The following is a 72,089-nucleotide window of genomic DNA, read 5'->3' as shown; positions in this document are numbered from 1 at the left end:
ATGGTACCTCTCCAAAACACTGGCAGGGTAGGGCCGTTTGCAGGGAGGAGCAGCTGGCATGAAAAGGCAGGGGCTGGTACTCAGCTCAGGGCCAGAGCATTCTCTGGACTCCTCGCTTGCTCTCGTAGCGCCTACCTGTTTGCTCCCAGCACCCATGCCTTGAATTGCTTTGCAGTGTTTGTTAGTACATTGGCAGTTCAGCCAGAGGCAAGAGTTCTCCGTACTGCTGTGGTGATGTGTTGTTTAGCGCAGACACATGAACACACTGTTTACCTGTTTGCTCTTGCTAATGAAGGGCTTATGCCCGAAACATCGATTCTCCCACTCCTCGGATGCTGCATGACCTGCTGTGCTTTTCCAGTGCCACACTTTTTGACGCTGATCTCCTGTATCTGCACTCCTCACTTTCTCCAGGTGGCTTGTAAGGCTCGTTCCATTGAGGCTGGATATGTTGCTGTATGGCACACGGAGACATCAATACCAATGTGTGGAAACACATGGCATGTTCATCCAACCAGGGGGGCCATGTCAGAAATAGGTTGGGGAGAGGGGCAGTCCTTAGTCCAGTCAATGGGTTCCTGGCACCATCAGCCACGGGTACAGTCCACACACAACCCAGGACTTGGCCTTACTCAGGCTTCCACCTGCTGTCTTTTGCAAGTACAGTATCTCCTTAATTACCCAGTCAAAATGCCTCTTCTTGTAAATAATCAGCAATTATATCTCTTAATTAAAGATTTCAATCCTCTCCCTTATCCTATAAGTTCAATTAGCTTGTGATTGCCCATATTCGCTCTGTCTCACTTCTTGAAAATGAATACTGCACTGGCCACTCTCCAGGTTTATATGATATGCCTTGAGATGTGGTTATTGAGTTTTACGACTAATCGTTTCAGAGTTTTATTAGTGAGCTATTCTCCTCTCTTAAACAGTCACCTCAACCATCCCATTCCGCTGCGGCTAATACTCCCTTCATTGTGTCAGGCTCACTGCCCAGTCCCCTTAAGAGCAGTGTAACCACACACACAGAAACAGCTCCAAGAGAACATTGGTCCTAGTGTGTCTGATGCTGGAGCTGCCTATTCAATGTTCCTCTCTGATATTGTGCTGGGTTTGCACTCTAGGGTGTCAGTTCAAATCCAATCATGACAACTAGTGGTGGAGTTTAAACTAATGCATTTTATTAAACTAGTGAATCAGAAATTAAGCCAGTCTCAGTAACAGTGCAACGAAACTGCTACCAATTGTCGTAATAACCTCACTATCTCACTGGTGACCTCTTAGAGGGGTGAGGAAGGAAATGCTCCCTCCTTACCAATCTGGCACATGTGATTTGAATCCCATAGCAACGCGGTTGACTTTTAAATTACCCCCAGCAAGGCACTCAGTTCAAGGGCAATTAGGGATGAGCAACCAATGCTGACCTTGCCATCCATGTCCAGTGACCCAAAAACGAAAAAGCAAGGATTACCATTGACCCTGCCCTGAGACCCAGTGCAGATGCTGGGAAGGTGCGTTAAGTCTGGGGGCCTCTCCTCCCAGAACGTGAAATGAAGGATGGGGACCAGGAGTCAAGTTCATATCTGGAGAGGGTGCCAGTAAGGATTTGGCACCCATAGGCTGACAAGGCAAGAAAAGAATGAAGATGTTTTCCATTCCTCATTGCTATCCAATGATATCCCTCTCAACATGAAGTAGTAAAGCTATCTAGCATGGAAACAGACCCTTCAGTCCTACTCGTCCATGCCACCAAGATATTCCAAGTTGATTGAATCTCATTTTTCAGCATTTGGCCCATATCCCTCTAAACCCTTCGTATTCATATACCCAACCAAATGCCTTTTAAATTTTGTAACTGTACCAGCCTCCACCACTTCCTCTGGCAGCTCATTCCATACAGGCACCACCCTCTGTGTGAAAAAGTTACCCCTTAGGTCCCTTTTAAATCTTTCCCCTCTCACCTCAAATCTATGCCCTCTAGTTTTGGACTCCCCTACCCCAGGGAAAATACCTTGTCTACTCACCCTATCCATGCCCCTCATAATTTTATAAACTTCCATAATGACCCCCTCATCCTCCAATGCTCCAGGTAAAACAGCCCTAGCTGATTCAGCCTCTCCCTGTAGCTCAAAATATCTAACCCAAGCAACATCCTTGTAAATCTTTCCTGACACTTTCAAGTTTCCCTTCCTATAGCAAGGAGACCAGAATTGTATGCAATATATCAAAAGTGGCCTGACCAATGTCCAGTTCGGCCGCAACATGACCTCCCAACTCCTGTACTCAATGCAATGACCAATAAAGGCAAGCATACCAAATGCCTTCATCACTACCCGGTGACTCCACCTTCAAGGAACTGTGCACCCACACCCCTCGGACTCTTTGTTTGGTAGACCTTACTTTTAGACGTATAAGCCCTGACCTGATTTGCCGTATGCAAATACAGCACCTCACATTTTTCTAAATTAAATTCCAGCCATCCTTCCTCAGCCCATTGACCCATCTGATCAATATATAGTACGTGTGTTTCACGAAACACTTACTGTTCTGCAGACGGGTCACTTAATCTGAAACATTAACTCTGATGTCTCTCCACAAATACTGCCAGACCTTTTCCAGCCATTTCTGTTTTTGACTCTTACCATGCTATAGTTTCTGCTGTGGGTGTAAATTAAAAATTATGTTCATATGATGACTAAAGTTGCTCTGACTGAGCTTAAGTATGCCTGTGTATAGCTTCCCAACCATAAATAATCTGACTTCAAAATCACTTGAAAAAAAAACAACCAGATTAAATCATGTATTAGTTTAATTTGGAACCAGTTTCTTAGGTAACAAGGTTTCTTGGATAAAAAGGCTTAACTCTTCCTGGATTGACATAAGGATATTATTAAGTTGGAGAGGGTTCAAAAGAGATTTACCAGGATGTTGCCAGGTATGGAAGGCTTGTGTTATAAAGAAAGGCTGGGTAGGCTGGGAGTCTTTTCACTGGAGTTTAGGAGGTTGAGAAGTTACCTTATCAAAGTTTATAAATTATGACAGGTATAGGTAGAATTAATGGTAGTTGTCTTTTCTCTAGGATGGGGGGTTTTCAAGACTAGGAGGCACATTTTTAAGGTAAGAGGAGAGAGATTTAAAGAAGACATGTGGGTCAATTTCTTTTACACAGAGGCTGGTTCAGTGGAAGTGGTGGATGCGGGCACAGTTACAACATTTAAAAGACGTTTGGTTAGATACACAAATAGAAAGGGTTTGAAGGGATATGAGCCAGGGGCAGGCAGGTGGGACTAGTTTAGTTTGAGATTAGGGTCAGGTTGGACCAAAGGGTCTTATGACTTTAGATTAGATTCACTACAGTATGGAAACAGGCCCTTCAGCCCAACAAGTCTACACCGACCCTTCGAAGAGTAACCCATCCAGAGCCATTCCTCTTCCTTATATTTGCCCCTGACTTGGCAACTTAGCACAGCCCGTTCACCTAAGCTGCAGGTCTTTGGACTCTGGGAGGAAACCCACACAGACACGGGGAGAATGTACAAACTCACACGGACACTCACCCAAGGCTGGAATTGAACCGGGGTCCCTCATGCTGTAAGGCAGTAGTGCTAACCACTGACCCACTATGCTGCCCCATGGCTCTGGGAACACCTATGACTGGGGTGGTGTTGTAGGTGTGGCATGCTGCAAAACAAATGAAACATTATATGGCAAATTGAAAATTCCCAGCTTTGGTTCTGGTTCAGTCAATCCCACTTGGACTGTGGTTGTGACTAACATCCAGAAACTGGATTGTGTCTGTGTCACAGGCAGTGTAAGGTTCGTGGGCAGCTGGAATTTTCACCTTGTAAAAGGAACATTCCTCAAGACAGATTGATCTGGTGCTGGAATTCCTTGAGGAATTAAAATTCCCTTCATGCCCAGGACTCTGAAGTAATCTCAGACAGCAGAGCACCACAGGACACCTCAGTCCCCGGCTCAAGTCCTGTCTCTGTCAATGAAATGCCTGAGAAAATCGATTGTGACTTGCCTGTGGTTTGTATAGGTTTGAGGTTTTCATTTGGCCTTCATTCGATCCAAACACGACCAAGTCTGGGAATGCCGCTATAGACAACTATTGAGTGTTGTATACATGTTCTGTGGTTTCACAGTCCTCCCCGCTCTTGAGAATCCTAATTCCCATGGCAAGCTGCCCTCGTTCAGACCCACTGGAAATTCCTTCGGGTTCAAAAACAGGATAAGGAAAATTCTGCTGATTCATCCCTGGGTTTGACTCTTTTTTTGTTTCCGCTCATGAGTTTCAACATGAATAAACATTCAACCCACAAGAGTCACAAAAGGAAAGGAAAAGGTAGGGTGTGGACTTAAAGTGATGTGCAAGTGGAGCAAAGGATGAGATGAGAAAGAATCCTTTTCACACAGCAAGTTGTGAGGGTCATGGAATGCAATCAGAAATGTAGAGGAGGCAGGTTCAATTGAAGGGCTTATGCTCGAAACGTCGAATTCTCTATTCCTGAGATGCTGCCTGGCCTGCTGTGCTTTGACCAGCAACACATTTGCAGCAGGTTCAATTGAAGCCTCCAATAGGGTTTTGGATGGTTATTTGTAGAGGGTGCTGGGAAATGGGGAAAAGACTCTGAGGAATAGAATTTGTGTAGGCTCGATGGGCCTCCTACAAAATTCAGTGATTCCGTGAGACTTTAAATGCAGGATTGGGAAGACAATTGGAAATTTTGAAAAGCCCTTGAATCCCCCTGTTGGGTCAGCCCTTGCTGCAGATCTGTCATATACCTTTATGGGTCATGCTCCTGACATCATCGCTGTGTCATGGCATGTGGTCCAATGGCATAAAACTCTCATACTCCATCTCACTGAGCTTTGCCCCCTTGGAGCATGTCACACTGAGGGGATGATGATGTAGGACATCTGAATGACTTCTGTCTAGCTCAGACATATAAGAACCTTGTGATTGTAATGTATGTATGTAGATATCAGGTGCTGTAAGAAAATATGGTTGCATTTTTCAATATGACATGACCTACATCTCCTCTCTATGGACCTAACATTAGTATTACAGCGTGATAGTGGGCAAAATCAATATACCTCAATACCTCATTGCAACACAACGTTTGAGCTCAATTCAGTTCCTTGTTCAACACCAGCTATTACAATTAGAACGTAGAACATAAAAACTTTATAAGACTTTGGTTAGGTCACATTTAGAGTATTGTGTTTTATTCTGGTCACCACATTACAGGGAAGGATGTGGGGAGGCTTTGGAGAGGAGGCAGAAGAGGTTTACCAGGATGCTGCCTGGATTAGAGGGTATAAGCTATAAGGAGAGACTAGAAAAACCCGGCTTGTTTTCTCTGGAGCGATGGAGGCTGAGGGGAGACGTAATAGACATACGTAGACAGGTTTGACAGTCAGGATCTTTTTCCCAGAGTTGAAATGTCTAATACTGGGGAGGGCATGCATTCAAGGTGAGAGGGGGAAAGTTCAAAGGGGATGAAAGGGGGAAAGTTCAAAGGGGAATGCGAGGGGCAGGTTTTTTACACAGAGGGGGGTGGGACTGTGGAACGTGCTGCCAGAGTTGGTGGTGGAGGCAAATATGATAGGGACTTTTAAGGAACCTTTAGTTAAGCACATGAATATGCAAGGAATGGAGGGATATAGACCAAGGGTGGATGGAAGGGATTAGTTTAATTTGATGTCATGTTCGACACAACATATTGAGCCGAAGGGCCTATTCCTCTGCTGTGCTGTTCTATGATCTATATTCTATGTACGATTCATGCAAATTCAATGATTGAAATGGCTCCCAATATTTACTTTCTTATCGGATCGAACGTGTGGTAAAATAAATATTGGGGAATGGGCTGTGGATCAGGAATTGCTGATCAAGCTCCAACTACACAGATAATCAGCCTGGGATCCTCTTCAAACCATGACCTGGAATTGAACGTCTATTGTCTGGACGGAAAACATTCCTGATCTCAGACAATAAACAATTCAAGACAAAGGCTGTTGTTTTGTGGTTATCAAGGGAATGAATTGATTTGAGAATGGTTGGGTAGCTGGATTTTAAGTTAGAAGTTCACTCTAACTTAGTATAGTGAGTATAGAACATTGTAGAACAGGTTTGAAGGGCTGAATGGTCTACACTTGCTTTTAGTTCTTCATTCCTTCAATTTCTCTTCAATCCAAATGTCCGCCAGGTTAGGGAATGTTGGATGGGCAGTCAATGGATGAATAAATAAATACAAAAAAAAAACAAGTGAAGAAAGGTCATCTCCAAAAATCAGACAAACAGGAGCCACACCACCGATATGTTCCCTCCAAGTTCTACACCAGCTCAATTTGAAAGTGTATCGCTGGTCCTTCATTGTCACTGGGATCCCAGAATCCCCTCCTTAGCATCACTTTGGTTCTACCGTCACCACATGGTCTGCAGGAGCTTGAGAAGATAGCACAGCACTACCATCACCACAGAACTGGAGATGGATGACAAATGCTGCCCTAACTGAAGACACTTCCATCTTACAAATGACTGAAAAGGACAAGAGATGAAGAAAGGAAAGGCATCATTGATGGTGTTCCACCCGGGTCTCTGTATACACTACAGTTTGGATTTTAACACGTGGATCATTTGAAAGTGCAAAGTCTTTCAAAGCCCTTTGTTGGATGCTGTAACACAAGGCAAGATGGAATTAGAATTGAGCTTAAAACTGTTACACATATAAACCAAACAGTGCAGGAGAGATTTAATCTACATTTTTTGTCTGTAAATTGCTCAGATGATCCACTACATTACCGATTCTTTCCATTAGGTTCAGTGTGGTGTCATTAAGCCAACCACAGAATCAGTTCTATTTACATTCCAGCATGATGGTTTATCTATTCTTACCACTAAACTGTTGGTGCCTGGTGTTCTGCTGTGTAGTTAGCTATCCCTGAAAGCAATCAGAATGAAGAATTCTCATTTTCGATTGGTTTTTGGCTTGGTCTGGCTTACACGTGACCCTTGACCCACAGTAATATGGTTGGCTCTTAACAACCCTCTGGGCTGTGAGAGTTGAGCAATAAATGGCTACATCCCATGAACAATTTCTTGAAAAGAATAAAATTATGAAGCACAAGTCTGGTATTACTGATTTGTAAGGTAGTCTCAGGCACCCCTATCAAATATAAAGTGTTTTTGAAGCAAAAATAGACAAACTCAGCAGATTGGGCAACATCTGTCTGTGGGCGGCACGGTGGCACAGTGGGCGGCACGGTGGCACAGTGGGCGGCACGGTGGCACAGTGGGCGGCACGGTGGCACAGTGGTTAGCACTGCTGCCTCACAGCGCCTGAAGACCCGGGTTCAATTCCCGACTCAGGCGACTGACTGTGTGGAGTTTGCACGTTCTCCCCGTGTCTGCGTGGGTTTCCTCCGGGTGCTCCGGTTTCCTCCCACAGTCCAAAGATGTGCGGGTCAGGTGAATTGGCCATGCTAAATTGCCCGTAGTGTTAGGTAAGGGGTAATGTAGGGGTATGGGTGGGTTTCGCTTCGGCGGGTCGGTGTGGACTTGTTGGGCCGAAGGGCCTGTTTCCACACTGTAAGTCTAATCTAATCTAATCTAATCTAATCTAATCTGTATGGAATGAAAGCAGAGTTATCCTTTTCAGTAGATTAGAATCGATTCCCCGACCGTGTGGAAACAGGTTCTTCGGCCCAGCAAGTCACACTGACCCTCTGAAGAGTAACCCACCCAGACCCATTTCCCTTGTGACTAATGTACCTAACACTATGGGCAATTTAGTATGGCCAATCCACCGTAACCTGCACACCTTTGGACTGTGGGAAGAAACCAGAGCACCCAGAGGAAACCCACGCAGACACGGGGAGAATGTGCAAACTCCACACAGACAGTTGGCCGAGGCTGGAATTGAACCTGGGCCCCTGGTGCTGTGAGGCAGTAGTGCTAACCACTGAGCCACCGTCTTGTGTGACCCAGCCTCTCGGTCACTGGAATCGAAACGTTAACTCTGCTTCTCTATCCACAGATACAGCCAGACCTGCTGAGTTTCTTCAGCAACATCTGTTTTTGTTTCAGCTCTCCACTGTCAATGGTTCTTTGTTTTATTCTAGAAACTTCCACCCTGCTCAGCAGCCAAAGATGGACGACTAAGTGTTCCTGCTGCATTTCCATACGATAGCCCAGTCAATGATCACCCTGTAAATGGGTCTACAAAATTACGAGGGGCATGGATAGGATAAATAGACAAAGTCTTTTCCCTGGGGTCAGGGAGTCCAGAACTAGAGGGCATAGGTTTAGGGTGAGAGGGGAAAGATATAAAAAGGACCTAAGGGGCAACCTTTTCACGCAGAGGGTGGTACGTGTATGGAATGAGCTGCCAGAGGAAGTGGTGGAGGCTGGTACAATTGCAACATTTAAAGGGCATTTGGATGGGTATATGAATAGGAAGGGTTTGGAGGGATATGGGCCGGGTGCTGGCAGGTGGGACTAGATTGGGTTGGGATATTTGGTCGGCATGGACGGGTTGGACCGAAGGGTCTGTTTCCATGCTGTACATCTCTATGACTCTACATTTCAAAGAAAAGTAATAAAATTCTCAGCTAAGATTTATCCCTCAATCAAGCATCACCAAGAGTAAATTATATGATTATTCATATTTGTGAGATTGTAATGAGCACAAATTAGATGCTGTGTTTTCCTCCATTACAAGTAGAAGGACCCAAAATTTTGTAAGGTGCTATTTAATTTCAAGCTTATTCCCTTTTTTTTCCAAAATTAGACTTGGAAAGTAAGGTGAATCTGGTCGGCATGGACGGGTTGGACCGAAGGGTCTGTTTCCGTGCTGTACTACTCTATGACTCCATGACTCTAAATGCGCTGTATAAATTGGCATCCCTTTTACCAGGTTTCTTTGTTGTGTTCTCATCCTGATGAGACAAAAAAGCTTTGATTTTTCTTTCCTCTCTGTACTTTTAGCAATGTTTATGGTTTAAGATGGGAAAGGGTATCAGTAACACCAAAACAAGCTGAGTCCCATCACTAAGGTGGGTTTTGCAGATATTTATAAACGACAATCATCGGTTTTTCTCTCGCTAAAGGGTTATCTTTGCTTAGCTTTGGCAACACAACAACATTCAAGTGGTCATTGCTTTCATATCCTGCCAAGTTTTCCTCCTGGTGGTGAGTCTTAGGATACAAAACGTCGGAAAGTTTCTGGTGCCAGGTTCATAGAATCGCAGAGTACAGGAGCAGCCCTTCGGCCCATTGTGTACTGCCTCAAGGGTTGTACACTCCAAGCAATCCCCAAATTCCCTCTCGAAACACAAAGTGGAAATGTCACACCATCCCTTCATCATCGCTGATTCAAAGCTATGGAACTTTTAAGAAGGCAGCTCACCACATGGGAGTTTAAGAAGGCTACTCCCCACTGCAGTACAATGAGAACAGTCATGAGAGTAACATCATGAAGTATCAAAGCAATGAGGAGATGACTAAGAAGGGGAAGCATTAGTCTCCTCACTGAGGAACGTAGAATCATATAATCCCCACAATGCAGAAAGAGGCCATTCAGCCCATCAGGTCTGCACCAACCCACCAGCCCCCTACCCTATCCCCATATTTTCCCGTGGCTAACCCACCTACACATCCCTGGATGCTACGAGCAGTTCACCACGGCCAATCCACCTAACCAGCACATCTTTGGACTGTGGGAGGAAACTGGAGCACCCTAAGGAAACTCACGCAGACCCGGGCAAAATGTGCAAACTTCATACCAAGTTGAACCTGGGTCCTTGGTGCTGTAAGGCAGCAGTGCCAACCACTGAGCCACCGTGCTACCCATGGTATTTACATGAACATACCTGCATGTACTTACAGAAAAAAGGGAAGTTCATCACCACCTTGGAGTGATAGACAGACCCTTTGGTCCAGCTCATCCATGCTGACCAGGCATCCCAATCTGACCTAGTCCCATTTGCCAGCATTTGGCCCATATCTCTCGAACTTCTTCCCATTCATGTACACATCCAGATGCCATTTAAATTGTAATTGCACCTGGGATCCCAGAGTCCCCTCCTTAGCGTCACTTTGGTTCTACCTATACCACATGATCTGCAGGAGCTTGACAAGACAGCACAGCACTACCATCACTTTGGCAATTAGAGATGGATGACAAATACTGCCCTGACTGAAGAAACGTCCATCTTACGAATGATTGAAAAGGACAAAAGATGAAGAAAGAAGCTGCATCATTGATTGTGTTCCACCCTGGGCTCTGTGCAGATGATAATGTCGTGCCAAACATGAATCCAAATTAAACTAATCCCATCGGCCTGCCCTTGGTCCCTATCCCTCCATTCCTTGCATATTCATGAGGTGATCTAAAAGTCCCTTCAAAGCCTATATCGTATTTGCCTCCACCACAACCCCCCCAACCCCCAAAGCAGTGCGTTCCACACTCCTACCACTCTCTGTGTAAAAAAACTTGCCTCTCACATCTCCTTTGAACTTTCCCCCTCTCACCTGAATTCGACATTTTAACCCTGGGAAAAAGATACTGACTCTCCACCCTACCTATGCATCCCATAATTTTATAGATTTCTACCAAGTCTCCATCACTTCCTCTGGCAGCTCGTTCCATACACGCACCAACCTCTCTGTGAAAAGGTTACCTCTCTGGTCATTTTTAAATCTTTCCCCTCACACCTAAAAGCACCAGCCCATTCAGCCTCTTGCTATAGATCAAACCCTCTAGTCTCTCCTCAAGGGCAACTAGCAAAAGGTAATAAATGCTGGTGCAGCCAGCGATGCCCACATTCTATGGATGAATTTAAATAAAGACAACTCTTACATAAAGTGATACAGATAAAAGACTTAGCAGAGATCTTCCAGTGATTGACATTAGTTATTCATTGGAAACAGCACAGAAATTACAAGCCACAAGTTACCATAGGAAACATAGATAGAGTCATAGAGTCATACATCACTGAAATAGACCCTTCAATCCAACCAACCCATGCTGACCATAATCACAAACTAAACTAGACACAGTATCCCAGAAGAGACCTCATCAATGTCCTGAACAACTTCAACATATCTCAAAGGTCTGAGCAATGAAGGTTAAGTGTTGTTGTGGTTCTGCTCGCCGAGCTGGAAGTTTTTGCTGCAAACGTTTCGTTCCCTGGCTAGGGAACATCATCAGTGCTGTTGGAGCCTCGTGTGAAGCGCTGCTTTGATGTTTCTTCCGGTATTTATATTGGTTTGTTCTTGCCGCTTCCGGGTGTCAGTTTCAGCTGCAGTGATTTGTATGTGGGGTCCAGGTCGATGTGTCTGTTGATGGGTGTTCTTGCCGTTTCCGGGTGTCAGTTTCAGCTGTAGTGGTTTGTATATGGTGTCCAGGTCAATGTGTCTGTTGATGGAGTTTGGGGATGAATGCCATGCTTCTAGGAATTCTCTGGCTGTTCTCTGTCTGGCTTGTCCTATGATAGTGGTGTTTTCCCAGTCAAATTCATGTTGCTGGTTGTCTGAGTGTATGGCTACTAGAGATAGCTGGTCGTGTCGTTTTGTGGCTAGCTGATGTTCATGGATGCGGATTGTTAGCTGTCTTCCTGTTTGTCCTATATAGAGTTTTGTGCAGTCCTTGCATGGTATTTTGTAAACTACGTTAGTTTGGCTCATGCTGGGTATTGGGTCCTTTGTTCTAGTGAGTTGTTGTCTGAGCGTGGATGTTGGCTTGTGTGCTGTTATGAGTCCTAAGGGTCGCAGTAGTCTGGCTGTCAGTTCTGAGACGCTCCTGACGTATGGTAGAGTGGCTAGTCCTTTTGGTTGTGGCATGTCCTCGTTCCTCGGTCTATCTCTTAGGCATCTGGTGATAAAGTTGCGTGGGTATCCGTTTTTGGCGAATACCTTGTATAGATGTTCCTCTTCCTCTATACAAGGTATTCGCCAAAAACGGATACCCACGCAACTTTATCACCAGATGCCTAAGAGATAGACCGAGGAACGAGGACATGCCACAACCAAAAGGACTAGCCACTCTACCATACGTCAGGAGCGTCTCAGAACTGACAGCCAGACTACTGCGACCCTTAGGACTCATAACAGCACACAAGCCAACATCCACGCTCAGACAACAACTCACTAGAACAAAGGACCCAATACCCAGCATGAGCCAAACTAACGTAGTTTACAAAATACCATGCAAGGACTGCACAAAACTCTATATAGGACAAACAGGAAGACAGCTAACAATCCGCATCCATGAACATCAGCTAGCCACAAAACGACACGACCAGCTATCTCTAGTAGCCATACACTCAGACAACCAGCAACATGAATTTGACTGGGAAAACACCACTATCATAGGACAAGCCAGACAGAGAACAGCCAGAGAATTCCTAGAAGCATGGCATTCATCCCCAAACTCCATCAACAGACACATTGACCTGGACACCATATACAAACCACTACAGCTGAAACTGACACCCGGAAACGGCAAGAACACCCATCAACAGACACATCGACCTGGACCCCACATACAAATCACTGCAGCTGAAACTGACACCCGGAAGCGGCAAGAACAAACCAATATAAATACCGGAAGAAACATCAAAGCAGCGCTTCACACGAGGCTCCAACAGCACTGATGATGTTCCCTAGCCAGGGAATGAAACGTTTGCAGCAAAAACTTCCAGCTCGGCGAGCAGAACCACAACAACGGATACCCGAGCTACAAATCTTCAATCAGATTTTAAAGGTTAAGTGTGTTAAACTCCTTCTTAACTGCCCTGTCTATATGTGATGTAAACTTCAAAAAATTTCTACCTAAACCCAAGGCCTCTCTGTTCTACAGCACTGCCCAAGGCCCTACTTTTAATTGTACAAGTCCTGACCTAATTTGTTTTACTAGGATGCAACACCTCATGTTTATCCAAATTAAAATCCATCTGCCACTTTTCAGCCCATTGACCTTATTGCTAGCTGCAGAATGGAACCCCAAGTCTCAGGTGTGTTGACAATGCAACTCTGGCCTCTCCAGGCCAGTTAGGAACGGGCTGGTCTGATTGGCTGTGCCCACATTCCATGAGCAAATAAAATTAACAAGAACCCAGCCTTAATTTTGAAGGATGCATGTGCCTTTTTGCTTCCAAAGTGCCACAAACATTCATTCAAGGTTCGGGAGATGAGGGCTGTTGGGGTCTGTTAGGAGGTGGTTGAGCAGGATTCCCATTTTTCGTGAATCATAGCAAGTTATTTGTTTTGAAGATGTGAAGGGGACCCTGCAGCTAACCAGGTTAGAGGCTGCAGCAAGGGAGCTGGATGGTTTGATAATTGGATGTAGGTTTGCTCGCTGAGCTGAAAGGTTCAGTTTGAGACGTTTCATTACCTTAGTAGGTAACATCTTCAGTAGACCTCATGCGAAGCAATGCTGAAAATTCCTGCTTTCTATTTATATGTTTGGGTTTCTTTTGGTTGGTGATGTCATTTCCTGTGTTGATGTTATTTCCTGTGATGAAATAACTTCCGGTTCCTTTTCTCAGGGGATGGTAGCTGGGATCTAACTCGATCCGTTTGTTGATAGAGTTCTGGTTGGAATGCCATGCTTCTAGGAATTCTCGTACATGTCTCTGTTCGGCTTGTCCTAGGATGGATGGATTGTCCCAGTCGAAGTGGTGTCCTTCCTCACCCATATGTGAGGATGCTAGTGAGAGAGGGTCATGTCTTTTTGTGACTAGTTGGTGTTGATGTATCCTGGTGGCTAGTTTTCTGCCTAGTTGTCCAATGTAGTATTTGTTGTAGTCCTTGCATGCTATTTTGTCAATGATGTTGGTTTTGCTCACTGTCTGTATAGGGTCTTTCAAGTTCATTAGCTGCTGGTTTGATAATTACCCAATCTTATGAGCGCAGAGGGTGAAGTGAAGTGTGAGGCTTACAAGGCAACATGCGGTCAACGTGACAGCAGTAAACTTCCGATGGCTGAAATAAAGAGAGAGAAGGTACACCAAGAATGATCGGAACACCGGATATGATGAAGAAGTGCTGCCACAGAGTCCATAAATTTCTTTAAAAGGGAGTTGGGTTGCTTCATAAAGAAGATTAAAGGATTTGGGGAGAATGGGATTAAACCAATTGACACAGGCTGAAAAATATTAGCTTCAACTTAATGGCCCAGATGGTCTGTTTCAGTGTTTGAACAGTCTCTGATGCTACATGCCCATACTTGTTCAAGTTATGAAATAGGAAATTGCTGGTTCTCTTTCTTTCAGCACAAGTTACTGTTGAGCCTTTAAAAGCATGCAGGGCAGACACGAGAAGGGACTGACTGCGTGTTAATGATGCTTCCAGCTCAGTCACGAGTTTCAGCACTCTCACAGCCTCCAGCACAATATTCACACATGCACAGGCAGGGCAAGTGAGTCTCTCATTTCTGCTTCGCACACAGCCCACTGAATCAAAATACTCCTCACGGGGATGTTTCTCAATCCCTTTTCCAGGGACTAGGAGCTAGCTCTGCCTGGGTCACAGCTTCTAACGCCACGAGATGCTTGCGGTTTATTGAAAGGGCCCAATGGTGTGTGGGGAGTCCAAGTCATAATCATCCCTGAGCAGGAAGAAGGCCCTCCCATCGGGGTTGTCACATTGGACAAGTCAGTTCAGTTTGTATAAAAAACGTTCCCACAAAACACCAATCTGACAAAGGCTGGATAATCTTAGTTTGCGACTTTGATGAAAAGCTCTACTAGCCAGGTTATCTGGTACACCTCCTGTGCTTCACATTGAAATGGCACTTTGGGTTATTTCATGGCATCCTCAGAGACAAGTTGGGATTGAGTAACATTTCGTCTTTAAGGTTACATCCCAGGCAGTCTAACATTCAGTGCCTGAGCCTAGGATTTGTCCTCAAGTCCATGACTTGAGGATGGCACAGTGGCTCATCCTTTAGCGCTGCTGCCTCACAGCGGGAGAAAGTGAGGACTGCAGATGCTGGAGACCAGAGTTGAAAAATGTGGTGCTGGAAAAACACAGCAGGCCAGGCAGCATCCGAGGAGCAGGAGAATCGATGTTTCGGGCATAAGCCCTTCTTCAGGAATTGATCACAGCATCAGGGATCTATCGGAAGGATGCTGTGAAACTTGGAAGGGTTGAAAAGATTCCCAAGGATGTTGCCAGGGTTGGAGGATTTGAGCTGAATAGGCTGGGGCTGTTTTCCCTGGTGCATCGGAGGCTGAGGGGTGACCTTATAGAGGTTTATAAAATCATGAGGGGCATGTGTAGGGTAAATAGACAAAGCTTTTTCCCTGGGGTAGGGGAAGCAAAACTAGGGAGCATAGGTTAACGGTGAGAAGGGAAAGACTTAAAAGGGACCTACGGGGCAACTTTTTCATGCAGAGTGTGGTGCATGTGTGGAATGAGCTGCCAGAGGAAGTGGTGGAGGCTGGTACAATTACAACATTTAAAAGGCATCTGGATGGGTACATGAATAGGAAGGGTTTGGAGGGATATGAACCAAGTGCTAGCAAATGGGACTAGATTAGGTTAGGATATCTGGTCAGATTTGACAACCTGGACCAAAGTGTCTCTTTCCGTGCTGAACATCTCTATGACTGTGTGGAGTTTGCACATTCTCCCTGTGTCTGCAGGGTTTCCTCCGGGTGCTCTGGTTTCCTCCCACAGTCCAAAAATGTGCAGGTTACGGTGGATTGGCTCAGCTAAGTTGTTCCATAGTGTCCAGGGATGTGCAGGCTAGGAGGGGGGATGGGGGGGGAGGTGGGATTAGCCATGGTGAAATCATTCCCCTCTCACCGTAAATCTATGTCCCTAATTTTGGACTCCAGTACCTGGGGAAAATAACTTGGCTATTCACTTTATCTATGCCCCTCATGATTTTATTTACCTCTGTAAGGTCACCCCTCAGCCTCTGACGCTCCTGGGAAAACAGCCCCAGCCTGTTCAGCCTCTCCCCATAATTCTAACCCTCCAACCCTGGCAACATCTTTGTAAATCTTTTCTGAGCCCTTTCAAGATTTACAACATCTTCTCTATCGGTGGTTTTTGCTACTTAAGTTGACTATGTTCGCTCTTATCTACTGCTTTAACTAATACAGAGGAACCTTGATTTTCCAGCATTCAATGATCCGAATATCAGATTATCCGGGCAAGATCACAAGGTCCCAATGCTTGGCTAAAGCATGCTATCCAGCGTTCGATTACCCGGAATTCGATTAACTGAATGAAATACTCCCCAGCCATGTCCTTCGGAGATTCCAGATGAGCGTTTATCTACTCCCTTACAATATTTCAGGGGAAACGTGGAGAGAATTTATGGCCCGGAGGCAGACCATTTCTGGACCTCCTCCCATCCAATATCATCTGACCTTATCCTTCTGTCCCTCACTTGGAGTCACGTGCAATTCCGCGATTAACAAAGTAGGTTCTTATTTGTTGGGAACCAACAAGAATTAACAATCAGGACAGACAGAAAAATGGGACAGAGAGTATGGAAAGGGTCAAGAATCAACCTTCATACACAACAGATGAGGAGACAACTCTGAAAAGAGGGCAGTCAGCACAGGACTGAGGGTGTTGTACTTAAAACTGTATACAAAACAAGGTCAATGAGCTTATAGCATAAATTGAAACTGGCGTGTATGATATTGTGGGTATCATAGAGACGTGGCTGAAAGGGATGTAATTGTATAACCATTCCACTCCTGACATCCCTGAGCTGATGATAAAGTTCTCTCAATTGCAATTTCACCAGAGATACATAGAAGGAAGGTTTTGTGTTAGCAGTTTGAGGGAGTGTTAATGCAAGCCTTCTCATTATACATTTGAGTCATTTCTACATTAGTAACTTGGACAAATGCCTCTGAAGTGAGCTGTGGATGCCAAGTGTGAGGACAGGAGACTGAAGGCACAGTCAGATGCTACTTTTGCAGCTGAGGTGGGGTTTAGTTGGTGAGGCTCCTCAGACTTTAGGGTTGTAAAAAAACACAGTCTCAGTGAGAGCAAAACAGTGGACCAGAACTCTGAAAGGAGAGTTGGGTGGGTTCAGATTCTCCTGCAGTTTGCGAACTCTCTTTCTTGGCATGTTCCACTATCATTTCAGATGAATTCACAATGGGGATATTCAGCCAGTGTCTGCCTCCAGAAATGTGCTCGATCATTGCTTTCCCTTTTACGGAGATGATCCACTCATCAGCTAATGGTCCAGTACTTACCTCAAGATGTGGGAGAAACTGGGCACCTCCTAAAAGTCACAGGGAACGTCAAGAACACAAAACAAAATCTAAGTTTTTCCAGATTCACCTCCTACTTCTTTCCCACTGTGATTCTGACAGAAATTTCCTCCGAATTTTTGCAAAGGGCAGACTGTGGGTGTATGCAGGAACAATCCAGTCGCTCTCTTCCTCCCCCTCCCTTTGCTTTAGACTGACGTGGTTCTGATTTTTAATTTAAATCCAGTATGCACTGTTTGTTGTAGATGTTATATGTGGAGAGAGAGAGAGAGAATGCTCCCAGGATACAAAGTTTTTTTTTGGTTTTGCTGTGAAATCATGGAAAATACTGCCAGAAAATGTGGGCCAAAATCATTCTTTCCTGGCTTCGGCACCCCCTCCTTGGTCACCCAGCCCAGGTTTAATTTGCTTGTGTGAACTCAGATATAATCCCGGTTTCTACCATTCATGGCTTCATAATGCAGTCACACAGTTGGGTAATACCTTGCGGTTTAGAGCTTTGAAGGGATGCTTTCAACACTTCTGCAACATGTTTGGAAGTTAACAGAAGTTTGTTTCGGATTGCACATTGAGCTGCAAATCTCTTGCAGCAATTCTGTGCGTAGAAGACTGAAAAGGTTGCAGTCACAGTTATATTAATGTCAATTATGAGATGGGATTTCAGGGAGAAGTGAGTTGCTAAAAGAAACCCTTTATATATCATTGAGAGAAGGAATTTTTGATTTCATCCCCTCCTTTATTATATCTGCTGGGGCTCAGTTGGTTTCCTTTTTATTTGTTCAGTGCTGTTGGGGCCAGCATTTATTACCCGTCCCTATTTGCCCGTGAGAAGGTGGTGGTGAGCTGCCTTCTTGAATCACTGCAGTCCATTTAATGTAGGGATCCTCACAGTGTTGTTAGGGAGGGAGTTCCAGGTTTTTGACTGAAGGAACAACGATGTATTTCCAAGTTGGGATGGTGTGTAGTTTGGAGGCAAAGTGGTTTTGCCATGAATCTGTGGCCCTTGTCCTTCTAAACGGGAAATGTTCTGGAATTCTAAGGTTCTCTCAGAGAGGTGTACTGAGTCACTGTGTTGCTTCTTGTAGATGGTACACACTGCTGTGCGTCAGTGATCAAGACAATAACTTCTGAATGTGTGGTGGGGCTGACAAGGAAGTGAGCTGTTTTATCCTGGATGGTGTCAAGCTTCTTGAGTGTTGTTGGTGCTGCACCCATCCAGGCAACCGGGCAGCATTCCATCACACTCCTGACTTGTGCCTTGTTGATGGTGGACAGGGTTTGGTGAGGCAGAAGGTGGGTTACTCACTGCAGTATTCCAAGCCTCTGACTCTCTCTGCTAACCACTAGTCCAGTTCAGATTCTGGTCAATGGTGCACCAGAATTTTGATAAAGGGATTCAATGATGGCAATTCTACTGAATATTGAGGAACAGCAGTTGGATTCTCTCTTGTTGGAGATGACCACTGGATGATAATATTTACATATATCTACACCCTCCACCACTGACGCTCAGTAGCAGCAGTGCAGGCTACATATAAGATGCACTGCAGAAATTCATGAGGGCTCCTTAGCCCTTCCAAATCCATGACAATTTCTATTCAGAAGGACAAAGACAGCAGATACATGGGATCACCACCCCCTGCAAGTTCCCCTCCGAGCCACTCATCATCCTGACTTAGAAATATGTCGCTATTCGTACAGTGTCTCTGGGTCCAAATCCTGGAATTCCCTCCCTAAGGGCATTGTGGGTCTACCTACAGCACATGGACTGCAGCGGTTCAAGAAGGCAGCTCACCCCCCACCTTCTCAAGGGGCAAATAGGGATGGGTAATAAATACTGGGTCCAGCCAGTGATGCCCCCCATCCTACAAAAAAATCTCCCATAAAAACCCCTCTGTTCTCTAGCCAAGACTGCATGGCGTTTTCAGATTGGTCGAGGCTAACACAATTAACCCTTCTCAGAACCATTATCTTATGCAATATTTAAGAGCCACATGGGCAACGTTCCACATTGTTGGGTAGATGCTGGTGTTCCAGCTGCATTATAACAGCTTGTTTATTCTGGAGAACAAGTACTCATTACAATTGCTGGAACAGTCAAAGCCTATAATCTTGGCAATCTTCATGCTTTCGGCCAATTCTTGATATCATGTTGAGTGAATCGAAGTGGCTAAAGACTGACATCTGTGATGCTGGGAGGAGGTGGAGACGGATTATTGACTTGCCATTTCTGGCTGAAAATTGTTGCCAATGCCACAGGCTTCTCCTTATTACTCGTTTCCACCATCAGTAAATACGGGAATGTTTGGAGAGCCTTCATCTCTCGTTTGTTGTTCAATTGTTCGTTACCATTTGTAACTGGATGTGGCAAGACCCGCAAAGCTCTGAGCTGGTCTGTTGATTGAGGGATCATTTAACCCCTACATATGCTGCTCCTACTGTCTGATGTGTAACAGGCCATTCAGCCCTTCAATCCTGTTCCACTCTTTCAATCAGATCAAGGGCTGATCTGTTGCCTAACTCCATTTTACCTCCCTTTGGGCCAAATCCATTAATACTTTTGCTTAACAAAAAATGATCAGATTGAAAATCTCAGATTTAGATTTAATAACTGATCCTGCAATTATTCCAATCTTCCCTGTCTTTTTTGTGTAGAAATGCTTCCTAACATAGGATAGTGAAGAAGGCATTTGGAATGGTTCCCTTTATTGGTCAGAACATTGACTATAGAGTTGAGAGGTAATGTTGCGGCTGTACAAGACATTGGTTAGGCCACTTTTGGAAAATTGCATGCAATTCTGGTCTCCTTCCTATCGGAAGGACATTGTGAAACTTGAAAGGATTCAGAAAAGATTTACAAGGATGTTGCCAGGTTGGAGGATTTGAGCTACAGGGAGAGGTTGAATAGGTTGGGGCAGCTTTCCCTGGAATGTTGGAGACCGAGGGGTGATCTTATAGAGGTTTATAAAAGCAAGAAGGGCACAGAAAGGATGAATATATAAGGTCTTTTCTCTGGGGTCAGGGAGTCCAGAACTAGAGGGCATAGGTTTAGGGTGAGAGGGGGAAGATATAAAAGAGACCTAAGGGGCAACTTTTACATGCAAAAGGTGATGAGTGTGGTGCTGGAAAAGCACAGCCTGTCAGGCAGCATCCAAGGCGCAGGAGAGTCAATGCTTTGAGCATAAGCCCTTCATCAGGAAGGTGCTGCCTGACCGGCTGTGCTTTTCCAGCGCCACACTCCAGCATCTGCAGTCCTTGCTTTCGCTCTGACTGAAGCGCCAACACACTAATGGGCATGGCATTGGGTGGTATGGTAAAGGAATATGGTGAGCAGGTGGGTAGGCACCGAGGGAGTCAGTGTGAAGACTCATAGAATTTTACAGCCTAGGAGGAGGTCTTTTGACCCTTGTGTCCGTACCCCTCCTGAATGAGCAAAAAGGTGTTCAAGTGTCCACCACCATTCATGGCTCAGTGTGCCAGACGTGCAAACGTTAGACCTGATTTGTTGGTCATGGGATCATTTATCTCTGTTTATCACTTGCTGCTTATGCTGTTTGCCATTGCAAGTAATTCGGTTTGAGCCTGGTCCAATCCCTGAGCTGCCTGTCCCTCTGTGCAATGCACCCTTGCAGTTTTTCAATGTGAGTTGCTATAGCGCCCCGCAATAAAACTCTCTGCTTCCATGGTGCCTTCCAACCGGATGGGAGATGTACCTCTGAGGGATTGGCAGATGCTGCATCCCAAGGAGTAGTGTGAGAGGGGAGCTGTGGGAGCTGCACGGGGGTGGGGGAGGGGGGTGGGGGAGGGGGGGGAATGGTGGTGTGAGCAGCTGGTGCCAGGGACCGCGCCCTGAGACGCTGTTTGGTGCTGAGCCACTTGGAGGTTCCTCATAGTCATCGGCGAGCTGAAGTCTTCAGGAATGCGCTCGGAATCCCACATCAGGAATTCCCAGCACTGCGTTATTTGCCGTGGGAGGTAGGAGAAGACGCTGTACGTTAATGGGGTGAGATGTGGGGGTAATGAGGTCATTCACAAACCATTATTCCCCTTATTGGGCAGCTGACGACTCACTGGGGAGACCCTTACCTCGACTGGTCAGCAACTCACTTAAGTTGAGAAAAGTTTGGTTTAAGGTGAGAGGGGGAAAGTTTAAGGGAATGTTCTTTTAGACAAAGGGTGAAAGGTACCTGGAACGTGCTGCCATGGTAGAAGCAGATACATTAGCAAAGTGTTAGAGGCATTTAGACAGACACATGAACAGGCAGAGAATAGAGGGATATGCACCATGTGCAGGCAACTGGATTGGTTCACATTGGCCTTATGGTCAGCACAGACCTGGAGGACCGAAGGGCCTGTTCCTGTGGTTAAAGCTGCAACAGGTTATTCCAGATGTTGAGATTGGCCTCACTGAACATCTCCTGTAATTCTTCCATAATTCTCAGCATAGCCCACATTGTTCAGGTCCCTATAATACTCTGTGCCTTGTGATTGACAAATACACAACAGAAATATCGAATAAAACAGACGAAGTTAGAGGGAGACGCCGCACTACTGATTGCAAGACACATTCATAAGATAATCCCTTGGCTTTCACTCCTGTTTCCTGAAGAAGGGCTCATGCCCGAAATGTCGATTCTCCTGCTCCTTGGATGCTGCCTGGCCTGATGCGCTTTTCCAGCGACATGTTTTCAGCTTTCACTCTGGTCTTTCAATGTTTGGAGAAAACACGAGAACTTAACCAAAACCTGCCATGAGAAAGACTCTCAACAGCTCAGTGAATGACTATTGAGGTGACTCTGCAACACGGGAGGTACTCGTCCAGAACTCTTCATCAATCCTAGCGGATGTGATAGTTTGCAATAACTAATAGATGATGCAAGCCTGAGGCATCTCAGATTTGTTTTTTTCTGGGATTCGAGCAAGAAGCGGATGATTGGATCAATACAGTATTGATTCGTGAGAGTTCTTTGCAGCGCCTCATCTTACATTCCATCTCTTAATTCTCTGACTACCCAGTTTTAGTCTTCATACAGGCCATTAGGACAACAGGTCTAGGAGGTACTGAAAGGGACAGTATTGGCAGACATGTCTGCACATGTGGAGGGGAGAGACGTCTGGAACTCACTGTGGGGTCTAACATTCCCAGTTATTTTTTGGAGATTAAGGGAATGCTATCCAAATCACTTAATGAAATGAAAAAAAATGTCTTTTTCCCTTGTCAACAGCGAGTGTCACCATCTCATCCCAAGCCTGCTTCAGTGTTGCCAACTGCAATGAAATGTACTCCTGGGGACTTCACTACATGGTCAAATATCAGCCAAGTGGCAATGTCACAGGATGAATGGTCCAGTTCGGGCAGCTTGGTTCGAATCCCATAGCAGATAGAGAAATGTAATTCAATTTAATGGATTTCAAAAAACGATTATCGTAGTCATCATGGGTGTGAAAACCCATTTTGTTCATCTTCGAAGAGAGAAATCAGCCACCCTTCCCTGGTCTGGCTGACATGTGACTCCAAACCCAGAGCCATCGAGTCATACAGCACGGAAACAGACCCTTTGGTCCAACCAGCCCATGCCGACCACGCTCCCAAACTAAACTAGTCCCACCTGCCTGCTCCTGACCCATATCCCTCTCATCCTTTTCTATTCATGTCCTTATCCAAATGTCTTTTAAATGTTGTAACTATATCCACGTCCATCACTTCCTCAGGAAGTACATTCCACACGTGAACCACCCTCTGTGTAAAAAATGTGCTTCATGTCTTTTTTAAATCTGTCTCCTCCCACCTTAATAATGGACAATGTAGTTCGAAATTCTCCATCCTGGTCGTGTCTACACCAGAGATCTCATCACATCGAAGGTGAGCGTCTTTGTTGGTAAAACTTTGATATTTTCTCACCTTCTGAAGTGGGTTTGATTGCTTGAGGGAATCAGGGAGGGGATTTGCCTGTTTCTTTAAATACGTTACCCTGTCCCTTCTGGGTGATGACGTGCTTGTAGCGGGTAGGTGCGTATTTTTAAACGTCATGAGAGTGGAGCAGGTTTCATTAGCGAGTGGGTCTTTCCTGCCTGTCAGTTTGGTGGTCCGTATCCCGCTGGCAACAGCACAGTTAGGGTGATCAAACACCTCACTAACCGGGCTATTGTTCCAATATACAACTTGCCCAGGATTTCCATGCCCTGTTTCTGCCCACCTAACCACATTGCTCACAATCACCAAGATGGAACTCACCACACTAACTGAAGTTTGCACCAATTCTAACTGACGAAAGAAAAATGCTAGCTCTGAGTCCAAAGAAGTGGATCCTCTCAATCTAATTCCTGGAATTATGTTTGCTTTGCCTGGAGGCAAGTTCTGGCTTCTTTGTCTGTTGACATTGAACCTGACCCAGTATTTTCCTTTGTCATTGATATAGTATTGTACTACATTCCCAGGTGCAGGCCAGGGAGCAGATCCCAAGTCTACTCGAGCAGGAATGGGAATTGAACTCATGATGTTGGTGTTATCTGAGTCACCAAGCAATCCATCTGCTTGAAAACTCATAGAAAACAGTGCAGTACAGTAACAGGCCCTTCGGCCCATGATGTTGTACCGAACATGACGCTAAATTAAATTAATTCCTTCTGCCTGTCCTTGGTCCATTTCCCTTCATTCCTTGCATATTCATGCGCTCATCTACCTTTAGATATCTGCCTCTACCACCAGTCATGACAGCACGTTCCAGACCCCTACCACTCTCCGTGTAAAAAACATGCCCCTTGCAACTCCTTTGAACTTTTCCCCTCTAACCTTGAATCTGTACCCCCCTAGTATTGGGCACTTCAACCCTGTGAAAGAAAATTCTGAGTGTCCAACCCATCTATGCATCTCCTAATTTTATAGTCTTCTGTCAAGTCTCCCGTCAGCCCCCGCCTCTCCAGAGAAAACAGCCTGAGTTTTCTACCCTCACCTTATAGCTCATACCCTCTAATCCAGGCAACACCCTGGTAAACCTCTTCTGCACCCTCACCAGAGCCTTCACATCCTCCCTGTGGCCATATGGTGACTAGAACATCTCGAGGGATTTGAATATACCAGCCCAATGGTGTGGACATTACCATTGGACCCCAAAAGCCCCTTCAACAGAGAGTTAGTCAACCTTGGTGTGATACACCTCTGGGTAGGCGGCACCTGAACTCCTAATCTTGGGGTGGGAGCACTACCAATACACCAGAAAATGCCTTCGAACAAACCAGACCTGAATCTTCTTAGCTTCTGTGATTAAACAAGATCATACATTTTCAGACCAGAATAGCTACAGGCAAGATCAGCCATAGCAACTCACAATCCCTGGTCTTTGAATTCGAAGTAAAAAACAATTGCTCAAATCGATTAGCCTTCTGCAGATGATTTAGATCTTTGCACAGTGGGCAGGATTCTTCAACCTGTAAAACGAGGCAACCTAATTAATTATTTTTGATGAAGTCATCACTCACTAACGTTGTTAAACATTCCCAGTTAACCCCTTCGCCTGACCTTATGTACAGAAGTGGGATCTACGCTTCTCAGCAAAATAAATATTCCACAGTCCTGTGGAGACAAATGGTTTTCCGTCAGTAAAACGCCACCACCATTGAATGATTTGTTGTTAAGTCACTTGAAAGATTGCAAACATTTTTTTTTAAACCAAGTGGCTGTTCATCTCATTGCTGCTACCTGGGGCTTGCTAGGCGCAAAATTAGTTGCCATGTTTCCTGCATTATAACAGTGCTGGCCATAAGGTGCACTGGGCCATCCTAAGGTCGGGCAAGGCACTACAGAAATGCAAGTTCTTCGTTTGACTGGGGTACAGTGTCAGGGAAAAGAAACAGCAAGAGTCGAAATACCTGGCCGCTATCGAAATGCTGTTACTGAGTTCCACTATTTGAGTAAACAGCCACCATGTCATCGTCATAGAGTTGTACAGCACGGAAACAGGCCCATCGGTCCAACCAGTCTGTGCCGTGCATAACCCCAACTAAACAAGTCCCACCTGCCTGCTCCTGGCCCATACCCCTCCAAACCTTTCCTATTCATGCACTTATCCAAATGCCTTTTAAGCTTTGTATCTGTCTCCACATCCACCACTACCTCAGGAAGTTCATTCCACATGTGAGTCACCCTCTGTGTAAAAATATTGACCCCGATGTTTTTTTTTAAATCTCTCCCCTCTCACCTTAAAAAATGTGCCCTTTAGTCTTAGAATCCTGCATCCTAGGGAAAAGACAACTACCATTAACTCTATCTGTACCCTTCATTGTTTTATAAACATCTCTTAGGTCTCCTCTCAACCTTTTACATTCCAGTGAGAAAAGTCCCAGGCTATCTAGCCTTTCCTTATAACTCAAACTTCCCTTAACCAGCAATCTTTTCTGAACCCTCTCCAGTTTAATAATATCTTTCCTGTAACTTGACAGATTTATTCACCTTTCACTTTAACAATCGTACATGAACATTGGAGTCACACATAAGTATAGGAATTAACTTCCCATTAAACTCACCTGGGGTTTACTTAACAATAGCCTGAATTTAATGTGACACCTTTAATATTGCACATCCCAAAGTGCTGTCACGTCAATTACATTTGGTTGTTCTATATTGCTACCAATCAGCAACAACTTTCTCCCAGCAGCTTTCCCACCCATACCTCAGAACATTGCCTGACATGTTCTGTGAGTACTATTCGACTGAGTGTGGCATCAAAGAGGCCCAGCTAAGCTGGAATCAATGGAAACTGGGGAAAAATCTGCACTGGTTGGAATCATACCTGCCACAAAGGAAAACGGATATGTTTGTTCGAGGTCAGTCATCTCAGCTCCAGGCCATCTCTGCAGAAGTTATCCGGGTAGTGTCCTCAGATCAACCATCTTCAGCTGCTTCATCAATGATCTTCCTCCCATCATAAGGTCAGATGTGGGGATATTCACTGAAGATTGCACAATGTCAGTCACCATTTGCGACTCCTCAGGTACTGAAGCAGCCCAAGTCCAAATGTCCTAAAACCTGGACAATATCCACACAGGTGCCAGTGTTGGACTGGGGTGGACAAAGTCAAAAATCACACAGCACAAGGTTAAATTCCAACAGATTTATTTAAAATTTTCAGAGCACTGCTCCTTCATCACCCTCTCCTGACGAAGGACCTGAAAGCTTGTGATTTTAAATAAATCTGTTGGGCTATAAACTGGTGTTGTGTGACCACTCACTTTGGATAATATCCAGGCTTGGGCTGACATGTGGTAAGAAACATTCACATTTTACAAATGCAAGGCAATGACCATCTCCAACAAGAGACTATTCAACCCACTGCCCCTTGGCATTCAATGGCGTTACCATCACTGAATCCACCACTATGCTTGGAGTTCAAGTGATCAGTAAATCAACTGGATTCACCATATAAACACAGTGGCAAAAGCAGATCAGAGGCGGGGAGTCCTGTGGGGAATAATTCACCTTCTGACCTCCAAAACCCCTGTCCGCCGTCTACAAGGCACAAGTCAGGAGGGTGATGGAATACTCCCCCCTTGCCTGGATGGGTGCAGCCCCATCAACACTCAAGAAGCTTAACACCATCTGGGAAAAAAGCAGCCTACTTGATTGGTACCACACCCACAAGCATCCACTCCCTCCACCAGCGACGCTCAGTAGCAGCGGTGTGTATCATCTACAAGGTGCACTGCAGAAAATCACCAAAGACCCTCAGGCTGCACCTTCCAAACACATGATCACTTCCATTTAGAAGGGCAAGGGCAGCAGATACATGGGACCACCGCCCCCTGCAAATTCCTCTCCAAATCACTCACCATCCTGACTTGGCCATTCCTTCAATGTCGTTGGGTCAAAATCCTGGAACTTCCTCCCTAGTAGCATTGTGGCATTCCCAAACTGCTGCAGCTCAGCACTACCTTTGCAGGAGCAACTCAGAACAGTTGCCCACCTCCCCAGAATTAGTAAAAATCACTCAGCTCCTGGACGTACTAACAGACACGATAATGTTCTCTCAGTACCACATCACAGGTTACAGAGCATCTTATAAGTAGCTAACCTGTTGAGGGCCATCACGTTTTCAGGGTGGAAAGTGCACATGGAAAGAGAGAATGTTCTCCTCCTTACATCTGATTTGGAGTCAGAAATCTAAGAGCAAAAAATGTGTTCGAATGGCCCTCTTCAGAGATACACCTTTGCAACAAGTGGGACTTGAACTCAGCCCTTAAAAATGTGTTGCTGGAAAAGCGCAGCAGGTCAGGCAGCATCAAAGGAACAGGAGAATCGACATTTTGGGCAGAAGCCCTTCTTCAGGAACTCAGCCCTCCTGGCTCAGGGGAAAGGACACCACCAGAAATCATTTTTAAAAAACCACATTAGGGAGATTTAAACAATCCTTGGATAAGCACATGGGTGGTGATGGCTTGGAGATGCCGGTGTTGGACTGGGGTGTACAAAGTTAAAAATCACACAACAGGTTATAGTCCAACAGGTTTAATTGGAAGCACTAGCTTTCGGAGCGACGCTCCTTCATCAGGTAGTGTAGGGGGATGAGCTGAGAATAGTCCACAGGTCAGCGCAACATTGAGGGACGAAGGGCCTGTTCTGCGCTCTATTGTGCTATGTTCTAGAACCTGTTGCAGCATACCTCTACGACAAGTGGATCTTGACTTGGCCCTCCTAGCTCAGAGGCAGTGGTGTTACCACTGTACCACAAGACTCCAGCAGCATCAGTACAATGTTATCCAATCAACCCGTTCAGAGATGTTATTACACCCTTCTGGAGCAGGTGGGACTTGAACCTGGGACTCCTGCCTCGGAGGTAGGAACACTAACACACTGTCAATCTGCCAAACTAGCTTCAGCAGCAAACATTAATCCCTAACTGATCTCTTTTCACTGCAATCAAACTATTTAGCCTTGAAGTCAGGATAAAGACAGCTGCGGGATAGTGCCCAAGGAACAAATCTATCTGTGATTAACAAACATTGCATCTCCTTCTTTTATTATTAATAATGGTGATACACATTATGATAAATGATGAGCACTTTCAAATTGTTAAATAGTTCATCTTGAAAGCATGTTTTTAATTTTCAGCTGAAATTAAAATGTTATCTGTCTGTCACTTAATAATCAAACGGAAATGATCTTTTGGCCTTTGCAAATGTTTCCAATTAAAGACGTTTAAAAAGAAAGATTTATGACTGAATACCAGACATAAAAAATCCATTTAAGCAATGTTGGCTGCACCTTGCTGGGATTAAGCCATCAAATTCGGTTTAAAGGGAATTACGTCTCATTGTCAAACTGTTTTCAATGTAGCCACCTTTCTCTCCCTTTTTGGGTTGTGGTAGTTTTATTTTAATGGGGTTTGTCAGTCATCCAGTCAAAGCATTATGATGCACCCGTTGAGGGGAAACTCCTGTTGCCATGGCGATTTCCCTTCGCAGATTGGTGACAGCACTGAAAGCAGGCCGCTCGGCCCATCTCTGTCCAGGCCAGCTCTCTTAAGGAGCAGGTCACTTTGTGCGATTTACTCGCCCTCTCTCAGTACCCTGACATATTGCTCCTTTTCAGACAATAATGCAATCCTCTCGTGACAGCCTCGATTGAAGCTGCCTCGACCACAATTTTGAGGCCATGCATTCCACAACCTAACCACTCGCTGAAGGGGAAGGATGTGCTTCAGGCTGCTCTTTGCTTCTTTTGACGTTTCTCTTCAATCTGCACCCCCTCATTCTTGACCTTCCACCAATGGGAATGGTTTCTCCCTAGTTGCTCTGCAAAGACACCTTGTGAATTTGAAAACCTCCATCAAATCTACGCAACTGAGGTCAATATTTGCCAGGCAGCATCAGGAGGCAGAGAAGTCAACGTTTTGGGTATTAACCCTTCTTCAGCATTAGATATAGGGGGTAGGGGGAATCCTAAAGACAAGTTATACCCAAAGCGTTGACTTCTCTACTTCCTGATGCTGCCTGGCTTGCTGTGTTCTTCCAGCCTCCTGTTTCTCTCCTTTGGATTCCAGTATCTGCAGGTTTCTGTCTCTGACTGAGGTCAATATTTGTTCCCTAGCCATAGTGCTCACTGGCCAGACCAATATCTATTGGCTGTCTCTGTTTGTGTTGTTTTTATATCAGACAGGTGTTTGGTTGTTATTCCCCAGGGAATGAGCATCACTGGCCGGGTCAGCATTAATTGCCCATCCCTAACTGCCCCTCAAGAAGCTGATGGTGAGCTCAGAGTCCGAGAATATTACAGCCCATTGTGTCTGCACTGTTTATCAAACATCTATCTCCTGTAGAGTTCTAGGATTCTGAAGAAAGGCCACTTGACCAGAAACGTTAACTCTGATTTCTCTCCACAGATGCTGCCAGACCTGTTGGGCTTTTCCAGCAATTCCTGTCTTTGTTTCTATCTTCTCCAGTCCTGCTTTCTAATACTTCACACAAAGTACATTAAATATTTCAACTGATCATCTAAAAATTTAGAGTTATCGAGTCATACAACACCGAAACAGATCCTTCGGCCCGACCAGTCCCTGCTGACCATGTTCCCAAACTAAACTAGTCCCGTCTGCCTGCTCCTGGCCCAGATCCCTCCAATCCTTTCCTATTTATGTCCTTATCCAAATGTCTTTTAAACGTTGTAACTGTACTCACACCCACCACTTCCTCTGGAAGTTCATTCCACACATGAACCACTTCCTGTGCAAAAATAACTGCCCCTCATGTCTTTTTTTAAATCTCTCTCCTCTCACCTTAAAAATGTGCCCCCTAAGTCTCGAAATCCCCCACCCTAGGGAAAAGACACCTACCATTAATTCTATCTATAGCCCTCAGGTTTTTATAAGCTTTTGTCAGGTCACCTCTCAACCATATATGGTCCAGTGAAAAAAGTCCCAGCCTATCCAACCTTTCTTTATAACTCAAACCTATACCCGGTAACATTCTGGTAAATCTCTTCTGAAAATGCCCTTCCTATAACTGGGCGACCAGAACTGGACACAGTATTCCAGAAGCTCATATAATCACAACCCTTCTCTGATTTTTATTTAATTTTTTTATGGGATGTGGACCTTGCTAGCAAGGTCAACAACTGTTGTCCATCGCTAGTTGTCTATAAAATGAATGGTTACCATTTTGAAGGGCAGTTAAAAGTCAATAGGGATGCATCTCATCTGGGCCTGGAGGTTTATCCCATTTTAATTCCACTCGAACAGCAAACACCTCCTCCCTCCCAATGGTAATTCAGGTATAAGGCAGTCCTCCTGTTAGGTTTCTACAGCTGTGCTGACCACCTTTCCCATGAATAGATGCAAAGTACTCACCCATCTCCTCCAGCTCCAAATACCGTTGCCCCTGTGGGCAGCTGGACTCTGGAGACATCCGTAAGTCTTTGTTGGTGAAAATGTTGCATTGTGTTGCTTTGGATAGCAAGGGAAAGTGTTGACAGAGGGAAGAAAGGGCGGTTTGTCATGCTCCTTGGCTAAACAATGGGCACAACCTCTCAGAAAGCTTTTAGCTTTACTGCGACACTCGCCATTGGAATCAGGAGTTAATGGCCACCCAGTACTGGCTAATCTCTCCTTATATGGAGCTGAACTTCCTGTTGCATGAAACAGGCCAGCAGGCAACTGCACTGAGACAGCCAGGGACATCCGAGTCTTGACATCATGTTTAATAAGATGTCACAGGGTTAAGGACAATACAGTAAGGAGTATTGCAAGCTGTCAGTGATCGTGCACGTCAGCCAAAGAGCTGTCTGTTTTTATCTGTGGGTTATACAAAGCCTGCTCTGCTTGTCTACAGCTTCTCATTCATTGGGTATTTAGGAGTTACTACATCATGTTGAGGTTGTACAGGACATAGGTAAGGCCACTTCTGGAGGACTGGGTACAGTTCTGGTCACCCTGCTATAGGAAAGATAATATTACATTGGAGAGGAATCAGAAAAGATTTACCAGGGTGGAGTGGAAGGTTTGAGCTATAAAGGAGAGGTTGGATAGACTGGGATGTTCTTCACTGAAGGGTAGAAGGTTGAGGAGTGATCTTAAAGAGGTTTATAAAATCATAAGGGGTATAGATAAGATGAATAGCGTAAGTATTTTCCTTAAGGGGCAGGAGTTCAAAACTCGAGGGCATAGGTTTAAGGTGAGAGAAGAAAGATTTAAAGGGACTTGAGGCAAGCTTTTCACCCAGAGGGTGGTTTGTGCGTGGAATGAACTGCCAGAGGAAGTGGTAGATGTGGGTTACAGTTACAGCATTTAAAGCAGTTACAGCATAAGGCCTCAATCCTGATGAAGGCCTTTTGCCTGAAACGTCAATTTTCCTGCTCCCTAGACGCTGCCTGACCTGCCGTGCTTTTCCAGCACCACTCTAATCTTGACTCTGATCTCCAGCATCTGCAGTACCCACTCCTGCCTACCGCATTTAAAAGATATTTGGACAGGTACATGGATAGGGAAGGTTTAGAGGGATGTGGGCCAAGCACAGGGAAATGGGATTAGTTTAATTTGGGAAATCTGGAGGAGTTGAACTGAAGGGTGTTTCGATGTTCTGTGACTGGTGACTCATTCATAGGGACATCTTCAACCAGACGCATGTCTCAAACTTCCAAATGGAAGGCTTCCGCTCAAAAGGCTGACAAGGATACAGTAACAACGACTTGCATTTAAATAGCGCCTTTAATGTAAGGACAATTTCAACCACAGCCTTTCGACTGTCAACCTAAATTTTGATACCAGCTTACGCAAGGAGACATTACAGGCAAGTGACCAAGAACATCTATTGGATAGAGCTCTCAAAGATAGTGGAATCAAGGGTTATGGAGATAAGGCAGGAAGAGGATACTAATTAGGAATGATCAGCCATGATCATATTGAATGACGGCTCAGGCTCGAAGGGCTGAATGGCCTACTCCTGCACCTATTGTCTATTGTCTAACATCCTCGGGGTGGGTTTGAAGCATCATGCTAAAGATGGAGAGGGCATGGAGAATGGGACCGGTTCCAAGAGGGAATTGCGGAGCCGAGGAACAGATCGGAGCAGACCCCAAACTCTCAGGCTGGGCTCCTTCAGTCATCAAGGTCAAACATGGTTCTGATCAAAGTCTCAGTTGAGTTGGGTTTGCCATCACTCCAGGATTAGCCTCAGCAACTGAGGTTGGATTTCCTGGGCACTGTCACAAGCCACAACCACATTGAAAATCCCGGAATGACGTTTGAAAAAAAAAGACTTTTACTTTAAGTTTGAACACTTTTTAAGAACCCCACCACGCAGAAACAGGCCATTTAGCCCAACAAGTCCACACTAACTCTCCAAAGGGAGCCGTTCCCCCCTACCCTATAAGCCTGCATTTCCCCATGGCTGTTACAGCTAGCCTGCAGGGCCCTGAACAATTTCCCATTACCAATCCACCCTAACCTGCACATCTTTGGGCTGTGGGAGGAAACCGGAGCACCCGGAGGCAACCCACGCAGACACGGGGAGAATGTGCAAACTCCACACAGACAGTCTGGAATCGAAACCGGGTCCCTGGCGCTGTGAGGCAGCAATGCTAACCACTGCACTGCTCCAGGATAATTTCTGATTCTTAGCGACCGATCTATAGGAGATAGATTGACTGTCAGGAATGTACCTCGGAAAGAACAATCACTCCTTTTCTTATTAATTGGCCGTGAGAAGGAAGGGCATCACAAGAATGGGGCAGTGGCGATAATGTCGGGATGAGTCATGTGATGAAACCTCCAGGAAAACGGTCAGGCAGAGTTGGCAATCTGAGGTGGCAAAGGCCTGAATCTCCATTTATCTTCCTGGGCCCCTGGGTTCGATGCTCCCAGCTGGAAAAGTGGCCAAAAATCCAACATCTTTCAAAACGTCAAGAGCCAAGGAGGTGCCTGAGGAGTTAAATGTGACATTACACGGGTCAGTACAGTCAAAACATTTTTCTATTTCTCGACGACGGCTGACATTTGTCGGAACTCCTGATACAAAATGCCACCTCAAAGACAATACCCCTCAAGGAGGAAGTGAAGGTGGGCAGGAAAGGTGTGAGGGTGAAAGAGCAGTCTTTGGGAAATGAGTCACTGGAACACAGAGGGTGGACTGTGACAGCTGAGCCATCAGTTGGGAAGGGGATAGGCAGGGGGCAAGAAGATCATCAATGAAGACAACCAGGCAGAATGTACTGCTGCAGGAAACTGGGTGGGGTGTATTTGAGCTGCACAGTATACCCCACACATGGATTCTATCCAGAGCTCCAACCACTGCATTTTACTGAGTTTACACAACCTCATTTAGGAATGTCCGATAGTTCCCATGGTGACACATCTGGAAAACCAGCAAGCATTTCTTAGTCGCTCTCAATTCAGGGAAGCGAATCCCTGAGCTAGCAACGTAATTAGTGAAATCTGATAGACAATGGACGCTTAATTAAAACCTGATGTTCAAGGGGTTGACACACTGAATCTGAGACTCCAGCGTAATTGTGAAGTATCTATTGTTCTTTCATGGCACATATACCCAATATAACAACCATATCATGTACAGGTTTATGTCTGTTCACAGCCTGAGGAATGGGTGAGATTTTAACCCTTGCAATACCCAATATGTGTGAACGAAGTTAAAATCATTGCCTTCTAGTTTGCATCTCGGGGTCAGGAACTGCTGAAGATGGGTTTCCGGACTCAAAACTTAACTCTATTTCTCTCTCCACACGTGCTGCCAGACCTGCTGAGTTTCTCCAGCATTCTCTTTATCTGTTTCAGATTTCCAATCTTTTTTTAGATTAGATTCCCTCCAATATGGAAACAGGCCCTTCGGCCCAACAAGTCCACACTGACCCTCCGAAGAGTAACCCGCCCAGACCCATTCCCCTGCCCTATATTCCACTAATGCACCTAACACTATGGGCAATTTAGCACAGCCAATTCACCTGGCCTGCACACCTTTGGATTGTGGGAGGAAACCCACACAGACACGGGGCAAATGTGCAAACTCCACACAGCCGCCTGAGGCAGGATTTGAACCCAGGATCCTGGCGCTGTGAGGCTGCAGTTCTAACCACTGAGCCACTGTGCCACCCTTTGGTGTAAGTATAAGAACCAGAAGCAGGAGTAGGCTGCCTGACCCCTTGAACCCGCTCCGCCATTCAATAAGATCATGGCCGATCTTATCGTGAACACAGCTCCACTTACCCGCCCTCTCACCATAACCCTTAATTCCTTTACTGTATCTATTTTTGACTTAAAAACATTCAATGAGGTAGCGCCAACTGTATCACTGGGAAGATTCCACAGATTCACAAACCTTTGGGTGAAGACGTTCCTCCTCAGCTCAGTCCTAAATCTGCTCCCCCCGCTATTTTGAGGCTATGTCCCCTAGTTCTGGTCTCACCCCTCAGTGAAAACAACCTCCCTGCTTCCATCTTATCGATTGCCTTCATAATTGTATATGTTTCTATAGGATCTCCCCATCTACCAGCCTGAAGATCCCCGTCCCCTCTCCTATTCACTATGACGTTACATTCTCTGATCTACAGTTGTCCTCTGTCTCTGTCAGTGACCCAATACATCGAAGCCCTCTGAGGAAGGGTCTCCGGACCCAAAGCATTAACTCTGATTTCTCGTCACCGATGCTGCCAGACCTGCTGAGCTTTTCCAGCACCTTCTGTTTTTCTAGCCCTTACACAGACTTGAGTTATCTGCTAGCCCTAAGTCTTTGTGGATTTCTCCCTGACCCCTTTGTTGAACATCACCACCAGCATATCCTCAGCTCCAATCACCCCAAGAATGAACCTTGGCCTATCCCATAGACTGATGTCTCGATAGCCCCCCGATGGTCCTACCTGTAAACACCACCTGACCAGGGCTGATAGACCTCTCTGATCAGACCCAGTACTGATTATGGCCAACCTCCTGGTCTGCAATAGGTCACAGACTGGAGCAGGACCCCCCTGACTGACTATCGTCCCCTCCCTTCACCCCATTAAGGACTGCTCCCCTTTGACGTTTACACGTGGCTGTGTTTTTGAAGTATGTGTGGTGTATTTGCTGTGTAATGTGTCAGTGTGTTGTGTGGCTCTGACAGTGCCCTACAGCAACATGTCCATCCCTTATAGGGTGGTTTAGAGAGTGACTAACTGTTTGGTTCTCTATGCTGTTTCCAGCTCCCTCTGAACTGAAAAGCAGTATTGGCCACTAAGGCTGGCACTGGGCACACAAAAGACCATGTGAGTTCAGGAAGCAAAGAGACCGCCCCCGGGATGGGCAGCTGGTACATTAGTGCTGAAGTCTGAAGCATGCATTACAGCAACACCGTGGAGCAGATGGAGTAGATCAGGCTCCAAGTGCTCACTAGGTGAGCGAGTGCTCACAAAATGAGCTGAGAGTCATAAGGGGCATCCTGTGTCAAGTGTCCCTGAGGATGGAGTGACCTCGCAGAGACCTGGCAGTGAAGATGGTGCTGTGCTTCGAAGTAGGTTTTGTGTGGAAAACCGTCAGAAAGCTGCTTGTGTGGTGTTGGCAAGCTCTCCCTCTGTCTGCATGGGCTTCCTCGAGACGCTCTGGTTTCCAAAGGTGTGCGGGTGGATTAGCCGTGCTAAATTGCCCCATAGTGTCTGAAGATATGCAAGCAAGGTGGGTTAGCTATAGGAAATGCAGGGTTACAGGAATAGGTAGTCAAAAAGGTGTGGTGCTGGAAAAGCACAGCCGGTCAGGCAGCATCCGAGGAACAGGAGGATCGATGTTTCGAGCATAAGCTCTTCATCCTGATGTAGACCTTCTGCTCAAAACATTGACTCTCCTGCTCCTCAGCCGCTGCCTGACCGGCTGTGCTTTTCTAGCGCCCCACGTTTTGACTCTGATCTCCAGCATCTGCAGTCCTCACTTTCTCCTACAGGGATAGGTAGGGATCTGGTTTGGGCACTCTTTGGAGGGTCAGTGCAGACTTGATGGGCTGAATGGTCTCTTCCTGCACTGGAAGGATTCCACAATTCTAAAGTCTAGAGTGGTGCGAGGGTTTCACCTGAGGGTGGCCATGGTGAGGTCAGGGACAAAAACATCTGCAGATGCTGGAATCCAAAGACAAGCAGGAGGCTGTAAGAACACAGGAAACCAGGCAGCGTCAGGAGGTGGAGAGGGCAACATTTCAGGTCCTGAAGAAGGGTCAGACCCAACACGTTGACTTCTCCACCTCTTAATGCTGCCTGGCTTGCTGAGTCCTTCCATAGTGAGGCCAGGGGCATTACGCAGTGCCAATGCCTACCTGTGGGGAAGGAAGGTTAGAGGGAGATGGTGCCCTTGGAGCAGTCAACGGATGTTGCAGTGATGCAGCAGTTGGGATGATGAGCTGACAGTCATTGAGATGCAACCACCAGGTACACCATTCTGACTTGTGTCAGTGGTTCATGCCACTTTGTCCCTCAGTGGCCCAATTGGACAGCTGGGAGGTGAGCTGGGATTTGCATAAGATGCAAACGTGTGCAAACGAGATTCTGAGCTCACACCGAGGGGGAAATCCAGGGTGGTGTTTCCCATTCTTATCATATTTTCCCACCTCCCTTACCCGTTCCGATACCACACCAGTCAGGAGGATGTTCTGCCTATGATCACTCCCCTAGTCAGCTCCATCCTGAGGGATGTGCCCTAGATTTGTCACAATAAAGCACTCAACTGGTGAAAAACATGTGGGTCCTCCATTTCTGAGTGAAATGTCTTCCTGAGATACCGCATGTTATTTTATATCAAAGGGCCGGGATGCACACTGGGACGAACATCAGCTGTGCCTAGAGGATCATCAACTCGGTGAAGGACGCTCTCTGGGCGGTCCGAAACCTGTTGATCTTCCAGCTGAAGGAGTTGACCCTGATTGAGTGTTGCAGACTGGCACATTCCAAGGTCCAGGACTACGTGTTGAGGGACGCGCTGAAGCTTGGGGCAGCTGCCGCCAAGGCGCGGTGGGGAAAGACCACCGTGTAACATCTGCCTGCCGAAATAAGAACAGGGGGCCCACGCAGTCGTTTGGGCTCTGCTCAATATATGGGCATATGAGTGAGAAATGCACAGACCTGTATATAACAATGATAATTTCTGATCTGTGTATGTAAATATTGACATATGTATGGCATGACCAAATGTACAGACCATCAAATTATTTTATGATTATTTTACGAATAAAGTATATTTTTGAAATTAAATAAAAAGAGATATTACATGTTATTTTACATCAAAGGGGTTAATAGAATCATTGAATTTATCCTGGAACCCTTACAGGCCATTTGACCTAACAAGTCCACACTGACCCTCCGAAGAGTAACCCACCCAGGTCATTCCCCTCCCCTATTACTCTATATTTGCCCCTGAGTAATGCACCTAGCCTACACATCCCTGAACACTGCAAGCAATTTAGCATGGCCAATTTACATAACCTGAACATCCTTGGATTGTGGGAGGAAACCGGAGAACCTGGAGAAAATCCAGGCAGGCGTGGGGATAATCGCACAGACAACCGCCCGAGGCTGGAACCAAACCTGGGTCCCTGGCGCTGTGAGGCAGCAGTGCTAACCACTGAGCCACCACACTGTCCTACACAGAATAACGACATGTCTGATAATCCATCGAGGGCTGAGGCTGGATGAGTCACAAAACCAAGGACGCAGAGGCTGAGTCAGATTAATGTGCCATCTTTTTGACAATGGACTGGAGCTGGCAGGGGGTTCCAGTCAAAGCTTGCTGTGAAAAAGTGGGTCATCCGTAACCGACTTCCCAGTCAACCCAGGAAATGTCCGACTGGCTGGATAATTCTGGACATCTCCATGGGCACCGTGACACTCGTTAAAGCTGCATTGTCTTTCTGCCTGACTGTCAGGCAACGTTACCGAACAGAAACACAAGGAAAGATTCTGGTGTTCCTGTCATATCTTATCCCATCCTTTGCCAACAACTTGGGGTTGCGTGGTGGGGTCCGGTGGGAAACGTCACAGGAATTTCACTCACACAGCAAGATCCCACACAAAGCGCAGTGCGGCGGGAAACTCTGCAAACTCGCCATGAGCTACTTATCGTTCACTGGAGGAGGTCAAGGTGGTCTCACTGCAATCTCACTCACTGCACCCCCTCATTATTTCCAATGGACTGTCCGATGTAATCTGCTGCTGGCCTGGGACTTTAAATCTATTGAGCAAAAGGGGGAGGGCCAGAGTGTGATCTCTGCAGCTGGGTGCTCAGAGAAATGATCAGCCCCAGGGTGGTCTTTTACAATAAGGGTTGATGTTTTGGGTCCAGCATCCTTTCCTCAGAGCAGGCCTGGACCTGAAATATTACCTCTGATTTCTCTACACAGCTGCTGCCAGACCTGCTGAGCTTTTCCAGCACCTTCTGTTTTTGAACAGGATTTGCAGCATCTGTTTGTAAATTTCCTCCCTGGGTTGGTGGGTTTGTACTCAGACGTTTCGTCACCAGGCTGGGTAACATCATCAGTGAGCCTCCGGTGAAGCGCTGCTGTTGTGTCCCACTTGCTATTTGTCTGCCTCGGTTTGTTGGGGTGGGTGATATCATTTCCTGTTCTGTTTCTGGGAGGTTGGTAAATCGATGTGTTTGTTGATGACATTCAGGTTTGAATGCCAGGCCATTAGGAATTCCCCTGCATGTCTTTGTTTATACTATCCCAAGATGGATGTATTGTCCCAGATGAACTGGTGTCCTTCGTCTGTGTGTGTGTGGATACTAGTGATAGCTGGTCACGTCTTTTGGTGGCTAATTGGTGCTCATATATCCTGGTGGCTAGTTTCCTGCTGTTTGTCCAATGTAATGTTTATTGCAGTCCTTGCAGGGCATTTTGTACATGATGTTCGTTCCGCTGATTGTTGGTACAGAGTCCTTTAAATTCATCAGGAGCTGTTTGAGGGTGGTGGTAGGTTTGTGGGCTACAATGATGCCAGGGGGCTGGATCTACAGTTCTTTCAGCTTGTGCAACGAGGGCTGTGTTTCGACACGGGGGATGGGGAGAAAGTGCTTCCGGTAGTGAAGGGGACTGAAATGGGGATTCATAATCCACTCTCCCTTCAACTGTTCCTGTCGCTTTGTGGGCATCCAAGAATCGTGTGCGGCAGTACCTTCCGGAACTGGTCATGATGTGGAGGAGCCAGTGTTGGACTGGGGTGGACAAAGTTAAAACCCACACAACGCCAGGTTATAGTCCAACAGGTGTATTTGGAAGCACTAGCTTTCGGATCGCTGCTCCTTCACCAGCTCCACAACCACCTGATGAAGGAGCAGCGCTCCGAAAGCTAGTGCTTCCAAAGAAACATGTTGGACTACGACCTGGTGTTGTGTGATTTTTAACTTCTGGAACTTGGAATGCTTTGAAGGGGGTGCTGCTCCCAATAATTACTAATAAATCCAGGGAAGAAATGTTTTTACTCAGAGAGAAGTTAAAGAGCAGAACTCACTGCTGGAGGAAATGATTGAGGTGATTTGGGGCAGACTTGGAGAGAAAAGGAGATAGGAAGATATTCCCAGATAGATACAATGCTGGAAGATCTTTGTGAAATATGCATGACCGCATCTGAATGGCATATTTGCACCCTTCATATTCCACATAGAGTCATAGAGTTGTACAGCATGGGAAAAACCTCCTTTGGGGTTAAAGAGAAAGGCAAAGAGAGACCTCAGTGCTATATCCCAATGCCACCTTTGGGATTGGGAGAGGACATTCATTTCCAATTTGTCCACTCCCTGTGGATTCTAGCCCTCGGTTTTGCCTCATGACCCACTCAGGAACTGAGAAGCAGTGAAGTGGGGAACGACAGGGACAATCCTCAAGTACTCTGTGAGGGTTGTGGCTCACTGCATGACATGTATGCTTCCAGAAGGATGCGTGTAGATGTTGCACTGCAGTCCAGCCCACACTCCCAGACTGTACTCCGAGTTCGTACTGAGGGAGTGCTACACTGTCACCAGGGTCGTGATTGTAACGAAGTCAGCCAGCTGGATCTCATCGAATAGGGGATCCCTGATTGGGGCTGTCAACCTGGTCCAATCAGGGAGCCCTGGCTGACAGATATAAACAGGAGGGTGGGGTCGTTAGGGCCGACTGCCTGCCCCTCTTCCGCGGTTACGTTAGGGCCCGGGTGTCCTTGGAGAAGGAGCACGTGGTGTCCACCAACACCCTGGAGTTGTTCAGGGAGAGGTGGGCGCCGCAGGGAGTGGAGTGCATCATTTCCCCCTCCAACTCTATTTTGATTTAGTCCCTGCCCTCCCCTTCACTGCTTTGATCACACAGCATTGCCCTTTGATGTGAAGGGCACTGCTCGTCACAGGCCACTCGGGTGTTTTCCTACTTTTCTTGGTGGTGGAAATTGAATAAAGATTTGTGCACTTTGCGTCTCTCACTGTGTCTCACAACTAAAAAAAAAATACAGGAGTGTCTGTTTGATGTCGCAGCATCACCCTTTGATGTGAAGGGCACTGCTTGTCACTGGCCACTCGGATGTTTCCTATCTTCCTGGTGGTGGGAATTAAATAAAGATTCATGCACCTTGTGTCTCTCACTGTGTCTCACACCTGCAAAGAAAAAAAAGAAAAAAAAATAAAAAAAATAAAAAAAAAATAAACAGGAGGGTCCTGCACACACACACTATGGGTGCTGGGCAAAAAATAAGCACTACCGCAGTTAGGCGGTAGTGTGGGGTTATAATAAAAAAAAGAAAGAAAAGGAAAAAAAAAAAAAAGAAAAAAATAAACAGGAGTGTCCCCCTTCACTGTTTGATCACACAGCATTGCCCTCTTTGATGTGAAGGGCACTGCTTGTCATTGGCCACTCGGGTGTTTTCCTATTTTTTTCTGGTGGTGGAAATTAAATAAAGATAAAAAAAAATAAACAGGAGGGCCAGAGTTACTGACTCTCTGATAGCTGACTCTGAATGAAGCAGTACTAAAGTCAAAGATTCCTCCCACAGGCAGCACATTCCATGCCCCCACCACTCTCTGGTAAAGATCCTACCCCTGACATCCCCCCCTATACATTCCACTCTTCACCTTAAATTATGTCCGCTTGTAACACTCTGTTGTACCCAAGGAAAAAGTCTCTGACTGTCTACTCTATCTATTCCCCTGATCATCTTATAAACCTCTATCAAGTCACCCCTCATCCTTTGCCGTTCCAATGAGAAAAGGCCTAGCATTCTCAACCTATCCTCGTATGACCTATTCTCCATTCCAGGCAACATCCTGGTAAATCTCCTCTGCACCCTCTCCAAAGCTTCCACATCTTTCCTAAAATGAGGCGACCAGAACTGCACACAGTACTCCAAATGTGGCCTTACCAAGGTTCTGTAGAGCTGCAACATCACTCACGACTCTTGAATTCAAACCCTCTGCTAATGAACGCTAATACACCATAGGCCTTCTTACAAGCTCTATCCACCTGAGTGGCAACTTTCAAAGATCTATGAACATAGACCCCAAGATCCCTCTGCTCCTCCACCTTACTAAGAACCCTATCGTTAACCCTGTATTCCGCATTCTTACTTGTCCTTCCAAAATGGACAACCTCACACTTGACAGGGTTGAATTCCATCTGCCACTCCTCAGCCCAGCTCTGCATCATATCTAAGTCCCTTTGCAGCTGACAACAGCCCTCCTCACTATCCACAACTCCATCTATCTTTGTATTGTCTGCAAATTTACTGACCCACCCTTCAACTCCCTCTTCCAAGTCATTAATAAACATTACAAACAACAGAGGCCCCAGAACTGATCCTTGCGGAACTCCACTTGTAACTGGGCTCCAGGCTGAATAATTACCATCTACACCACTCTCTGACTTCGACCGGTTAGCCAGTTCTCTATCCAACTGGCCAAATTTCCCACTATCCCATGCCTCCTGACTTTCTGCATAAGCCTACCATAGGGAACCTTATCAAATGCCTTACTAAAATCCATGTACACTACATCCACTGCTCTACCCTCTTCCACATGCTTGGTCACCTCCTCAAAGAATTCAATAAGACTTGTAAGGCAAGACCTACCCCTCACAAATCCGTGCTGGCTGTCCCTAATCAAGCAGTGTCTTTCCAGAAACTCATAAATCCTATCCCTCAGTACCCTTTCCATTACTTTGCCTACCACCGAAGTAAGACTAACTGGCCTGTAATTCCCGGGGTTATCCCTATTCCCTTTTTTGAACAGGGGCACAACATTCGCTACTCTCCAGTCCCCTGGTACCACCCCCATTGACAGTGAAGATGAAAAGATCATTGCCAACGGCTCTGCAATTTCCTCTCTTGCTTCCCACATAATCCTAGGATATATCCCGTCAGGCCCGGGGGACTTGTCTATCCTCAAGTTTTTCAAAATGCCCAACACATCTTCCTTCCTAACAAGTATCTCCTCTAGCTTACCAGTCTGTTTCATACTCTCCTCTTCAACAATACAGTCCCTCTCATTTGTAAATACTGAAGAAAGGTACTCATTCAAGACCTCTCCTATCTCTTCCGACTCAATACACAATCTCCCACTACTGTCCTTGATCGGACCTACCCTCGTTCCCGTCATTCTCATGTTTCTCACATACGCATAAAAGGCCTTGGGGTTATCCTTGATCCTACCCGCTAAAGATTTTTCATGCCCTATCTTAGCTCTCCTAATCCCTTTCTTCAGCTCCCTCCTGGCTATCCTGTATCCCTCCACTGCTCTGTCTGAACCTTGTTTCCTCAACCTTATGTAAGCCTCCTTCTTCCTCTTTACAAGACATTCAACCTCCCTCATCAACCAAGGTTCCCTCACATGACCATCCTTTTCCTGCCTGACAGGTACATACATTTCAAGGGCACGTCGTATCTGTGCCTGGAAAAAGTTCCACATTTCAACGACATCCTTCCCTGACAGCCTATGTTCCCAACTTATGCTCCTCAGATCTTGTCTTGCTGCATTGTATTTACCCTTCCCCCAATTGTAAAACCTGTCCTGTTGCACGCACCTATCTCTCCCCATAACCAAGGTGAAAGTCACAGAATTGTGGTCAGCATCACCAAAGCGCTCACCTGCTAACAAGCCCATCGCTTGTCCCGGTTCGTTACCAAGTACCAAATCCAATATGGCCTCCCCTCTGGTCGGACAATCTACATACTGAGCTAGAAAATCTTCCTGGACACACTGCACAAACACCGCCCCGTCCAATCTACTTGATCTAAAGAGCTTCCAATCAATATTTGGGAAGTTGAAATCACCCATGACTACTACCCTGTGGCTTCTGCACCTTTCCAAAATCTGTTTCCCAATCTGTTTCTCCACATCTCTGCTGCTATTGGAGGGCCTCTAGTAAACGCTATTGGGTTCATGTCTGGGTTCCATCAGGAATCAACAGTACAGCATCTCTCACATTCCCCGCCCCACCCGTTGCCCAGGATGTGATGGAATGAATTGCTTACACTGTAAAAGGGGGCTCAGACTAATTGGGGAATAAAGGGTGCAGAGTGCTCCCCATCTCTCACAGGCTCCTATACATGCCAATCCATTTGGTTAGGAGGAGAAAGTGAGATCTGCAGATGCTGGCGATCAGAGCTGAAAATGTGTTGCTGGAAAAGCGCAGCAGGTCAGGCAGCATCCAAGGAACAGGAAATTCAACGTTTCGGGCATAAGCCCTTCATCAGGAATGAGGAAAGTGTGTCCAGCAGGCTCAGATTAAAGGTAGGGAGGAGGGACTTGGGGAAGGGGCGATAGAGATGTGATAGGTGGAAGGAGGTCAAGGTGAGGGTGATGGGGGGAGTGGGGTGGGGGCGGAGAGGTCAGGAAGAAGATTGCAGGTTAGGAAGGCGGTGCTGAGTTCGAGGGTTAGGACTGAGACAAGGTGGGGGGAGGGGAAATGACGAAACTGGAGAAATCTGAGTTCATCCCTTGTGGTTGGAGGGTTCCCAGGCGGAAGATGAGGCGCTCTTCCTACAACCATCGTGTTGTTATGGTCTGGCGATGGAGGAGTCCAAGGACCTGCATGTCCTTGGTGGAGTGGAAGGGGGAGTTGAAGTGTTGAGCCACGGGGTGTTTGGGTTGGTTGGTCCGGGTGTCCCAGAGGTGTTCTCTGAAACGTTCCGCAAGTAGGCGGCCTGTCTCCCCAATACAGAGGAGGCCACATCGGGTGCAGCGGATGCAATAGATGATGTGTGTGGAGGTGTAGGTGAATTTGTGGCGGATATGGATATGGCATTTGGTCAGTCAGTCTGTTACTTCAGGACATCTCACGGCAGGCACCTTTTGGGTTAAAACTGACCAATTAAGCACAGCAGCAGAATCAGAAAAATGCTAAGTGAGCCAAGTCGAAATAGCGGACTGACATTATCTGAATGCGCACGTCGGGTGTTGTGAAGCTAAGGGAGGTAGGCAGCAGTGCTGGCCACCCTGTGCCAGTAAACACTCTAAACCACTATGTACGGACAACAACCAGAGACTGTTCCCTTAATTAGCAGCCAGGAAGCTCCTCAGACCAATTTGAATTTGCTCTTGTTTAATATTACTGTCAGGACAGGACTTCAGGGTAAAACGTCATCAGACTATTTTCTGCTATCATTTAGCTGGTTGGTTTAATTTAGTTTCTGCCACAGTTAGTTCTGTGTCCCGAGGGCAATTTGCCTGCGCGTCTTTGTAGCTACCCCCGAGTCGTGTTACCTTTATCTTTTGAGAGTTCCCTGGGAATTTTGGCATGGTGAAGTGAGGGGTGCGGATAACCATCCCCTTCCCAAAAACCTGCATGTGCCTTAAACATGCTCAGCGTCGTCATTATTCAGAGTACAAAACAGAGAGGCCCCTATCTCCGAGAGCCTCCCTGTCAGCTTCCAAATCAGTTACCCTTGTGGCCTCCCTCAGTTCGAGACCCAGTTTAATGTCAATTAATTCCAGTCCAGCGCAGAGGCTGTGAGGAGCAGCTCTGTCACTGCCCACGCTCAATTTTTCTTTCTTTTATTGCACAGAATTCCTCATGGATTGCACATGGAGATTACTTGCCTCTGATTCAGGGGTTGAGAGTTCAAGTCCCACTCTGGGGGAACAGGAGCACAAAACTCTGGCTGCCGCTTTGAGTGCAGCGCTGAGGGGATGCTGCACTGTTGGTCATTGGCATCGTTCAGGTCCATAAAGTTGAACTTGCCAAACCAGGTGGGCATAAAGGATCCCAGTTTGGTGCTACCTGAAAGAGGTGCCGGGATGGGGGCGGGCGGACATGATGGAGGTCTTTAGGATAATGTGGGACAAATAGAGAGCAGCTGTTCCCCTAGGTTGAGGGGTCAATCACCAGGGGGCATAGTTTTGGGGTAAGGGGCAGGAGCTTTGAACGGGATTTGGGAATCAACTTTTTCAGTCAGTGGGGAATCTGGAAAGTGCAGTCTTGGAAGGTAATGGAGGCTGGAAAGCTCATACCTTCAGCAAAAACATCTTGGATGCGCATTTCAAATATTAGAACATTCAAGGGATAGGGGAATAAGTGTAGGAAAGTGGGATTAGTGCGTTTTAGTGGTAGTTATGTTGTTGCAGACTTAATGGGCCGATGTGCTGAATGAATTTACACTTTCTTGAGCTCTCTATCAGTCACCTTTAAACCAAATGGTTGGTCATCATTGCATTTTTAACTGTGGGAGCTCACTGTATACAAATGGGGTCTCCCATTCCTTATATAACACCGGTGACTACCCATGTGATTGGCCGCAAAGCACTTTGCAATGTCCGGTGACTTTGAAAGTTTATATATTCCTTCCTTCCTTCTTCTCCATTTGGATTTGAGTTGAAACCAAAGCTGAACGTCACATTACTTGAGAAGGCCATCTGCCTCGGGCCCAATAACGAGGTCAGCCAACGACACCTTATAGAATCTGAGTTCCCTGATTGGGGCTATTAACCTGGTCCAATCAGGGAGCCCTGGCTGACAGACATAAACTGGAGGGACAAGACTGTACTCTTAGGGATCATTTCTATAGTTTTTTCCTAGAGAGATGGGTTCTTGAGTTTGTCGTCTCACCAACCATGAGGAGGATTTATAGTGTTCTCTTCTGAGCAGGAAGTTGGTAGTGAGTGTTGCTCATTGCCCTTGACGATTGCTCCTTCTCTCTTGTGTGGAGAGTTGGAGGGAGAAAACAAAAATAAACAGGAGGGTCATTCTGTGTTTGAAAGTGAGCGGCGCTATGGCTGATGAGAAGAAAGGACAGCAAACCTCCAAGATGGGTGCGAAGAAAATCATCAAGAAGGCACCATCGAAGGCCGGCAAGAAACGGAAAAGGCCCAGGAAAGAAAGTTATTCCATCTACATCTACAAAGTGATGAAGCAGGTTCACCCCCGACACCTCCTCCAAGTCCATGAGCACCATGAACCCGTTTGTTAACGATATTTTCGAGCGCATCGCGGGGGAGGCTTCCCGCCCGGTCCATTACAACAAGCGCAGCACCATCAGCTCCAGGGTGGAGGGGAGAATCCAGACTGCCATGCGGCTGCAGCCGCCTGGGGAGCTGGCCAAGCACGCCGGGTCGGAGGGCACAAAGGCGGTGACCAAGTACACCAGCTCCAAGTGAAGGACCGCATTGCGCTGAGACAGAACACACAAACAGGAGGGTCAGGGGTTCTTTTCACTGTGAGGGAGCTGGATCAGTGTCATGGACTGTGGATGTATAAATAAAGGGTGACGGGATACTGGCCCCTGTGGAGTTTTTTCAGATTCTTACTGGATGCTTGTTGATGTGGTTATTACCCACTGAGCTATGTCCCTGCCTGTTTGAGAGATACAGCTGTAAATGACAGAGCTGTCAAACGCATCACGCAGACGATGACCTGAAACTCAAGCTCCACTGAATTTGTGTGACAAATGGCAGTGATTGGACTGTGATCCTCTTCATTTTAGGCAGGCATGCTTTCACATGAACCGAAAAACTGGAATATCCACAAGACCTGCCTAGTTTTTCTCTCTCTATCTCTCTTTTTCTCTTCCTCTCTCATTCTCTCTCTCTCTCTCTTTCTCCCTCTCCCTCCCTCTCTGTGTGACCCCTCTACTCCTGTCTCTTGAAATACCTGTACCAGCTTCACAAGCATGTTCAAACATAGTGCCTAGAGAAAGGCCTGATTAAGGTGGCTCAGTGGTTAACACTGCTGTCTCATAGCACCAGGGACAGGTGTTTAAATCCGGCCTTGTGCGACTGTCTGTGTGGAGTTTGCACATTCTCCCTCTGTCTACGTGGGTTTCCTCTGGGTGGTCTGGTTTCCTCCCACAGTCCAAAGGTTTTGTAGGTTAGGGTGGATTGGCCATGGGAAATTGTTCATAGTGTCCAGAGATGTACAGCTTAGGTAGATTGGCCATGGGAAATCGCCTGTAGTGTCCAGGATGTACAGGTTAGGTGGATTGGCCATGGGAAATTGACTGTAGTGTCCAGGGATGTACAGATTAGGTAGATTGGCCATGCTAAATTGACTGTAGTGTCCAGGGATCTACAGGTTAGGTAGATTGACCATGGGAAATTGTCTGTAGTGTCCAGGGATGTACAGATTAGGTAGATTGACCATGGGAAATTGTCTGTAGTGTCCAGGGATGTGCAGATTAGGTGGATTGAACATGGGAAATGTAGGTTTACAGGGATATGAGTTGGGGGTGTGGTGGAGTGAGGGGGATCTGCACGGGATGATCTTCAGAGAGTCTGTGCAGATATAATGGGCTGAATGGCCTTTTTCGCACTGTCAGGATTCTATAAATAATGCAAGCCATGCCATAATTTTGAACCTATATCATGTACTTTGTGAACTCCAATAGCTCCCGTCCTGTCCCATTGCCATCCCTTGTTGAACAACTTATTTAATGTCCCCTTGCAATTTCTGCAATCTCCAGTTTGTGTTAACAGTGCAGATTTCCCATTCTCGCTGTTTAAATGTATCTCGTGTCCAGGGGGAGAATGACTGTCCCATCATTAGGCGACCAGGATTCAACCTGTTGCTATTGCCAGGGTTTTTCTGGCACTTTGTCCAGCAATAAGACCAACCTCAAGAGAAAACACTACTGATGCTGGAAATCAGAAACTGGAAATAGCCGACGGGTCGCGGTATCCTCTCTTTGAAGAGAGGGTGAGACAGAGTTTGATGTTTGTGAGGAGCAGGTGTAAGCTATCTCTGGCTCGGTGGCTGATCTGCATTTTAACTCCATTGATCTGTCTCTCATTCGTTTCCTCAACATGAACCTATCAATCTCAGTCTCAAACAATCCTTTGGTCACAGTATTCTTCCATGTTGCCAATTCTCGAGGAATTGAAGATTAATTGAAGTGGAACACTGCTGGGACAATCTTGCAGAGAGAAATAACAGTTGTTCGAACAGTTGTGCATCTCATTCAATGCTTAGGTATTGTCATGCACACCCAGCATAACTCTGAATTACTCATGGATATATTGACTTTTTATAATGTACTACGTGTGAGTATTCAAAGAAGGGCATATAAGGCTGAGAATATAAATTCTGTGGCAGGCTTAATTCCTTGTGTGCATTACACTGAGTCCCTGTAGAACATCACACCTGAGGAGTGTCAAGGGAACTTCTGACAACAAGACTTCTAATGAAGGGATACCATTATTAAAATAAACTGAATTATGAAACCAAGTGATAATGAGGGTTGCTCACACCCTCATCGGGAAACAATGTCTTGTTCCAGATTCTGGGCATGATATAATTGAAAGAACATTTTTTAACATTCCAGGAATGTACAAGAAACACTGGTTTCTCTGTGCAAAGCGCTGGTATGTAAATGTCATTCCTTGGAGTTTGAATGTTCACAGCTAAGAATTTCCCGTATACACTCTTGATTGAGCGGGTAAAATGAAATGAAGTATCTTTCTCTCCCTCTGTCTCTCTCAGCCTGTTGCACTCACTCACATTCTTTCTGTCACTCTGCCACTCCAGTTCTCTGTCTGAACATCTCCTGAAAAACACCTTAAGCCAACAAAACTACTGTTGAAGGAACCTGGACAAACTCCTTTCAGCTCACTATAGAATCAAGAATCTCTGAGGATGGTGGCATAGTGGTTAGCACTACTGCCTCACAGCGTCAGGGACCTGGGTTCGATTCCAGCCTCGGGTGACTGTCTGTGTGGAGTTTGCACATTCTCCCTGTTTACTGTGTGGGTTTCTTCCAGGTGCTCCAGTTTCCTCCTACAATCCAAAGATGTACAGGTTAGGGTGGATAGGCCACGGGAAATTGCTCATAGTGTCCAGGGATGTGCAGACTAAGTGGAAATGCAAGGTTAGAGGGATGGTGTGGGTCTGGCTGGGGTGCTGTTTGGAGGGTTGGTGTGACTCAATGGGCCAAATAGCCTGTGTCTGGACTTTAGGGATTCTACTGAAATCTCAGCACGAACGGAATCACCTTAACAGCCATGAGGTTTCACAATCGATTCATTACGGACAAACTAAAGACTGAGCTGCATCTGTTTTTGAACTTTAACTTTTTGTACTTGCCTCTTATATATAATTTCTGAGCGCGTCATGTTTTAATAAGTTTTTTCACATTTAGTAGCTAAAAGAACTCACATTGGCAGGTCATGTTGTAGCTTTGTAGAACTTTGGTTCGGCTGCATTTGGAATATTGCTTGCATCCTTCATAAAATCTTTTACAGTGTGAAAACAGGCCCTTCGGCCCAACAAGTCCACACCGGCCCTCCAAACAGTAACCCACCCAGACCCATTCCCCTACGTTTGATCCCTGACTAGTGCACACATCCCTGAACACTACGGGCAATTTGGCATGGCCAATTCACCTAACATGCACATCTTTGGACTCTGGGAGGAAACCAGAACACGCCCCCGCAAACACGGGGAAATTGTGCAAACTCCACACGTGCAGTCGCCTGAGGCTGAAATCGAACCTTGGTCCCTGGCGCTGTGAGGCAACAGTGCTAACCACTGAGCCACCGTGCCACCCTTGTCACCCCACTACCAGAAGGATGGTGAGGCTTTGGAGAAGATACAGAAACCATTTACTGGGATGTTGTCTGGTTTGAAAGGTGTTAGCTATAAGGAGAGATTGGAAAAACTCAGCTTGTTTTCATTTGAATGTCAGAAGCTGAGGGGTAACCTGATGGAAGTTTACAAAATGTTGAGAGGTGTGGATAGGATGGATAGTCAGGGTCTCTTTCCCAGGGTAGAAATGTCGATTATTAGGGGACGTAGGTTTAGGATGAAGGAGAGTAAGTTGAAAGGAGATGTGAGAGGCAAATCTTTCACACAGAGGATGGAATGCAATGCCAGAGCAGGTGGGAGATGGAGATACTATAGCAACATTTAAGAAGCATCTTCACAGACACGTGATTGAGCAGGGTAAAGAGGATGCTGCGTAGAGGCAAAGGTTTTTAATTGAGAAAGGTGTTGTGTGTCAGTACAATCTTGGATGGTGCTGGAAAAGCACAGCAGGTTAGGCAAAATCCGAAGAGCAGGAAAATCGACGTTTCGGGCAAAAGCCCATCATCAGGAATGATGATGAAGGGCTTTTGCCCGAAACATCGATTTTCCTGCTTCTCGGATGCTGCCTGACCTGCTGTGCTTTTCCAGCACTACTCTAATCTGGACTCTGAGCTCCAGCATCTGCAGTCCTCACTTTGTCTTACAGTCTTGGATTGGCCAGAGGGCCTGTTCCTCTGCTGTACTGTTCTTTGAACTGGGTGCCCAGTGCCCACAGTGTAGTATTGTTTTCTCGTTGTAAAGCATGTGGGAGATGGATGAATAAAATCAGGATTCAAAGATTCTCTTTCCTCCCATTTGGTGAGGGAAGATGAGATGGACGTGTCTGGTGACCAATGGCTGGAGGCCATGTGATTCAATATGTCCAATCGCAGTTGGCAACCACATCACTGTTTAAAAAGCTAGCTTGCTTTTGGCTGTAATACATCATCCATCTTTAACTGAATGCACTCATTTATCTAATTGAAAGCATCTCAATGCTCCATTATTTGTCCATCGCTAGTAGTCCCATTGAAAAATATCATCTTTACTGCAACCTGATGCTGAATATTCACTGGAGTACAAGATAATTATGGATGAGCAGGCTATCAGACTCTTTCCAAGACCCTTATCCCATTGTAGTACTTATTAGACCGTTCCAGAATTCTTGTCTGCGTTATTTCAGGTGATGGGACATAGGCAACTCTGGAGTTGTACACCAGAGTCATAAGTAACCAAGAACCAGCAGAGGGAGAGCCAACCACATTGCTGCGGGTCTGGAGTCTCATGAAGGCCAGACCAGATAAGGATGGCAGTTTCCTTCCCTCAAGTAGGAATTAGTGAATCAGACGGGTTTTTCCCAACAATTAACGCTGGCTTCAAGGTCACCATCACTGTTCTGTATTCCAGAATGTATTTTTGATGAATTGGGTTCCAATTATGACAATTGCTGTGGTGAAATTTGAATCCATGCCCTTCGGGGATTTGCTTGGAGCCTCTGCATTATTAGGTCTAATGACATTAGCAGTATCCCCTTGGATTCTTCATTTGTGGATAAGTCCAGATCATAGAATCATAGAATCCGTACAGTGTGGAAACAGGCCCAACAGGTCCACACCAACCCTCTGAAGAGTAACCCACCCAGCCCTACTGTGCTTTTTACAGCATCATGCTCTATCTCCTTGACTCTCCAGCATCTGCAGTCCTTACTATCTCCTAGCCACTAACAGTCCCATTGGTAGCTATTCTCCCTCCTAACCAGATCATTCACCGATCCTTTGTCCAATTGCCCTTCTCTCTCTTAGGGCTCTATCCCTACTTATCATTTACTCCTTACCCCTGCCCCACCCTATCATCTGCACAAACAAACATCTTTTCACTCACTACCATCTCTTCTGAGGAAGGGTCACTGGACCCGGAATGTTAACTCTGCTTTCTCTCTCCACAGATGCTGCCAGATTTGCTGAGTTTTTCCACCAATTTCTGTTTTTGCTACATCTATGAACTCTGTGACGAACACGTCCTCTCCTGTAGAAGTGGGTGGTGACTGGCAGCACATTAGCAGATGTACCGATAAAGGTACACCTCATGTGTTTGTGATTTGAGTGTGGTGACACTATGAAAGAAGTTAAACATGAGGAAAGGAAGTGCAGCTTCATGCTTTGAGATTTCCAGGACTTAACTTGAGTCAGGAGGGACAGCGGCTAGGTGTTCAGGATAAGATGGAGTCTGCTGTGTTTGTTAAAACGCAACCAAGAGTAACCGTTGGGAGATGCATGAGTGGACAATTTGTCCATGGCTAACACAGTTCAATTGATTCCATTCTGCCCCCCTACCTTGCCCCCACCCGCCCCGGGGAATGGATTCAATGCTGAACACTGGCCGATTGTGCTGGTTCAGGTTTTATTGAACTATCACGAGAGACAGATGCAGAATTAAATATCGGTGTTCATTTCTGCAGTGCCACTGAAATTGCCTGTCGTTGTAGGTTCGTCCACCGAGCCAATGTGTTTGTCTACAGACATTTTGCCACCCCCCCCCCTCTCCCTGGGCAACATTGTCAGTGTGCCTCTGGTGAAGCATTGGTGGTCTGTCCCACCTGGTATTTATGTGTCTCTGTTTTATGGCACTCCTGGTTCTGTATCTGACTGGTTTATATGTCGGGTCCAGTTCAGTATGTTTATCGCCCGGTAGTGTCCAGGGATGTGCCAAGCTAGGGGTAGGAATGGCCATGGGATCGGGGTAGGGTGGCATTGGGTCAGGGTGGGATGCTCTTCGGAGGATAGGCATGGACTCGATAGGCCAGACTGTCTACTTCTATGCTACTGTGATACAATGTGCTGTGCTGACCTGCCCTTTCCCCCACTTTCTCACAGCATGACGCCCTTCCATCTTGTCTGCCCATAGGATATTCCAACAAAACACTCCCTAGCGTGGGTTGGACCTTGCTCCTCAACATACTGAGTGAGGAGTGCTTGACCCGAGCTATCACTGTCTTGGAAGACTCCGTTAGCTCCTTTACTTGATTTATTGCGAATGCGAATGCATCGTTTTTCTTTCAGGTTATTGAATGTTTCGACTTGCTGTTTCTCTGGATATTGTAAATGCCTCCCTGCCTTGGCAGTCGGCTCTGTTTGGATCAGCTGACTTCCTCTGTAACACACTGGGGTTGGCAGCTTGTACTGTGCTGTGTACATCTCTGTAGCTGGCAAAAGAGGGGGGTGGGGTGGGGGGGGCTCTTTCCTAAATCAGTTCCTATTGCGAATGAGGCAAAACTTGGCTGCTGTTAAAAACGTGGGAATTGATATACAATTCACAGGATAATCGACCGCTAGAGTAACAGGCCTGGGCGTCTTGCCTTGGTGACTCACTCGCTCCGAGAAATTGCTTTGTCCAGCTGAAGCCTGAGCATTCTCTCGTCCTCCACATTCCCACACCCCCCCCCCCCCCCCCACTCCCTCCCGCACATGGATTCTTAAAGTCAACTTGTTTCCTTCATTCAGCAGTCACATCGAATCTACGTGACGTATTGGATGTGCTGGCTGGAGTGCACACCGCAGTCTTTCGGAATACAACCCACAGATTCAAGTCATTTGTGGTCGCCAACTGAAGTTAACCCCCGGTCTGGCAAAGGCTTCAGTTTTCACATTATCGTCTGTGGTTTCAAGTCTTTCCACAGCTGTGCGCCTGCTTCCCCCCGCCCCTCCCCATGCTGTAATCCACCTCCCCCCACCCCCTCCCCCACTACCCATCCAGGTCTAACACCCTCTGAGATCCCTGCAGTCCTCCACTGCCTCGTTTCATCGTGAAAGGCCAGTTAAGGATGAGGGGGTAAACCTTTTAGGGCTGAGCTGAGGAGAAATGTCTTTGCCCGGAGAGTGGGGAGTCTGTGGAATTCACTCCGAGCAGAAGTGGTCGAGCCCAAAACACTGTGTTTGCAAGAAGGAGTTCTAGCTCTTGTGAGATCAAGGGATTTTGGGGGAGGGTGGGATTGGGTATGGAACTCAATGATCATATTGAATGGTGAGGTGGGCTTGAGGGGCTGAACGGCCTACTCCTATCTTCTACGTTTCTAAGCTTCTATGTCTCTTACAAAAGCCCGATAATAATTATTTCAACATCAGTGGCTGTGCCATCATCTGACTTGGCCATACTGACCCTGCCAAAACTCTCTCTCCTCCCTGTAACATGTCCCTTAAGATCTACCAACGTTTGGCTGACCAAGCATTCAGTCAACTTGCCCCGATGTGGTCTGTCTTTGCTTGACAATCCTCCTGCAGAGTGCTGATCTTGCCAGGTGAAAGTGGCTAGGTAAATGCAACTCGTTGTTGCTGCCAAACCGTCGCAGCGAAATGAAAGATTGGTGGTGACCTGGAGATTAGGGACATGGCTTTGCGTATCCAGGAAGTGAATTCCTTGGCCTGCTTTTCTGAGAAAAAAGGGCTCCCTCTTTCTCTGGCTCAAACTGAAATGGTGTTGCATGTCAACTGAATGACGTCCTTGTCTCCTGTTCTCCTCTGCATGCCTCACAGTGAAGGTCACTGTGGAAAACCATCAGCAGATGGAATCTGGTTTCACTTAAGATGGGACACATTAAAAAGAGATCTCATCGAGCTTTTCACAAGTTAGGGAGCCTTGGTAGCTATCCGGATACACAGTTGCCAATGGGTGGTGTGTCGCAGTTGAAACACAGACTGTGGCAAGATCAGCAACAAAAGAATGAGAGATTAAAGTGTTTCTCTGAACAATTGCGAGAACTTGGAGCCAGGATTCATCAAAGCTTTTAAAATAAAAGTAGTAATGGGTTAAACAGTCAAAAGAACCATTTGAAAGGTTGTGAGGAGGCAGTACGCAAAGCAATAGACTTGTCTATCATCAAGTCAGCACAGGCTTGATGGGCTCAATGGCCTGTTTGTGCCTAGTGGACATTTGTTGAGGAGACTCACTTGCGACCAATCTTGGTCATTTGTATTAGTCTGCATTACTGATACCAGATGCCTCAATGACATCTCAGGAAGCAAACCAGAAGACATTGGAGCAGAAATTAGGCCATTCAGCACATCCAGTCTGCTCCACCATTCGATGAGGGCTGATAAGTTTCTCAATCTCATTCTCCCGCTTTCTCCCTGTAACCGTTGATCCCCTTGAGAATCAAGAACCTATCGATCTCAGTCTTAAACATACTCAGTGACCTGGCCTCCACAGCCTTCTGTGGCAATGAATTCCATCGATTCCCCACCCTCTGGCTGAGGAAGTTTCTCCTTATCTCCATTCTAAGGCTATGCCCTCAGGTCTTAGTCTCTCCTGCCAATGAAAACATCTTCCCAACATTCACTTTGTTCAGACCATTCAGTATTCTGTATCTTTCAATTAGATCTCACCCTCGCCCCGCCCCATTCTTTTTAAACTCTGTTGAGTATCAACCCAGAGTCCTCAAACGTTCCTCATATGTTAAGTTTTCCATTCCTGGACCATTCTCGTGAACCTCCTCTGAACACACTCCAGGGCCAGTGCATCCTTCCTGAGATATGGGGCCCAAAACTGTACATGATACTCCAAATGTGGTCTGACCAGAGTCTACTAGTACATCCCTGCTTATATATTCTCATCTTGTCGAAATGAATGCCAACATTGTGTTTACCTTCCTAACTATTGACTCAACATGTCAGTTTACCTTAAGAGAATCCCAGACTAGGACTGACAGATCCCTTTGCATGTCAGAATTCTGAATTTTTTCTCCATTTAGAAAATAGTCCATGCCTCTATTCTTCCTATAAGGTGCATGACCTCACACCTTCCCAGATTGTACTCCATCTGACACTTCTTTGCCCACTCTCCTAACCTGTCCAAATCCTTCTGCAGCCTCCCTGCCTCCTCAATGCCAACTGTCCCTCTACCAATCTCTGTATCATCTGCAAACTTAGTCAGAATGCCTTCAGTTCCTTCATCTAGATCGTTAATGTATGAAGTGAAAAGTTGTGTCCCAACACTGAGCCTTGCAGAACACCACTTTCATTGGCTGCCATCCTGAGAAGGACCCTTTTATCCCCACTCTCTGCTCTCTGCCAAGCAGCCAAGCTTCTGTACGCGCCAGCACCTTGCCTCTGACACCATGGGCCCTTATCTTACTCAGTAGCCTCCTGTGTGGCACCGTGGCAAAGGCCTTCTTGAAGTCCAGGTAGACAACATCCATTGGTTCTCCTTGGTCTAATCTGCTTGTTGCTTCCTCAAAGAATTCTAGCAGATTTGTCAGGCATGACCTCCCCTTGATGAAACCATGTGGATCTGCCCTATTTTACCATATACTTCCAAATATTCAGAAATCTCATCCTTCACAATGGACTCCAAAATCATACCAACGACTCAGGTCAGGATAATTGGCTTGTAATTTCCCGACTTCTACCCCTTCTTAAACCGAGGGGGGGGGGGGGGTTACCTTAGCCATTTTCCAGTCCTCTGGGACCCTCCCTGACTCCAGTGAATCCTGAAGGATCACCACTAACAACTCCACTATCTCTTTAGACCTTTGGAATATATCCACCTTCAGGCCATTCAGTTATTCTAGCACCTTCTCCTTGGTAATGGTCACCATACTCATCTCTATGTCATTCCCCTCCCCCCCTCCCCCACAATGACTCTCTTGAATTTTTGGGATATTAATCTTTCTTCCACCGTGAAGACTGACACAAAGTAATTATTCAGTTCCTCTGCCATTCCTTTGTTCTCCACTACTATCTCTCCAGCGTCATTTTCCAGCAGCCCAATGTCCTCTTTTATCTCTCTTTTACCCTTTATATATCTAAAGAAATTCTTACGTCACGGGCGAGGTTACGCTCATATTTAATGTTCTCCCTTCTTATTTCTTTTTTTTGTTTTGCTTTGTTGGCTTTTGGTGCTGGATAAGCACAGTAGGCCAGGCAACATCCGAGGGGCAGGAGAATTGACAGTTTGAACATGAGCCCTTCACAGGAATCTTCATTCCTGATGTAGGGCCTATGTTCAATAAATTGATTTTCCTGCTCCTCCGATGCTGCCTGACTGGCTGTGCTTTTCCAGCCACACACTCTCTACTCTTAGCTTTAGCATCTGCAGTCCTTTCTCCCTCTGTTGGCCTTTATAAGCTTCCCAATCCTCTTTTAGATTAGATTAGATTACTTACAGTGTGGAAACAGGCCCTTCGGCCCAACAAGTCCACACCGACCCGCCTAGGCATAACCCACCCATACCCCTACATTTACCCCTTACCTAACACTCGGGGCAATTTAGCATGACCAATTCACCTGACCTGCACATCTTTGGACTGTGGGAGGAAACCAGAGCACCCAGAGGAAACCCACGCAGACACGGGGAGAACATGCAAACTCCACACAGTCACCTGAGGCGGGAATTGAACCGGGTCTGTGGTGCTGTGAGGCAGCAGTGCTAACCACTGTGCCACCGTGCCACTCTGCTTTCCCATTGCTCTTTGCCACATTACATGCCTTCTCTTTTGCTTTTATGTTATCCCTGCCTTCCCTAGTCAGCCATGGTTGCCTCATCCTCCCCGTACCATGCTTCTTTTTCCTCAGGATGAATCTCTGCCGTGTCTCCTGAATTACTCCCAGAAACTCCTGCCATTGCTGTTCCTGCTGGGCTCCTCTCCCAGTCAATTTTACCCAGTTCCTTCCTCATGCTTCTGTAGTTGCCTTTATTCAACTGTAATACTGTTAGCGAGTTTTGAGAAGATTTGTAGCTGAGGTTGAGGTTCTGGAGGTAGGTTTGCTCACTGAGTTGGAAGGTTCATTTTCAGATGTTTCATCACCATACTAGGTAACATCATCAGTGAACCTCTGGTGAAGCACAGGTGTATGGCCCGCTTTATATTTATGTATTTAGGTTTCCTTGGGTAGGTGATGTTATTTCCTGTGTTAGTGATGCTACTTCCTGTGTTAGTGAGGTTATTTCCTGTTCTTTTTCTAAGTGGGTGGCAAATGAAGTCCAAGTCAATGTGTTTCTTGGTAGAGTTCCGGTTGGAATGCCATGCTTCTAAGAATTCTCGTGCATGTCTCTGTTTGGCTTGTCCTGGATGGATATGTTATCCCAGTCAAAACGGCGTCCTTCCTCGTCTGCATGTAAGGATACTAGTGAAAGTGGGTCATGTCTTTTTGTGGCTAGTTGATGTTCATGTATCCTGGTGGCTACTTTCTGCCTGTTTGTCCATTGTAGTGTTTGTTAGAGTTCTTGCACGGTATTTTGTAAATGACGTTCGTTTATCTTGTTTGTCTTCTAGAGTGTTTCAAGTTCATTCGCTGCTATTTTAGTGTGTTGGTGGGTTTGTGAGCTACCATGATGCTAAGAGGTGTGAGTAGGTCTGAGTCATTTCCAAAATGCCTTTGATTTGGGGAGAGTGGCTAGAATTTCTGGACACATTTTGTCTGCTTGTTTAGGTTTGTTGCTGAGAAATCGGTGTTCATTGGAGAATCTGTTCTTTTTGAATATGCTGTATAGGTGTTTCCCTCTTCTCTGCATCGTTTCTCTGTGCTGCAGTGTGTGGTGGCTCATTGAAATAATGTTCTGATGCACCTTCGTTTGTGGATGTTGTGGTGACTGTTTCTGTAGTTCAGTATTTAGTCTGTATGTGTTGTTTTCCTGTAGACGCTGGATTGAAGTTCCTCATTGGCTGTTCGCACTGCTGTGACATCTAGAAATGGCAGTTTGTTGTTGTTTTCAGTGAATTTTATGCCTGTAAGGATATTGTTGATGGTCTTGAAGGTTTCCTCTAATTTCTTTATTCCTCTGTAATAATTTTGCCTCTGATTCCACCTTCTCCCTCTCACATTGCTGAGTAACTTCAATTGTGTTATGATCACTGCTTCCTAACGATTCCTTCACCTTAAGCTCCCTTATCAAGTCTGCCTGATCCCACCCAAACACACCTCCTTCCACCCCACCCAAACCACACCACCTTGATCCATCTTCTAGGCCTGCCCCATAGCAGGCTGAAATGGGGTAAGGTGAGGGCTATGTCAGGGCAACTTAGAGTTGTCACATCTCACATTTGAAGGGGTAGCCGGGCAGGCGGGCGAGAAACTCGAGAGTGGGTAGTTCGCTTGGAAATGTGCCCATTCACTGAGGAGGAGCAAGGAGAGAAAAGGAAAGGTGAGAGGTGAGAAGAAAAAGGTTTGAAATGAATCACACAGCAATTGAAAGGTGCTGTGTTTCAGGAGCAGTTTGGAATAAAAACAGAGTGAGATATTAGTGCGAACTGGAACATCGGCCGATAAAGTTACTGCCCTCAGTTCCATTTATCCAGGGGTAAGAGTCACAAGCCCGTGTGAGTAGATTGATTTACAAGCTGGGGATTTTACCTAATGGATGTACGAGAAGCACTCAGCACCACAATTCTCCAAGCAGCTTCTTAGCTTATAGTTTTGAGGATTAGCAGCAACAATGTGAGACAAACTCTACGAGAGAGATAGAGACGCGAAACCAGATGGGCTGTCTCTCCGTGACATTTCTTCCCAATAAGTGCTGTCATCGATGATGAGGTGCAGACGGATTTCTGGACTGAAATTGTTGAGATGCTTTTCTTTCAGGAACTGTACGTTGACTGACAGCCCTTGGTTGTGACTAATACCAGGCGGCTGTTTAATGTACAACTGCACCGTTGCTGGGAAGGTAATGCTTTATCTCAAGCAGACATGGTGTGGGGTTTGTAACTCCAGTGCAGGCAAGCAAGGAAGATAAATGGCTCCTTCAACAGTCCTTGAATCTTTTAGTCTGTGTTACTGTGGCTGTACTGATAGCCCTTGTGTAGAGCGTTGTTTAGGACATGACTGGGCAGCAGGAGATTGATGGAAAAGAAAAGATCACAGAGGAACCTCAATTATCCGAAGGACATGGGCAAAGAGTATTGAATTTGGTTAATCGAATTCTGGATAATTGAATACCGGATAACAAAGTTAGCCAAGCTCTGGACCTTGCGATCTTGTTCAGATAATCCAAAATTCAGTTAATCGAATTCTGGTTAATCGAGGTTCCTCTGTAGATATGAAGGTGTAATCATAGGATGTTGCTAACCAGATGTCTACATACCTTCCTCATCTCTGCTCAGAGTCATAGTTTTCACAGCTCTTTGGTCCGATGTGTCTGCACTGGTCATCAAGCATCGGCCTGTTCTAATCCCAATTTCCTACACTTGGCCCCATTCCCCTACAGAAAGCCTTGCGTGCTGGTGGAAATGATGCTTGAGGGTTTATTCCCATCTACTGGTCTTTTCAGTTCCACCTCCCCACCACCCTCTGGGTGAAAACAAAATAGTCAAATCTCCTCTAAACGTCTTGCTCCTGACATGTTCACAAGCAGGTGCTGTTGGGCCTTTGGAAGCTCCGAGTTGATGTTGACTCGCCTTGGGTGAAAGATGTTTGGGATTCTAGAATAATTCAGACACGTTCAGGACTCCCTATTTCTACCAGCCATTACCGAATGCATTGAGCCATCTTGTCAGAAGCATAGAACATGGAACAATACAGTAAGGAAACCTGCCCTTCGGCCCAGCACATCTGTGCCATTCTAAACATATCCCATTTGCCAGTCATGATCTGTATCCCTCTATTCTCTGCCTGTTCATGTGTCTGTCATGATCCTCTGAAATGTTGCTGCCCTTATTGGCTTCTACCACCCTCTCCCGGCTCTGCATTCCAGGCACCGCCCACAATGCAGCTGGGAGCCATGAAAGGAACATCACTCCTGACGTCATCTCTAAAATACAGTTTCTTTAACAAGTCAAGTCAAGTCTCAAGTCATGTTCATAACCCACAAGCTAAAAAAAGAGCGAATGCCACCTACACATGATGGAAAACCAAAGAGGCTATACACATTCCCCTATAATTAATATACCCCTTTGATAGTTGACTTTATAATGAGCTGCAAAGTAATCTCACTTGCATCTTTCAACATATCTAAAACTTCTTACCAATCTGCATCTATTCAAACGCAAGTTTTTTTTTAATTGATCACCTCTGCTCTTGGTGCCCTGCATTAGTTTATGGTTTGGTGACACCACTGTTTAAATTGAATCCTTCCATTGCCCGTCACCCCTTCCTACCTCTGTAACCAACTCCTGCCCTCAGTTCTCCTGAGGTCTCTTTCCTCCAGTTGGATGCTCTTGTGCATCCCAGGTTCCCATTGCTCTGCCATTAGAGACTGTGCATCCAGCTGCCTACAAGTCCTTCCCCCAAGCTCTCCGTCTTTCTCGACTCCTCCTCCGACCCTCTGGAAAGCCCATCTTGTTGATCAACTTTACAGTTACCTGTCCTTCTATGCTGAATGTTGTCTCATTCCCATCTAATGTAGTATCTTGAAATATTTCACAATGTTGATGCATGGGGTTGGTTAGCTCAGTGGGCTAGACAGCTAGTTTATGATGTAGTATGATATCAACAGTGTGGGTTCAATTCCCACAGTGGCTGTAGTTACTATGCAGATCCTTTCTCCCCTTGTGTGAGGTGTGTTGACCCTCAGGTTAAACTCACTCACCTGCCTAAGGAGACAGCAGCCCTGTGCTCTGATTAAACTATAGTGGCTTTACCTCTTTAAGTTAAAGGTACTTCTCCATGATGCAATAAGCCATCATCATGGGCTATTTTAAAACTATGTTTATACAAGGCTATAATATCAGTTTTCCAGGCTATATTGAAAATGTGATGTTATCAGTGAGTTTGATTTGAAGGGGTTTTTGAGTCTGGCAGAATGAAGGGGCTGATTTACAGTGTACTGTTTAAGTAAGTATTTCGATAGATGTCTATACCTTTGCTGTTATTAAATTAAGCTTCTTTTCACTCACCATCACTCCTCCATGTCAGTTCTTCAGTTCATATAATAATCACCCAATAAAACACCAGTGAATATAAACATAAAACAAATGCTGCTAATATCTATTGCACCATTCCACGCAACCTCCATTTTGCAACCTTACTGGGGTCCCTCTCCCCAACAGTTGTTACCATCAGGCACTGATTTCTCCCTCAATTTTATTTTTCCTTTAGTGCGATGTGGGGATAACTGGCAAGTTGTTCCCCATCCCTAACTGCCCGAACACCAGTTTGCATTTTAAGGGTCCCTTCTAGCAAAGACAGTGCTCCCATTTCTCATGAATTCTGCTACATAGTGCGATGAAAGGTTTCTGATTGATATATGTATCAATATCCCTTTTAGAGTTTGGATTTCAAACTAGTGGCATTTGGATGTTGTTTATTTTTGTAAAGGGTTTGAGAATAATTAGATCAGCCAGTCTTCCAAAAACATGACCTAATCTTATTGAGCCACACAAATACCTGTGCTGGCTTGACAAGGTAGACTTTGATTCTGGAGAAGAGTGGTGCTGGAATCCTGATGAAGGGCTTTTGCCGGGAACGTCGATTTTCCTGCTCCTCGGATGCTGCCTGAACTGCTGTGCTTTTCCAGCACCACTCTACTCCAGAATCTGGTTTCCAGCGTCTGCAGTCATTGGTTTTTATCAAGGTAGACTTTGAGAAGATATTCCCCAAACCCTTCCCTCATTCAGGTCTCTGTATTGCAGGGGTCACCATCCTCTATTAAGGCTATACTGAGCTCTCCCCATTTGTCCTCAGTCCCATTCTTCAAGATCTGGGGGGGAAGGGGGGTGGGGGGGCGATGGGGGTGGGAGTGGTGGGGTGGGGGTGGATCTGTTAGTTCATGATACACCAACGGAAGTAAGGAAGCTGAGGATACCAGTGATGTTCGAGGTAAAATGCGTTAAGAGGTATCTGGATATCTTCCAAAACTGGTTTATGTTTATAATAAGGCCAGGCTCATCCGCAGACATCTTGTCACACTGTTCTTTTTTTAGACGAGACTGGTGGACGAACTCCTTGAACTCCCAACAGCTTTTGACCAAGTGTTTGGGTCAATGAGCAGATAGCTAGGCATTCACACAAGGCGAAGCCAGACGTTCAAGGTGGAGCGACTAAGAGAGAGAGAGAGAGAAAGCGAAGCATGGATGAGTGCAAGACTGGTGGGTCTGACCTACCCATTACAAAGGTATTGCTCCAAAATCGTAATATCAGGGGTGGGGACATGATACAGATTGGGCTAGACCCTGAACCCGACAGAGTCATGAGGCAGCTGGTCTTAGACAACAGTTCACAGAGAAACGGGAGTTGTTTGAGGTCAGGTATTTGGTGGACAATGGGAACAGCTCACCTTGTGGGACTAGGACTAGGCTCAAGAGAAGTGGAGTGGGGTGGTGATGTGGACATTCTTGGGGTGGGGCGGGACCTGTGTGTTGTGAATCCCGGGAGCGCGCAGCCACAACGGAGAAGACTTTTCCCACTCTGGGAAACAGGGAGAAGCTGTCAGGAGGCAGGGACTGAAGCAGCGAGTGCAGCCTACCATACTAGAGACCTAGATCCCAATGTGAGTGATCACCCAACCAGCCTGGGTCCATTGGAAGGTACCAGCCCTAAAAAAAGAGGCCGAGTAGATCGTATCGCGCAAACACTGGATCTCGCCCCAGCTCATACCAGATTGATGGGGCAGGAAGAGAATGCTGTTGAAAAGTGTGGTGCTGGAAAAGCACAGCAGGTCAGGCAGCATCTGAGGAACAGGAGAGATGACATTTCAGGCATAAGCCCTTCATTAAGAATGCTGCCATCAATGTAGACTAGCCTTCGTGGGTACAACCGAATTTCCTAATCGTGCAACTGCTGAGCATGCGGTCACTGTATCGCTGTTGGTGTGGCACATTTGAAGCAAGGGCTGATGGGAAGGCAGACCCAATGGTCAAAGGAATTCCTCAGCCCAGTGCAACCCACAAGCTCCTCCCACGTGCGCATTGTAAGCAGTTCCTTGTTTATCTAAAATTTCTCCTCCAGATTGTAATGACGACCACGAAGGAAGCGATCCCTGCATCCTGATCATCCTGGTCATTCATGTGTTCAAATCCCGTGTTGCAGAGAGTACTCATGGGAGACTTCTTTTCACTTCACAGGTAAGAACTGGGATCAATCACACATAAATCTCTGAGAAGGAGAAGGAATCTCTCCAGACTTGGTGATCATTCAGGAACTGATGAAAACGATACTTTGCTGTGGGTTTTAAGATCTTTCAAACTTAATCCTCAGATGGGTATGAACTCTTCACCTTTATACTGAGTTCGCTGCTTTATGTTCTCTCTCTGGGATGGATGCTTAATAGAAAATCTCTGTGAATATTCATTCCTGAGCTTTCACAGCACTTACTTAGTTCACACTTACACCTTGAACTGTACATTTTGGGATGGATAATCCAAAAAGCTGCCCGTGTCTGACCTCCCATTCATCTGTAACCCAGTGTACTGGGTGTGGCAGAAACTGTCAGATTAATGCCTCATTAAGCACTTGAACTTATTTTTAGATGCATCGCTTGATTAGTTTTATTGTCTCGTCCTCCTTTTACTTAATAAACATCTGTTCCACTGTCGAACACAATCTGCCTCCTCACGTTACCATGTTTCAGTGAGTTACTGTGGCATTGACTAAAATTAAACAAAAACAATGATCTATCAGGGATCTGGATTGCCCTGTGGTGCCATCAGCTGTGAGTATTACACCAGCAAGCGGCTAAGTTTCAATAATTGGTCACAGGAACAGAAGCAAGTCATTCAGCCTCTTGTACCATCCTGTAATCATAGAATCCTCACAGTGTGGAAGCAGGCCATTCGGCCCATTGAGAATACACTGACCCTCTGACATCCTACCCAAAGATTCACCCCATCCCTGTAACCCCACATTTCCCATGGCTAACCCACACACTCACCCCATCCCTGTAACTGCGTATTTCCCATGGCTAACCCACACATTCACCCCAACCCTGTAACCCCACATTTCCCATGGCTAACACACACACTCACCCCATCCCTGTAACCGCGTATTTCCCATGGCTAACCCACACATGCACCCCATCCCTGTAACCGTGTATTTCCCATGGCTAACCCACACACTCACCCCATTCCTGTAACCTCATATTTCCCATGGCTAACCCATTCACGCACCCCATCCCTATAACCGTGTATTTCCCATGGCTAACCCACACACGCACCCCATCCCTGTAACCGCGTATTTCCCATGGCTAACACACACACAATCACCCCATCCCTGTAACCCCACATTTCCCATGGCTAACCCACACACAATCACCCCATCCCTGTAACCTCGTATTTCCCATGGCTAACACACACACTCACCCCATCCCTGTAAACGCGTATTTCCCATGGCTAACCCACACACTCACCCCATCCCTGTAACCTCGTATTTCCCATGGCTAACCCACACACTCACCCCATCCCTGTAACCGCGTATTTCCCATGGCTAACCCACACACTCACTCCATCCCTGTAACCGTGTATTTCCCATGGCTAACCCACACACGCATCCCATCCCTGTAACCTCGCATTTCCCATGGCTAACCCACACACGCACCCCATCCCTGTAACCGTGTATTTCCCATGGCTAACAGACACACAATCACCCTATCCCTGTAACCGTGTATTTCCCATGGCTAACCCACACATTCACCCCATCCCTGTTCGCGTATTTCCCATGGCTAACCCACACATTCACCCCATCCCTGTAACCTCGTATTTCCCATGGCTAACCCACACACTCACCCCATCCCTGTAACCGTGTATTTCCCATGGCTAACCCACACACTCACCCCATCCCTGTAACCTCGTATTTCCCATGGCTAACCCACACACTCACCCCATCCCTGTAACCTCGTATTTCCCATGGCTAACCCACACATTCACCCCATCCCTGTAACCTCGTATTTCCCATGGCTAACCCACACACTATGGGCAATTTAGAATGACCAATCCAGCTAATCGACACAGGAGGAAACCAGGGCACTCGGAGGAAGCCCATACAGACCCAGGGAAAACGTGTAATCTTCACACAAAAGTGTAACTACTCCTGTTGCTGCCTGTAGCTATACCTGTTGTTGTCAGTAACTACTCCTGTCACTGTCTGTACCTACTCTTGTTGCTGTCTGCAACTACTCCTGTTGCTGTCTGTAGCTATTCCTGTCGCTGTCTGTAACCATTCCAGTTGCTGCCTGTAGCAACTCTTGTCACTGCCTGTACCTATAGACAGCATCTGGAGTAGCTACAGAGAGCAACAGGAATAGTCAGAGACAGCAACTGGAGAAGGTACAGACAGTAACAGGAGTAGGTACAGAGAGCTACAGGAGTAGTTACAAACTGCAACAGGTGTCTTTACAGCCAACAACAAGATTAGATGCAGACAGCAACAGGAGTAGATACAGACAGCAACAGGAATAGCTACAGACAGCAACAGGAGGAGTTACAGACAGCAACAGGAATAGCTACAGAGAGCAACAGGAGGAGTTACAGACAGCAACAGGAATAGCTACAGAGAGCAACAGGATTAGTTACAAACAGCAATAGGAGTCTTTACAGACAGCAACAGGATCAGATACAGACAGAAACAGGAGTAGATACAGACAGCAACAGGAATAGCTACAGTCAGCAACAGGAGTTGTACAGACAGCCACAGGAGTAGCTACAGATAGCTACAGGAGGAGTTACAGACAGCAACAGGAATAGCTATAGACAGCAACAGGAATTGTTACAGAGAGCAACAGGAGTAGGTACAAACAGCAACAGGAATAGGTACAGACAGCAACAAGAGTAGGTACAGAGAGAAACAGGAGTAGGTACAGACAGCAACAAGAGTAGGTACAGAGAGTGACAGGAGTAGTCACAGACGGCAACTGGAATAGCTACAGACAGCAAAAGGAGTAATTACAGAGAGCAACAGAAGTATTTACAGACAGTGACAGGAGTAGCTCCAGAGAGCAACAGGAGTAGATACCGACAGCAGCAGGAATAGGTACAGACAGCAACAGGAATAGCTACAGAAAGCAACAGGAATAGGTACAGACAGCAACAGGAATAGCTACAGAAAGCAACAGGAATAGTTACAGTCAGCAACTGGAGAAGATACAGGCAGCAACAGGAGTAGGTACAGAGAGCTACAGGAGTAGTTACAGACAGTAACAGGAATAGTTACAGTCAGCAACAAGAGTAGCTACAGGCAGCAACTGCAGTTGTTTGAGAATAAGCAGGTAACCCAGTAAAATAAGAGAAAATCAGGAGAAACATGCATTGGGTTAATACATCCAGTGATGGAATGTATCCTCAGAGGGGTATGAAATATTGGCCTTTTACGCTGTGTTCGCTGCTTTTCTTTCTCTCTGGGAAGGGGTGTTTGATAGAACAACTTCACGAATATTTATTTCTGAGCTTTCATAGCACTTACTTAGTTCACACTCACACCCTGGAGCTGTACGTGTCGGGATGGATAATCCAAAAAAAGCTGCCCGTGTCTGACCTCCCATTCATCTTGCAGTCTGTAACCCAGTGTACTGGGTGTGGCAGGAGCTGTCAGATTAATGCCTCACTAAGCATTTGAGCGTACAGTAAATATGAAGCCTGCAGACATGTTCAAATGGAATGTGACTGGGGGTGTGCGGCCAGCCAGGCTTCCATGACTCAGCCAGTCTGAGCTGGACCCAGACGAGTGTTTGGGAAGGTGAGAAGCATGGGAAACATTTATTTCTTTGCTTAGATCGTGCAGATATTGGAGTGCATCCAGACAGCTGACCTGCTGAACCCTCACACGCGTGACATTCGCTCTGTCTGGGGACATGCTCAAACTCAGATCATCCAACGGACAAGGTGAATAATGCGGTTCTGTCCATCAGCAGGGAGCAGGGAACACTCCAACTCACTCCTGACAGATTGTCTTAATCAAACAGCCCCCGGGGGGGGGGGGGGGGGGGGGGGGGGGGGGGGGGGGGGGGGGGGGGGGGAGGGGGTTTGACACCCACGTGCACTTCTGAGTCAGTGGTTTGTGAGGTCAAGACAGCCTCTGGAGACCCAGAGTGCAGAATCCAGGCCTGTTCTCCAGTCCCGGACCTGGGGAGTGCTGCCCTGTCGGAGGAAGGGTTTTGCAGAAGTGGCTTTGACTCAGAAGGCTCCCCCAGTGATTGGGAATCGTGCAGCTGGGAATCCACACGGATAGCCGAAGAAATTGAAACTTCCAATCAGCGATTCTCCCCCCCGAAGAAGCCCCTTAAAGACGGCATCTCCAAAAGCTACTAACCCAGTGAAGCTGGGTAGTTACCCTGAGAGACATTGGAGGGTTATAAATCTACTGATTTCATAGAATCATAAAATCCCTACAGTGTGGAAACAGGCACTTTGGCCCAACAAGTCCTACCAACCTTCCGAAGAGCATCCAACCCAGACCCATTCCCTACCCTATTATTCTACATTTACCCCCGACTAACGCACCTAACCTGCACATCCCTGAACACTACGGATAATTTAAAATGGCCAATTCACCCTGACCTGCACATCTTTGGACTGTGGGAGGAAACCAGAGCACCTGGAGCAAACCCCACGCAGACACAGGGAGAATGTGCCAACACCACACAGACAGTCGCCCGAGGCTGGAATCGAACCCAGGTACCTGCTAATGGAAGACACCAGTGCTAACCACTGAGCCAACGTTCCTACCATTGCCCTGCCCTTAGGATTTACCATTACCCCATCCCTCCCCCCAGCCATACATTTTGTCCCACCATCCCTTACAATCTCCCAATACCTGACACTCGACCCGATTCTATCCCCTACTGCAGCAGACCAGACCCTGTAAGATACTAGTCAGTCTGACAGAGCCCAGCACCACCCCTTCCCCACCACACGACCAACCCAACAGCCCTCACCTCCAATCAGTCGCAGGCTGAGCCAAATGTGACTCTCTTATCCTCCCCCTCCCCTGCCGGGTTTCAGACCCTGATTGGAATATTTGGGATGCGCCTTTCGGGCGGCACAGTGGCTCAGTGGTTATCACTGCTGCCTCACAATGCCAAGGACCTGGGTTCAATTCTAGCCTTGGGCAACTGACAGTGTGGAGTTTGCACATTCTCCCAGTGTCTGTGTGGGTTTCGTCTGGTTTCCTCCCACAATCACAAAGATGTGCAGGTCAGGGTGAATTGGCCACGCTGAATAGCCCATAGTGTTCAGGGATGTGTTAGTTCGGGGTAAATGTAGAGTAATAGGGGTAGTGGAAGGGCTTGGGTGGAAATCTCTTCAGAGGGTCAGTTTGAACCTGTTGGACTAAAGGGCCTGTTTCCAATTGTTGGGATTCTATGATCTGTGCAGACGAAGCCCTGTGTGTATGCCTCAGGCGGCTGTGAAATTTCCGCAACTTTGAACAAGTTCACTCCTGTGTTCTTGGCCACTATCCATCAGTCAACCCAACAGCACTAAAAATAGGTGAATTAGTTATGAATAAAAGAATGAGGAGATATTGGCTTACAGTCACGAGGGCAAAAACTGCCAGAGAAATGTTTGGCACACCTGGCACCATCTGTGGAGAGAGAAACCGAGTTAACACTACACGTTCAGTGACCCTTCTTCAGAATTATCGCCTTCAAGACCGTGACCCACAGATGATGGCCATTCAGTCCATCAGATCTGCTCTGAGATTCAATGAGATAATGGTTCACCTGATACATCCACCCTTTTGACCTGGCCTACCAGCCAATCGCTCTTCTCATCTATTCATTCCACCGACCAATCACAATCACCCCCCGACCTTTGCCCACTGATTGCCATCCCACCTACCTTCACCCGAGTCCCACTCCCCTCCCCCTATTTGGCACAATGGGCCAAGTGGCCTCCTTCCGCACCATAACAATCGGTGATGGTCACAATGCTGAGGGTGGGTATGTGCTTGTCAGCACACTGAGAGGAGGCTATCCGACATTACAACGACGATGACAATTCAAAAGCATGTCAAGTGAAAACCAGTAATTGCTGGAGAAACTCAGCAGGTCTGGCAGTAAATGTTGAGAAAGAAAGCAGAGTTAACATTTCCAGTCCAGTGACACTGCTGCATCACCCAATTCTGAAAAATAAAATCATTGAAGTTGAGACATTAACTCCGCTTTCTCTCTCAATTTAGAGTCATTGAGATGCATAGCACGGAAACAAACCTTTCAATCCAACATGTCCATGCAGACCACATATCCTACATTAATCTAGTCCTATTTGCCTGCATTTGGCCCATATCCCTTCAAACCCTTCCTTTTCATATACCCATCCAGATGCCTTTTAAATGTTGTCATTGCACCAGTGTCTATTACTTCCTCTGACAGCACATTTCACCCTCTGCGTGAAAAAGTTGCCCCTTAGGTCCTTTCTTAATTTTTTCCCTCTTACCTTAAACCCATACCCTCTAGTTTTGGACTCCCCAACTCTGGAGAAAAGTCCTTGTCTATTCATCCTGTCCTTGCCCCTCATGATTTTTTAAACCTCTATGAGGTTACCCTCAGTCTCCGATGCTCCAGGGAAAACAGCCCCAGCCTGTTCAGCCTCTCCCTACAGCTCAAACAAGTGGAAAGATGCTGCCTGTCCTGCTGGGCTTTTCCAGCACCACGCTCCCAAATCTAATCTCCAGCAACTGCAGTACTTACTTCCTCCCAGTTGATCTTAACCTGACTGCAAATCCTCTTCCAAGGATGCCTACCTTGAAGAAGTTCTCCTCTCTCTACAAGGATCTCAAGGAGTCTCTCTCTCTCACTGCAACCCTTAGATCACCTCCTCTGCACTCTCAGCTACTTCACTCCCAGCCCCACCCCCTTCCCATTTATCTCTCCACTCTCAAGGCTCATAGCCACATTCCTAACGAAGGGCTTTTGCCTGAAACATTGATTTTCCTGCTCCTTGGATGCTGCCTGACCTGCTGAGTTTTTCCAGCACCACACTCTTGACTCTAATCCCCAGCATCTGCTGTACTCACTGTACATTTGTAAAAATCTCAACTAATTCTCTCATTCTCATAGAGTCATAGAGATGTACAGCATGGAAACAGACCCTTCAGTCCAACCCGTCCATGCCGACTAGATATCCCAACCCAATCTAGTCTCACCTGCCAGCACCCGGCCCATGTCCCTCCAAACCCTTCCTATTCATATATTCATACAAATGCCTCTTAAATGTTGCAATTGTACCAGCCCCCACCACTTCCTCTGGCAGCTCATTCCATACACGTACCACCCTCTGCGTGAAAAAGTTGCCCCTTAGGTCTCTTTTATATCTTTCCCCTCTCACCCTAAACCTATGCCCTCTAGTTCTGGACTCCCTGACCCCAGGGAAAAGACTTTGCCTATTTATCCTATCCATGCCCCTCGTAATTTTGTAAACCTCTGTAAGGTCACCCCCTCAGCCTCCGACACTCCAGGGACAACAGCCCCAGCCTGTTCAGCCTCTCTGTGGGACATTTTGTAACTATTTGTGTTTCCTCTCAATCTATTCTTTAGTGTCCCATTAGCAGCACCCACCTCTGCCTCCACTGCCTCCCCCCAACAACTTTGACCTTGGTGCACCATTATTTCTTTCGTTGTTTAATCACTCATTCAGAGCCCTTTCTCGTCTGTTTCACTCCACACTCGTTTGCCTTCTCGCTATGTTTCACTTGGGACCCCCAACTGCAAACCGCCTGACCATTTGACAGAAGCGGTCCACGCTAGTCCGTACGCTCCATTCAAGCCTCACATCCCCTTCTGCACGCTCACCCTCAGCCTCTGCCAGTTCGGAGACTGAACCTGCATTTGTATAGCGCCGCTGTGGCACTGCCAAGCACTTTACAGTTGCGTAAATTAAAACAAAGGACTGCAGGCGTTGGAAGTCTGGAGCAGAAGCAGAAGCTACAGGAGCTATGTAGTGAAACTTGAAAGCGTTCAGAAAAGATTGACAGGGATGGAGGGTTTGAGTTACAGGGAGAGGCTGAACAGGCTGGAGCTGTTTTACC

General features: G+C 46.4%; 1 protein-coding gene and 1 non-coding gene across 2 annotated transcripts; both read left to right on the top strand.

Moving 5' to 3' along the window:
* Positions 1-46,194: 46,194 nt before the first annotated feature.
* LOC132836078 (small nucleolar RNA U3) lies at positions 46,195-46,401 on the top strand. The gene has a single exon (XR_009647323.1). It is a non-coding gene; the product is annotated as a small nucleolar RNA U3 (small nucleolar RNA).
* Positions 46,402-46,429: 28 nt separating this feature from the next.
* On the top strand, positions 46,430-46,814 carry LOC132835851 (histone H2B type 1-O-like). The gene is made up of 2 exons (XM_060854947.1): positions 46,430-46,573; positions 46,641-46,814. The coding sequence occupies exons 1-2, from the start codon at positions 46,430-46,432 to the stop codon at positions 46,812-46,814; spliced, it is 318 nt and encodes a 105-aa protein (XP_060710930.1).
* Positions 46,815-72,089: the final 25,275 nt, after the last annotated feature.

The sequence above is a fragment of the Hemiscyllium ocellatum genome, chromosome 45, assembly GCF_020745735.1.
Source record: "Hemiscyllium ocellatum isolate sHemOce1 chromosome 45, sHemOce1.pat.X.cur, whole genome shotgun sequence".
NCBI classification, from domain to species: Eukaryota; Metazoa; Chordata; class Chondrichthyes; order Orectolobiformes; family Hemiscylliidae; genus Hemiscyllium; species Hemiscyllium ocellatum.
The sequence above is the reverse complement of the archived record's forward strand: the minus strand, read 5'-3'. Positions and strand labels throughout refer to the sequence as shown.

What these genes read in the sequence shown, in the direction of transcription:
- LOC132835851 (XM_060854947.1), top strand. Translation starts at nt 46,430, where the DNA reads ATGGCTGATGAGAAGAAAGGACAGCAAACCTCCAAGATGGGTGCGAAG. An exon ending in TCTACAAAGTGATGAAGCAG is followed by an intron (nt 46,574 to 46,640) that starts GTTCACCCCCGA and finishes GATATTTTCGAG; the next exon opens with CGCATCGCGGGGGAGGCTTC.